The sequence below is a fragment of the Hemibagrus wyckioides genome, linkage group LG02, assembly GCF_019097595.1.
Source record: "Hemibagrus wyckioides isolate EC202008001 linkage group LG02, SWU_Hwy_1.0, whole genome shotgun sequence".
NCBI classification, from domain to species: domain Eukaryota; kingdom Metazoa; phylum Chordata; class Actinopteri; order Siluriformes; family Bagridae; genus Hemibagrus; species Hemibagrus wyckioides.
In genome coordinates this window covers 13,065,582-13,137,670 of record NC_080711.1, presented here as the reverse complement: position 1 = coordinate 13,137,670, position 72,089 = coordinate 13,065,582, and the positions used below count along the sequence as shown (strand labels likewise).

Genomic DNA, 72,089 nt, shown 5'->3' with positions numbered 1-72,089 from the left:
TGTGTTAAATGTAAATGTGAAATTGTAAATTCCAAAGAATATTTAGAATAGAATTCCAAAAAAAAAAAAAATCCAATTTAAATCTGTTTTTAAAAATAACTCTGTGTGTGTGTTTTCAAGCAGTTCGGTTAGATAAACTCAATGCGATGCAGATTTTATCATTGTTTTTGTTTGTTTTGTTTAAAAACCCGTGCATAAACAGCCACACTTAAAATAGCCCCATTTTGTCTCCACTGGATTAATGACTGAAAGTGAATTGGATCCAAGGCAATTGCAAATCGGACTCGGATAAGAAAACAATTTACTTCTCAGTAGATAACAAAATATAGGAGTGAAAATGACTGTCACCCTTGAAAGCTTCACTGTTGTAAACTTGTAAATTTGTTCTTCAGAGTTTTTCAGATCTAATGACTAGAAATTTCACCAAGTTTATACTGTGGAATCAGATTTGGGGAAAAGAAAAGGAACTGTCTACTTTAGTAAGTATGAAATGTACTTGATTTAGAATGAATGTACAATACTTAAGAATAAATATTAACAGATTTTCATTGCTTATTCACATTATTCACCCTCAAGCTGAAATAAAGTCAAGCTGTATGAATAGATACAAGGTTTATAAGAATAACCTTTCTTAAAACTTTATTTATGTAAAATAGAACAAACTATAACCACATCACCCTAACTTCCACTGAATCAGTTGAGGGTTTATTTTGGTTTCTTTGATTCAGAAATAGAAATTTTAGGTCCCATATTTTACTGATTTTACTGTAAAACTTATTTTAGTGTCATTTCACAGCAAGTGCAAACTTCTAACTAGTTGTAAATCTGTGGTCAGTGATATGGAAATTGGACTGTAATCCAACTTGTGATGTTATTGATCAACTAAAGAAAGCTTTTGCTTTGGAAAAACGAGTATGAAAAGTATATGAATAATATATGACCTCTTCTCTCTCTCTCTCTCTCTCTCTCTCTCTCTCGCTCTCTCTTTCACTCACACACCACTAGGCATCACATGTAATGCAAGCATGTTACCTCCATTAATAAATTATTTATAAATGCTGGAGCACGAACACCGCAGGATTTAGCCCAAATTAGTATGAATATGTGCATCTGTTCAAGTCCTCTGCTTGGTATTTTTCTTGCTTGGTCTTGGTCTTTCCAAGAACAGTTTTGCTCATCAAATGCCCATTCCTCTGCTGTATATATACAAATATACAGGGCAAACTCACAGCAGATGGGCTCACCACAACGCTACCCAATGCTAATCCAATAAACACATCTTTGTTTAGAGTGGTGTCACTCCTTTTTTCCCCTTATCAACTGACATTATTATTCCCTGAAGCACTCCACGTTCAAAAACAAGCTGGACAAGCATGATCTTCAGCATTAATGGTGGGACAAATTCAGCATGGAATATAATACACTTGTGTTTATGTATCTATTGGATGTCAGAACTATTCGATTCAATTCAATGTAGTTTATTTGTATAGGGCTTTTAACAATGGATATTGTCTCAAAGCAGATTTACAGAGGTATACAGAGAGGAAAAATTAGTTTAAAGTTACTATTTTATCCCTAATAAGCAAGTCTGAGGTGATGATGGCAAGGAAAAACTTCCTGAGATGATATGAGGAAGAAACCTTGTGAGGAACCAGGCTCAGAAGGGAACTCATCCTCATTTGGGTGACACTGGACAGTACATAATGTAACTGTAAATAATGTCCTTTCTGCAACAGCAAGCAAGAGCTGTTAAGGAACTAGTAGGTCAGTGTAGTTTCTGAGTTCATTATTGACTTGCACTTATTGCACTAATTCCTTACTCAAACCCTGAACTATAGCTTGCTGAACCACAAATGGTCTGATCTCATTCGCAAATAGGGCCGGTGTGGGTTCATCCTATTACCTATTAACATTTTAAGATTCTATAAGAACTTCAAGAACCTCGTGATTTAGTTTACCCCATGTGTTAACTAATATGTTAACTAATAAACATGTACTAACACTGTTCACACATGAAAATTACGAAAAGACTCATACAAGGCAATGTCCCTGTCACACTGCAAAATGCTCTTCTTTTATTCATTCATCTTCAGCAACTGCTTTTTCCAGGTCTTGTTAAGTTTCAGTAACGCTAGGCAGGAGTTGGAAAAACACAGACATTCACACCTTGAGGCAATTTACATTAGGCAATCCAGGTCCTGGCATGTTTTCGAGAGGTGTAAGAAAATGGAGAACCTTTTTATTAGGTTAGCATGGTGTATGCTTGTTTTAAATGCTGTTGTCATTGGCTGTATAAACCTGTGACAAATATCTAATAAAATAAAGTTTAGTGCGCTAGTAATAGTTTATGGAAGCAGATTTTTCTAACATTTCATTATTAAAACTTGTATAATTTTGTATAAACAGAGCCTGAATGTCTTTCACTTTATAACAACCAGATATCAAACAGTGACTTAACATTTGTCTTAAATCCGGCATGATAGAATATGTGTGCATATTTTTATACATAAACATTTCACTTGGTTCTGTGCTGCGAGCTGTAGAATATACACAGGATTTCACAGGACACCACGAACACTTTAGTACTTTAAAAATAAAGCAAAAGGAATTTTTTTCACCTAGACACTGTGCATGTGACAGGGGAAAGAGATCTGTTGTGTGTCTACTGTACTACATCAGACAAGCAAGTATAATGAGCAACCTTACAAAGCACCCTTGACTTTTACTTCCTATAAAAACAGAGGTCACCAGGGAAATGTGTGCTCCCTGACGTCTCCGTAAACTGCTGGGACTATTTATTTGCGATCGTGTTAATGCTTTATTTATTCTGGGGTTTATCTTGTGCAATAACAAACCTAGAAAGAAACACAGACTTAAGCAAGCTTAAGCAACATGTCACTGAAGAGGAGACGATATAAACTCGGTTCCTTTGATGGAGGATTTCGAGGAGCCATCAGTCACAATCTGACCGAAGTTTCGTGTGTGTATTTGTACAAATGCCTGTTACAAATGCTTTATTTATTTTTTAGGGATCCTTTATACAGAGCTGACAACCGTTTTGAAAGTTCAAACGTTGAAATGAGGTAATGGACACAAGTTGGGATGTGTCCGCAATTTAGGAAAAAAAAACCCCTTTGTCCTGAGATTTCTGAGATTTCTAGTAGGATATCGACAGAACAGTTCATATTCTTATGAGACCACACATGCTGGATGGAGTTGGCTGTTTGCTCGATGGATTAATTTTGTTTACTTCTCCTTGGGAGCAAGTTTGACATAATAGTACACACACACAGACATACACACACACAAATTTGGAATTGGTTGTTTTTCATTTCATTTTCATTAGTTTTTAACAACCAGTAATAATAAATATGTTTGTTTTCTGTAGCTGCATCAATGGATTTGGGTTTTATTTTTGTCTATTGCTAACAAGCAGTTTAATTTACTCATTCATTCATTCATTCAATTTCAATTTATTTTCATAGCACTTTTAACAATGGACAATGTTTCAAAGCTGCTTTGCAAAAGAATATATACATTCATTCATGTACCTACTATCAGTTTGAACAACAACTCTCTTTCTGCAGTAAGCTGTAAATAATGTATGCTTCTTATTGCTTGGATTGGATCAGCAGTGTCTAACACCAGGAAGTGGCCAGGAGTGGTCAGATGCACCAAGGACCAGTTTCAATGCTCTGGTCTAGAACAGGGTAGAGGAAAAGTAATTTAAGGATGCACCTCTTTGGACAAGGTGGGAGAACAGGCTAATTGATAAGCCGAATAGTTGCTCTGGCTTTATGGAGAATACAAACAAAACTGCTTATTTTCCAGATTAGATTGATTTATGATATCCTGCCTAGTCCCTGTAACCTCCAACCATGGTTCAACACTGAGGAGACAACACATCCTTGTGAGACTGTGCCATCTCAGGGGAGATACAGGTGGTGACACAGCCAAGTCCAGCTGTAGCTGGCATCTGGAAGTGTTGGAGATTAGTAGACAGGAGGAGAACAGATGGGCTTTGCCAGCATCTCTAAACTGTGTTCGTCAGGGAAGATGAAGAGCTGAAGGAATCCAACCAAGAGATCCAAGATCTACTTGGAACAAATTATTTTGAACACCATATTGTAATTAAGTAAGAATTGCGTCTCTTTCAGATGACAATTGCATTTGTCTCTTGCTCTAAGCAGTTGTGTTAATGAAGTTTGAGAAACTATGTCAAGTACCTATGCCAGAGCAAATGATGTACAATTGTAGAAATTATTTATAAGTATTGCATTTCAGGCTGATTTCAGGCTAGATAAGTTTGTTAAATGTGTTGTTTCCTGTTGTACAGCGTTGTGTGGGTTAGGGCATTTTAGCAAAATTTTCTTTTCCTGCTGTAACTCAGAGAAGCCAGTTCCTAAATTATCATCTCTTATCAACTGAAGAGCACTTCTCCACATCTGAATATCAGAAGATCCAGATTTGGGTTGTTTAGTCTTAAACTCGGGTGTAAGATAAAAAAATGAGAACAAAGCCAAGAAAGACAAACAAATTACACAACAGCTTAATCACAAATGGGATACATAGGCAGTATACCAGAAAGATAAATCATAAGACATTCTTAAAGAAAATGTCTTTTAACTTTAACAGTTTCTCGTGACACGTTCAATCTATCTTGCCAAAAAGAAATACAGTGAGTCATAAATTTCGCAGTGCAGTACCCTGTAAATTTTGTAGAGGAAAATCACAAAATGAAGAACACATTGTACTGTCTTTTATCTTCAAATCTGGTCATCTATGACTGAAAATGACGTGGCAGGAAAAGAAAAGTGTACGATTTTTTATATAATGAATGTAACCTGCACTTCGTTACATGGGCAGAAGTGTTAATGTACTGCTTATTTCATGTGTTTGTACAATTGTATTAACAATCATTCTTTCATTAATGTTCTGAATAAATCACCTGCAAGTGCTGGACCTGACTGTATAGACTGACTCATGTTTTATGGTAGATCAGATAAGAAAATGGCTGTGGTTTCTCAGAAACTCCTCCCTTAAAGTGTCTTCCACTTTATGGAAATTACAATACTGCCTTGTGAACTTCTTCAAATAAATTTGCTCTCTTGTCATTTATAGCTTTGCTCTGAAATGTCTGATATGCCCTTCTGGAGCACTTTCTCTTTTTAGCATTTCAGGAACTGAAGTTTTGTTTTGTTAACTGAGAGTTTTAATAGTTTTTTATTAAAAACTGATTATCTGATTATTAAGATAGAAGTTAATAGGATTTGTGTGAACTACGTCGAAAGCAAAGTTATTAAGGGTTTATGAAGAATTGGGTTGATGAGTTTCATTTCCTGTAGAAACATTAATATGCAAAATACAAATTTTATTATTCCACATGACCTTTAAACACTTTGAAGATGTTTCAACTAAATACAAATATTCGGTCAATTACGAATCAATACAGAGATGCAACATTGTGTGTGTGTGTGTGTGTATGTGTGTGTGTTCTTTATTTTTTCATATACTTTAATAAATGACAATAACATAAATAACTGATTTTCATGATATTTTCTTGATGGTAGTCTCAGTCCCTGACTTAGAGAACTAGCATGAGGATGTGTTTTGATAGAGACTAAAAAAACTATTCTAAAATGCTGTAAGTGTTAAATCACAAGTCAGAATTATATCATTTTTGACCTTGGTGAAGTAGAAAGTGTTCTTTGCTAGCAACAATCTAGCCAGCTAACTGTAATGAGCGATGCTTATTGTCCTCCTAAGGCAAATACTTATATATTTATGTAGTTTTAGTCTGATGCTGTGTGCAGCCAGGTTGACGTCACTCGAAAAATGGGGAAGGAGCTGATTATTGAGAAGTCTATCTCAGATTTTTTTAAGCTGAAAAAGTGTTTTCTTGGGAATTTCTTAGGAGTTGTGACCTCATGTTATAGTCTGCTAAATGCTGTAAATGTAATAAGTAATTTTAGACTTGACTGTACAGTAAGAGTGCAGTAATCCATGCAAATAATATGATTTGAAATCAATTAAATTGAGGTTTATTCATTCCTTCATCATCTATACCCGCTTTATTCCTAATTAGAGTCTCGGGGATCTGCTGGAGCCTATCCCAGCACACATTGGGCGAAAGGCAGGGGTACACCCTGGACAGGTCATCAGTCCATCACAGCAAATTGAGGTTTAGTTAGTCTTAATTAGCCTTCTTAAATTTACACACACGCAGGAGCAGGGGTAGGAAATGAGTGCCTTTCTGAAATGACATAATTTTAAGGAATACCAAATTTCTAGTGTAAACTGCTGATATTAATTAAGATAAATTAGTCATACATAGATTAATGATTTTTTTTTTGTCTGTTTGCTATTTTGCTAATTTCTCTTCTACATTTATTCATGAAAAAGTTCAATGCAATGTTCAAAAGATCCACATGTATTTCTGCTTGCACCTTAACAAGCCATGCTCAGATAGTGGACACTGTGGACAAAGTGAAAATATGCTGGATGTCCATTTGTATTTTCACTGACTCATGCTATTGTATTCCAGGCCCCGGTTTGTAGAATGTGAATTTCAGCAAGTATATTTCTTGACAAATCTTTTATCTGCAGCTGATCTGGTTTCCATGAAATGCATGCCAATTTCTCTTCTACATATAATCATGAAAAAGTTCAATGTTTGAGATTTTCCTATTGAAATGAAGGATAATTTGAAGACGTTTGGACGGTGTATCTAAAAGGTTGTTAATTAAAAAGCTATTAAAAAGGTAGGCCTTGTGCAACAAAATGTTTTGTGTTATTAAGCAAAGTGAATTCACTGCAAGCGGTAGTTACAGTACGCAAAAATTTGATGAAAACATTACCTTAAGATACCTTAAGAATGGTGATGACCAAGTTAAGCTATTTGTGTAATTATATCCATACACACACACACACACACTTACGCTTAAAACCACATAGGGGAAATTAAGCATCAACATTTCTCCTACTGGCATGTTTCTGAGAGGCAGAAGGAAATTGGAGGAAAAAGCATTACATTTTTTATTGCTTCTATTTCAGATAGTGATTGCTTTGTAGATTTAAAGGGTTAAACAGAAAAACACACATTTTTATGACCCTTATACACCACTGAGTTGTTTTCAGGGGAAACATTAATTAAAGATTTTGTATTTATCATGACAAATTATGGTTACATTTAGATTTCTTTCAGGGATAGACCTCCCAGGTTTCTGACCAGGCTGATGTATGAAAGTAGATCTGGGTCAAACCAAAAAAATGAGTCATTGTTGCTCTGGCTTGGATGGAAAGTTTTTCTAGGTAACTGCCAAGACAGCTCACAGACATCCATAAGCACAGAGCATTTTTCTGGTCTTTATGTTGATTCTCAGCTCTGAAAGAAGATCACATTGTACATAAACATGTGGATTGTGGGAAGTTTATTTCTTCTCATATTTATTTGAAAAGAAGCTTTAGATAAGATGGATGGAGTTCACACCACTCGTGTGTCTTTTGATGATGTCTAGAACTCTATATCACTTTCTCTGTTTCTTTTCACTTTCCACACTTTCCCGAAAAGCATTCCTCAGCTTATTCTTCCATTTAAAAACCGAACCTACTCTGCAGCTGCTGTGGATAGAAATGTTTGCTTATAGCACTCATCTTGTCATATATAAGATCCACATGTATTTCTGCTCGCACCTTAACAAGCCATGTTCAGATAGCAACCACACTGTGGACAAAGTAAAAATATGCTGGATGTCCATTGTATTTTCACTGACTCATGCCCCTGTTACACCAGGCCACTGGTTTTAAAAGTTAACCTGTAGACAGTGACGTATATTTCTTGACAAATCTTTCATCTGCAGTTGATCTGGATTTCATCTCTTACTGTTCTCTTTCTGGTCTTTCTGATCTGATATGAGATCACACAGATTTTATTTCATAACGTCAATTCTTGCTAAGTGTCCAAAGGGGAAAAGAGTTTTCTTTCAACTGAAATCATTGATTACACAAGGCAATGCATTGGATAAATGTAATCAGATACGGTCTCCATCAGAAACAGGGTCGGAATAATACAAACAGAGAATTTCTAACTAACAAAAGAGTAAGACGTTTATTATGTCTATAAAACACCTCTCTCCAAAATGCTTTTCGGGTGTTTACTCTGAAAAACTGAAAAACATTCCTTTCATTTGGAGTAAGACATGTGTCCACCTCCAGATCCACAAATCTATAAATGACTCTACCTAAATCTGTAAGTCCTTTCTCTACTTTTGAGTAGTGCAATCATTGCAAATCAAGGGGTATCAATGAGCTTATCTACAAGAATAAAAGCAGTTAATCTTTGCATTAAGCATGTTTTGGTTGTTCTATAATGTTGAATTATGTCTCATATTCACTCAGACATTCCACCTGGTAGCTGTCATGTGATAGGGAAGAGATAGCAAGTGGGTGGGAAATGCCAAAGCCCAAAATAGGGAGAAAAAAGGGGTAAAGATTCAAAACAAAACAAAAGTATTTGCCAGGAAATGAAATGAGATAAAATTCATTTATATAAAAAGAAAAACATGTACACAGAGTTTTTAGATGTTGGAGATTCTGACTCGATTCTCATTTTGACCTGGCCCCAGATTAATAAGTGCTTGAAATGCTAATCAATTATAAGCAAGCCTATTTCCTGTCAGTTTCTTTGTCTACAATTGATCTGTTTTTTGTCTCTGACACTCTTGTTAAAAGTATGTGCTCGTGCCTGATACTGTGTCCGAAGGGAAAAAGCGTCTCTGACTTACTGGAATAATTGTTGAGAATGGAAAAAATGACACATCACAGCGCATTGCATGAACAAAATTAGCCTCTATTGTCGTACACGTCACCGTGTATATCTGCTTCATGATCTTAAACAAAGCATGAATGTTACAGTGAATATTAAAAATCTGCACACCCCGGTTTAACACTGCAGTTTTTAAAAAAAATAAAAAATAAAGCCAAGACAAATCCTGATAAATCTTTTAATGTGATATAACAACAATGGAAAAAAATTTAGGAAAAAAGAATAAAAACTGACCATATCTTAACTCTTTTAATAATGGTGCATATGACTGTGCTTATAATGAAGAAATGACATTCAAGCTCATGTACAAACATAATTAGCATACTGCTGTCATCAGTGAAGTTATGAAGCTGATAAATGAAGCTGATTCTGTAAAATTTCCATGACATCATCTTGGTTTGAACTGCTGAAGCCAAGGTCCACAAACTTATTAAAAAAAGCATGACCAGGAGAGGGGTACAAAATAATTTCAATACATTAGTGCAAGTCTTCATCAACAGATGGAGAAAATGGGGCAATAATTAAATAGGACATGCCTCTAAAACTGATTAAGGAACAAGAAAGAAACTTATCAAGGAGGTTGTCAAGGGCCAAGGGCCCTACTGCCAAATAAAAGGAGCTGGAGGTATATCTGGCACATATTTTCTTGTCTCTTGTATTCTTGACATGTCTGGAAACCTCAACTCTGTCACTCCGAACCATGTGACCAAATGTGACCAAAAGAGGTAGAAACTTTTGGGCATAAATCTAAATATTTCACTGCTGCCTTAAGAAGACAGCATATCACCCAAAGAACACCATACCCACAGTGAAGCATGGTGGTGGTACCTTCTATTATGCCAACCTCTTATGGCATAAGACCTTCCAGCATGATAATGACTCAAATCATGAAGTCAACAAAGGAATGGCTTCAGAAGAAGTGACTTAAAGAGGACTGGGCACTAGAGACCACCTCACAACTTGATAGAATTCAAGCATTTTTGCAAGAAAGAGTGGAAGAAAATTGCTAAATCAAAATGTAAAATCAAAAATACTGAGTGTTGTATTTATTACAAGCGTAACAAAATGTTAGTAAGGTGTGTGCACTCTTAGAAAACCAGGTTTTGTATTATATTTTTGCTTTTTCTGTTTGGTTTTCACTTGAATTTGATAGCTATATCAGATTAAAGGAACTTTAACTAAGGAACTGATGCACTATGTGCTGAAAATGTGAACAAATTATCTTTGGACATCCTCACCTATACTTTTGGGAAACAGTAAAAAAAAAAATAGCAATTATATTTATTAGCGAATTAAAATGGTTCTGTGATGTGAAATGTTACAGAAAGCTAATGGGCACAAAAATGGCAATAATACAAATTCATGAAATCTGACTTTTTGAGTGCTGAATGTTCTATTGTTTCTAATGGCTGTTTTCCTCTGAAGACATTTAAATGGTCTTTAGAACACGCACTTAGCCTTGCTTGATTGAATTATTGATTGTACAAAAGCTCTGGGACAAACAGGGCTCTGAGATGTGGTGTTGTGAAATCTAGTTCTGGTGAGAATTCTTTGTTTCCTCTTTTAACAGAAAGTGCAGAAGATGTTTGAATATACAGATTAATTACAGCCCTATTAGGCAGTACAGGAAGCATTTAATCTTGACCTGTAATGTATTACTCCCTTCCTTTTCTCTGTTTGTGTGCGTGTGTGTGTGTGTGTGTGTGTGTGAGAAAGAGAGAGAGAGAGAGAGAGAGAGAGATTTTAGCCAGTCACAGAGTCATTAGCACTGATATTAGCCAGCTGTGTGTGTGCGCACGTCTGGGCAGAAGAGGCCCATGAGGACATTGTGGGAGTTGAGAAGATGATTTTCCCCTGAGGATGAGGTGAGCACAGTTTGACCACAAAATAGTGTGTGACTAAAAACAGTGAGAACACACCATTTGCTATGTTTCTGTAAGAGGGGTTCGGTTCTCTTTTACAATCCATAGACCAAGTACAATATTCTTGATCTCGATCCAACATGCGTTCACACTTGCGAATTCATACCAGTTCACACACCTCAAGTTGTAAGAAAAGATTTTTTCCCCTTATGACTCATATGACATGGAACAAAATCCAACTGCATCACACTTTGTGTCTTCAAATTTCTACCGTTTTCTAAATAATTTAATTTCTTCTTGTGCTACTTCTTGATCATTTTGCATATGTAGTTTTCATTACAGATTTTCTTTTTGTATGAGCAAGTCTATAATATTTGGTTTATAAGATTGTTTCTCTTACAATCTTCATACTGGAGTGGACAGATGTAGGAGTCCAGAGTCAGGATTGATAAACCCAGATCTAAAATGTTATACCTATACAAGCTATCTAAGTTGTCAGTTGGTAATACTGCGTCTTTGTTTGCCTGGGACAACTTTAGGGGTTTGATAAAATAGAATCCTGTTTATTCTTTAAATATATCCTAAATATTAGTGCAGGCTGAACCTTTAAACTTTAAGTTACTTTAAACTTGTAAAGACAAGTTCAAACTGTATAACCTCCAAAACTCTGAATGCTGGTTTTCTCACAGTTTAGTTAGTCTTCTTATTGATTGATTCACATAAATACAATTGTTTGGATATTACAAAGGTGGACATTGTGGACAAATATGTATCTGGGTGTTCACATAGACAACAAGCTGGACTGGAACAAAAACACTGATGCACTGTATAAGAAAGGTCAGAGTCGCCTATACTTCCTCATGAGACTCAGGTCCTTTAATGTCTGGAGGACCACGCTGCAGATGTTCTACCACTCTGTGATAGGCAGCGTCATTTCCTATGCTGTAGTGTGCTGGGGTAGCAGGGTGAAGATGGCCAATGCCAACAGCATCAAGCTTATTAAGAAAGCAGCCTCTGTCATGGGAGTGGAGCTGGAGCCTCTGGTTGAGGTGTCTGAGAGGAGAATGCTGAAGAAACTTCTCGGTATCCTTGACAACACGTCACACCCCCAACATGCGACAATACACATAAAGCCGTAGACTGAGATCACCAAAGACAACCACAGAATGCGGAGGTAGGAGGTCTTTCCTACCAGTGGCCATCAAACTCTATAACTCCTCCCCTTTCAGTAGGGAGCAGAGCTGACACAGTCAACACTGACTATATCAAAATTCCACAATAACTACAGTGTATGTTTATATAATATCATGTGCAAAATCATACATGTGCAATATAACATCATGTGCAATATGTCATTAGTTCCCTAACACCCTTTTTGTACTTTGAATACTTTTGTATACATTTTGTATATATAGAATATTTCATTTCATTTATTTTTCACCTATTTTTACATCTCATTTATATTTTTGAATACTTTTTGTACTTCTGAATTTCATTTATTTTCATTTATATTACATTTACATTTATTTTTCTTGTTATCTGAAGCAGTCTCTGGCAAAAGAATTTCCTTCGGGCTTAATAAAATTTTATCTTATCTGTCTCATCTTATCTTAAAACAAGTATTTATGTCCACAGTGACTTTTATTGCACCTTTTTCTTTACAAATCACAGTCAAGAAACGTTGTAAAAGCAGTGTAAGCAATTGTGAATAAAGTAAGGAGCTCAAAAGCTGTGATCAGTCTCAAAGATAATGCTGTATGAATCAATGGGGGTCGTATTGCACTGATGTTCTTCACCACATTGATTGTTTGTCACAGCCAGGAAGAGACACGGCCTTTAAATAAAAGATGACCATCCATTTACATTTGCCTCAGTTGGCAATTAAGACATGATCTAAATGAGCATGGAAAGGAAGGGAAAGATGTGATGGCCACAAAAGAGAAAATTAGTGCTAGGGATTTCCCAGAAAATTAAGCAGGGCAGAGAGAGAGCTTACAATGTAAAGCTAGACTTAAAACATCATTGTAGGCACAGTGTAACCGGTGAAGTGTAGCACAGTGTAACAATTTCATGAAAATTCTACTTATAATTCTTTTGTAAACAAAGTTCTATGTAAAAGATAAAGATTTATTGTAATATTCAGCCTTAAATCAACCTAAAGAAAATACAAAAGAGAGAGAGAGAGAGAGAGAGAGAGGATCTGCAATGCCATGTTATCTCCTTTCATCTTCAGTTCTATAGATATATTTATTTATATAGCCATACTGTATAGTTATATAGTGAAGTAAATAAACCTACATGGTCCCATTTCTGCAATTTTGGAAGAATCTGTACCACTGACAGCCTGAAAACATTATTCAATCACTGTGATGATCATATATGACTATTGCCTTATAGCTGATTACAATTTTTACATGTTTGTGCCCAGATTTCACCATCTATTTTTAAAATCCTAAAATGTAGGACTCAATAGTAAATATGAGCAAACACTTTCTTTAGGGTATACTTCATGGAACATGATATATTGTCCTTATTCTATAAGCGAGTACACTCTGAAATGTCTTGTTTCTTGCTCGCTGATAGGCGTCTAACCCCAGATTAAAACCATTTTTCATCAAAAGAAAGTCAGATTTTCACCTCAGGAAGGGAGGAGGTGGCATCCTTTCCTGTTAAAGTGTCCTGAACCGTTTTCATTGTGTGGAGACAGAGAGAAAAGGAATATGGAGAAAAGGCTTGCTGTTAAACCGATAGTAATCCTTTTACTTTCAATTGCATTTATTAGAGATTATTTATTGAGATTATTTATAGATAATAGGACAAATGTATAATGTGATTGGTCACAAAGTGCAACCAATTTTGAGTTGAATAGGAAGCAACGTCTCATCACAGAAACTCTAAATTCTCTGTATACTAGTGAAATCTACAGGATTAAAATGCACCATTAGCATACGTAAATCTTATTCAGTGCGGTGTAACACAGATGTCCAGTGTGATGAGATACTTCCCAAAGGACACATACAGAGGAAATCGGCCCACATCTGTAAAAACATTGAACCTACAGCAGTCTGAGTCCGTGGTGAATAATTTAAAAATGCTTCTTTGTCTACAGTGCACAATAATGGCATTAATATCAGCAAAATGAAATTAGCAGATTTAAATTGTAATCTATAATAGATAAAATATCTGAAATGAAAATCTGAAAATCCTGCTCAACCGTTTTTTTTTTTTCATGTAAAAGGCATGTAGTAGGAAAATGAAACAGTAATCATAGAGTTTTATCATAAGTCATGTCCTACTTAAAGAATGTGTTTTTAATTAATTATTGTAGTTATGACTACAATTTCTCTGTCTGTGCAACTAACAGTCCATTTTTCTTGAGACCCCAAACTCATAGTTATTAAGTAGACCTGCAATTACTATTAATATTCATTAGCTAGTGAATGGACTTCTCACAGAATGACAAAGCTTTTTACAAGCTTTTTACATTTTTACATGAGACTGCATCTAGTAAATGCCAAATAACTTCCTTACAGCATAATAAATTAGTAGTTCTTAGTAGTTCATGGAAATTTTTAAAAAGTGATGTCATTAATGATGAACTCATTTGTTACTGTTCAGGTCCTGGATAGTTACCTATATGAGATGTTGGAGGCAACAGTACTGGTATAAGCAAATAAATTTGATGTGTCAGTCATACTGACCTGTGTGTGTTTCCATTACTGCCCTGATAGAAAAGAGCTGTGCTGTGAGAATAGGTCCTGAATGATGGAGGAGGAAAACAGTTCTACAGATAGATAAGAAAAACTATGCATTTTCCTATGTTTGATGATTTTCTTGTATGTGGCTTGCCAGACATCAACTATAAATCTTGTATGACATGGATTACATGTATGGTTTTATAAACATTTTTATATTGAAGGTGCAAGTAAATGCATGAAAATGGCTATAAAAATAAAAGCATATCTCCTTTCTTGACTGAATCACCCCAAGGAGCATCTGTGAAAGTGACAATAATAGCCAAATAAAAGCACATATTTAGAAAGTAATGCCTTCTGCTTATGTTCCACTCCAGTGAATTGCGATCTTGGCACAGACACACACACACAGAGCGTACCGCATCTGTCCACCAGACACTGCTCACATGTGGTATTAGGAGCTCAGTGTGGTTGCGGTCTAACAAGACAAGAAGACTCTGTATTTCAGTATGCCTTTGTATTTCTTTCTTTCATCTTCTTGCAGAATTATGATGGCTGTCTGGTTTGAAGTCCAGGTCTCAGAAAGGTGGAGGAGATGACATCACAAGAGTCCTGTTCTGCGATGTACATGTCCTGTCCATGCTGTCCTGAGATGAAGTAGTGTGCTATCTGAAGTCTATTCCTGCCTCCTGCATGATGTGGCCTCTGGATCCACTGTGACCCTGACTAGGATTAAACAGTTAATTAAGTTTAAAAAATAAAATGAATGATTAAAGTCAACAGAATATTATAGGGTAGAAGAAGAAGAAGAAGAAGAAGCCTTTAACACTTATGAATTACAATACAGACGAATTCTTATCTCTGCTTATCTTCCCTTTTAGGAAACTAGGGTCAGCCATGATACAGCACCCCTGGAGCAGAGAGGGTTAAGGGCCCTTGTTCAAGGGTTCAACAATAACAGATTATGGCAGTTCCAGGGCTTGAACCCTTGACCTTCTGATCAGTGACCCAGACCCCTAACTAATAAGCTACCTGCATTCGTATGGTGCTAGAGCATAGGTCTTGTCAATCTTGTCCTTAAAGGGTTGGTGTGGCCCAACCAAGCAGGAGTCACATCTGTTTCCACTTGTTTAATCAGATCATCTCGGACATCTCAACCATCAACAGTCCCTTCTGTTGGGCTGGAATGATGAAAGCCTGAAGCCACACCCACCCTGTGAAGATAAGACTGAGAAAGATAAAAGATCCTTGCTCTAGAGCCTCGCTAAAGACATTCATTCTTCCGTTATCATTTAGTGGCATCCAAGCAGTAGGAGATTTTACATAATCTAACATGGTCTTAACAAGTTCTAACATGGTCTTGTCTCAACAGTGACCACAGCAGCATCGTATTCACAGATTATGTTTGACTGCAATCTCAACTGTAGCATATGATTAGTGTTGAGTGTTCATGCATTCTCCTGAAACTTTCTGAGGGTGCCAGTTCAATAGTTAACACAAATATTTGAACATCCAGTTCAACCAGTGATCATAATAATCAAATTTGGAGAAGGCTTTAAAAACAGAGAGGGAAAGAAGAAAAAGAGTGGAAAATAGACCCACAAATTCACAAGCAGGACGTCAATAAATAGAGAGACATACAGTCCTCTTGGGACCTGAATAACCAAGGAAGCTAAAAAACAGTGAAGCTGAGAAGCATGCTGTCTCCCTGTCATATTTGTTTAGATATTGGCAAATCTCCTCTAAACAGAGGTGGTTTTTGTGAGGGGGAAAAGCTTAACATATTCCTTGTTGTGTTTTTCTCCAAACAAACTGTGGCATTTTGAGAAGAAGTCAGAACCTCAGCATGTGGCCAACATAAACATTTCCCAAATAAGCCAGACTCGAAAAAACACGAGAGGATACATACAATGAACTCTGGAGTGTGTGTGTGGGTGACAGAGAGAGAGAGAGAGAGAGAGAGAGACTTAGGGAAGAAGGTCAGGAAGGAATCAGAGGACCTCTTTTGTTTTTTTTGAGCACATGCTGACTTACTGTCTGTACAGAAACCTGTCCTGACTTTCTGCAGGACTGACCCTGACCATGCTTCCATTAGGCAGTTAATTCCTAGAATTATTGACATTGTACATGAGCAAAAATATTCTATATAAAAAATACTGTGCAATTAGTGAAAGTTTTCTTGAATTGTGCATTTTTTCTGCGAATGTAAGGATTATTTCCAAAGATTTTCACAATTTATTCTCGGTAAAACCTTCACCTGCAATTTCTAAAAAGATTAGAGACACTTATAGAGGGCTCTTGGACCATCCAGCATGCAGAACATTTCAAGCCCCTTTTTATTAGAGTATCCGCTTCTCTCCAGACCACGGGCTTTTAGTCGGATTCACTAGGTTTGTGTCCTGACACCATCTTTGTATTGATTTGGCCGTTAACTCTCTCACCGTTTTGAGCTTAAATAATCCTGGTTCTTAGCAAAAACTGCAAAACAGCACCACAATATTAATGATAACACTACTTTATCAATATTTTACCTATATCTTTCTCTAAATATTAGAATTTCTTCTTTTATGTGGTCCATTTTTTTTTTTCACAAAACATGCTGATTCTGTGCATGGGTTAATGTTACAGAGCTTTTGAACATTTTGAACACAAAGAATATTTAAATAGTGCAGTGCTGTGTAAATATTTGTTCATAAGGTTGTTCGTCTGCAGTGCTGCCAGCCAACACAATATTCAGCAGAAAGCACACATTGAAAGAAACGTTTAGCCACAAAGACTAACAGTGCTCTCAAAGACTTAAAAAGAAGTCCAAAAAGACTGGGATTTGGCTCTAGCCAAAATATGAGCAGATAAAAAATATTCAGTTTGCTGGGGTTTGGCAAAACCTCTGTTTAATTTAACCCAGAGTTTACACTAATGAAGAAAGCACAGGGGCAGATGTATATGACACAAACATCCTAATTTTTTAAAATCATAAGATCATAAAATCATCACTCCGTATTGTTCAGATTCTGTATTTATATAATGGAAAGATCAGTTTTGCGTTATTTGTGCACTGATATCATTTCACTGATTCACAGTTGACTGAAGAACAATCACCACCACCCCCCACCCACCCACCCACCCACACACACACACACACACACACACATACACAAAAAAAACCTCCTCCGTTACATGTTGTTGGAAAAATCCCTCAGCGCATTGAACTTTATAGTGAGATGGAAAGGGGAAACCTGCTGGAACAAGAGCTGGTCACAGTCTTCTCATCAACACTCAGTCTTTACTGCCCAGCTGTGTGAAGGGAATGGCAGCATGTGTGGAATTTTCTGGATAATAGAGTCTGCTCTCTGATGGGAAACATAAAATGATTTCCTTCAAGCCAATTAACTAAACGCATTTGTTTAGTACTTGCACCATATGTAGAAAACCAAAGACGTAAAAATGAAATTCTGCTGGAAAAGAGATGACAACCGGTACAAGCATTCATAAGCCTGGGATTTATTATGATTGTGGACATGGAAAAATATGCATATACTATATAGAACTGTATAGAATATTTAATCCTGATAGAATAAGAATATTTAAGATGATAGTTAACAGAATCAGAATTTGACTTCTGTGTCTATTGGTGCATTTCTTCAGGTCTAATCAAAAATGTTCTTTGTGAAGGTCTAAAAACAATCATCATCATCATGAAGGACTGAGTGTCCTTGCATATGTCTGACACATGAAGTTGTTGATCCTCCGAAGTTATTTATGCAAAATGCTTAAAGGTATTTAAAATAGTAAAGAATGCTTATGTTTATGTAACATTTTAAAGATAAAAAATCCACATTTAGACAAACCTGATGTCAGGAACTTCTGGGACAATTCCCTGCCTGACCACCAGAGGGGGGCAGGTGTTTTGGTTATTAGGTGTTTTCATGTCATGTGTGTTTGGGATTTCTCACCTGTATTGTGTCACGCCCTCCATATTGTTCTGTTTCCTGTCTTGTCACCTGCTTCCCATTTGTCCTAATGTTCTGCCTTATATATACCTGCCCTTTTGTACCCTTTTGCACCACCTCTGGTGGTGTTTCCCAGACAGTGTGACACCTAAAAATCAATCACCATTTAAGAATCATTTTTCAATGCTTGAGCTCTCACCACAATCATAAGCAAGATTAGAGAATGATAAATTAATTGTGGTGGGTGGTCGAAAAAGAAAAGATAAATGGGTGGTCTTTAGAATTTGGGTCACAACTGAATTGATTCAGATCATCTACAGATATCTCAGATTTGTTGCCTTTTCAATAATTTTGGACAGTCTAAACCCCTTGTGTTTAATATTATTGATTTCTGATTAGAGTTTTTCCATGACAACTGCAAAAAGTTCATTCTCCTACTTTGTTTGAACTGATCTCGTGCCATATTTTGCATTCTGTCATGTCCTATGACCTGATATACACACTAGTGTAGAGATTCTACTTCACTGTTCACGGTGGGGCCGTCAACTTGTCAGAGCTATGGGGAAAAAAATAAAGCAGACTGTAAGGAAAGTAGGCTGCATTTCAGACTAAATGAAACAGATTCTAATGCAAAGACTGGTCTATGAGGGTTTTTTGTTGTTTGGTTTGATAACACTTGGATATCACTTCCAAGGAAATCCACATTTCCCCAGCTAGTTCTGTTGTCTTATCAAGCTAAATGAAAAAGTTCTTTAAAAACAAAGCTAAATACAATATCTTGCACTGTGGCATAGTAGTGACCAGAGCTGCAGGTTACAAACAACTATCCAATCCTATATGATTATTATAGTCAGATTAGATGCATGGCAGCTGAGGCTGATCCAGATTTGACTTCAGACACTACTGGAGGCAAAACATCCAAAACACTGGTGTAGACAACAGGAGATATATATAAGGAGCTATAAGGAGCTTCTGTGAATCACACTGTCATTAACTGGGGCATTCCTGAATATCATTATTTTGCACATTTATTGCACTAATTTATTCACTTTCCTTGTTAACTATGTAGCCAATGAAACTGTGAATTTTCAGCTTGTGTGTAGCTGTTAATTAAAGTTTTGTTGATGTGTTGCTTGAAATAATGACTGCAACCCCTAATTCCAAGTAAAACCCCTTTAAGAAATTGAGAACAGTGAAAGAACTCTTGGAAATCATTTTGTTGCTCTGGCCCTGAATTTTTAAATTGCAAACAGAGTTAAAAAGAGCAAAACACTGTCTTTGTTCTTAGCACCTGGGCAGCAACAAGCCCCACCTTGTAATACTATAAATTAGGTTTTCTGAGCAAGCAAAATTTGTCACAAACTGTTTGGTCAGGAGGAAACTACAAACAGTTTCGGTCTGCTGTGAGGATAAACACGTGGCCTGCGTGCTGAGGCATGTGCTGTGTGCTGGAACATGGGAAAGGATCAGGATAGAATACAGAGGAATGAGAAGAGGAGTTTACAGGAACTTTGAGGAAGAAGTGTCCAAATTTAGTAACAATAAGCTGCAGTGCTGGAAATAGCAGTGGATAAAAAGCACAGTACAGCCTGCTTCACAGCATGTTTCATTTACGTCAAGGTGGATGTTCAGCAGGATGTGCTACCATTTGGGAAAAGAATGAAAGGCTTACTCTCTCTAAAATGATTTGATGATGTGGATATTGTAATCGGGTTAGGTTTCGAAGGAAGTCATGGGAATTTTCCGAAATTCAGACATTTATTGGGGATGTAATGGCCATTAATTAGTGTTTGTACACAATACTGGAACCTTACTTGCAGAAAAAGGTTGTAGTCAGTAATTGCTGCATTTTTTAAGCCAGCTTTACTAGCATACTGTATTATTGAGTCTACAGTTTTATCTGAGAACCTAAAGAGCAACTGAGGAAACATTTGAATAAGATTTTATCTAAAGTATGTTTGAAGTTCATGTCTAAAAAAGGATCCGAGCAACAGAAAGATGCATGGCATAGATTTGATTTGAACATAAGGGGGGTTGAGGCATGAATGGGTATGCTTTCTGATATATTTAAAAAATAAAAAAATAGTTTAAAATTTAGCTTACAAAATTTTTTATAATGATAGTCATGGCTAAATTGCAATAAATTACCAAGCTAGCTAAAATATGCAGTATGTGGAGTGTCGTTGGCTCGATTACACTATATTATTCTACCTCCTTCTGAGTACTCTATTTTTACTGTCCCTCTCTGACCAGCAATGCAAAAATAATGCTTCTCTTTATCTCTCAGTCAAATGGTAGTAATCATGCTATTTCAGGGCAATAGTTGGGCAATTTAATCTGACTTTAAAATGAAAAAACTTCAGAGCACCAACACTGGTCAATAAAAATTATTATTTCTACATATGTTTCAGTTGATCACTGTATACATATTACTGGGCTGTAACTTTGAGTTCTGATGCTACAAGAACCTTCTACTTTCTCATTTCTCACAGTACTCTGTAAAACCTTAAACTCAAATATTTAATGCTTAGTGTGAGTCTCTCAAATTTACCAGACCTTCATTCCATTCCCTGTAGGAGCTGACCCAAACTGACTCCAGGAAACTAAACTAAAATGAAAGTGACACGTACTCATAACCTGACACCGTACATACAGGAAGATACTTGGCCTCACCATTTTCTGGCATTTTAATACTCAGTTTTTTACAGTTCACATCTGTTCCACTTTCTGCATCGTGTCAACTGCAGAGCTGTCATAGCTACTGAATGTTTTGATTCCTGCACACATAAAGCCCTGCATGTTCTCCTGCAGTGATTCTTACAGTTACTATATGAATTAAGCAACATTTATCAAGAAATAAATTGTTGATAAATTTGAAAATGCAAATGCATTAAATGAATTAATAGTAACACTGATTGAGATATTTTAAAAGAGCTGAATGAGATCATGAGTGTGTGTGTGTGTGTGTGTGTGCCCTGTGATGGGTTGGCACTCCGTCCAGGGTGTATCCTGCCTTGATGCCCGATGACTCCTGAGATAGGCACAGGCTCCCCGTGATGCGAGTATAGATCGGATAAGCAGTACAGACAATGAATGAGATCATTTTCCTCAGTTTATAACACGTCTTTTGAAAACTGGAGCTCAGTCAGGAAATTAAGGTTAACTAAGCACTGAGGTTCACTGATTAAACAATATTGACTCAAAATTCCAGTGTCTAGTGCAGTGTTTATTCCAAAACTTTGCATAATATTTATACCAGTTGATAAAATACCATGAAAAATTCCTCTTTTCTTCATTATTCCTGATCTATAATACACAGGCGATGGAAAGTAACCACTGACATGGATTCTCTTTGGCACGGGAATTACAATACCCATCAGCCACTCCAAAACACATAACAGCACAAGTCACACAGTCCTCCTGAGAAGTTTGCATTTATGAGTGAGAAGTCGGAATTACGATGTCAGGTGCATTCAAGTGACTTTAGTCAGAGCAAAATTGAGGTATATTTCCTTTTTAATTAACTAAACAATTACAGCCAGCCAGCTAACATTATATTTCCTTATATATTGTTGATATTTGAGGTGGCGTTCACTTGAGCATCGCTCATTTGGTTAGTTAATAGAATTGTACAGAACAGACTCGGATTAGTTGTAGCATCAGTATAAAAAAAAACTGTTAAGTACTTAGTCAAGAATTTTTTTACTATTACTTGAGTTGTATATATTAACAACAATATTTACAATTTAAGTGAATTATTAATACAGTAGCAGTTAGTCAAATCATTGAGTTTTGCATCACTAATGATATGCTAACTAACCTTGTAATTGAACTCACTCCAGAGAGTTTTTGCACCAAAATTAGAATTTCCTGGTCAAATATGTTCAGAGTATTTTCAATAACAATAACCATAAGCACATTTTAACTTGGACTGTTTCAGAAGACACACAATCCCTCTAATCTTGTTGACGAGTTTGGAAAATAACTCAGACACTGAGCACAGGTCTGGAATTCTTCTGTGGTAAGTCAGCACTTCAGAAATGCTCTGACAATCCACTCACACGAGTGAAATTCTCATATCTCTTCTCGCTGACATACTTCAGCGGATGAATGAGCATAAATTATCAGCACACTATTAAACATTATAGTTAGGAACCGGTATGTTCCAGCTGCTTTGACTAATTCAAACCATGACTAATGCTTTGAAATGATCGAAATAATAGTCTGTTCAAGCATACTGTATTCCAGTTATATTATATGTATTCCAGTTATCACTGACGTTTCCAAATATTCAAGCCAATACCTTTTTGAACAAATATTCTACTGTTCTTGTGGAGAAATGAAAGCGTGCACATCAACCAGACAACTGCACAGCAGTAAAGTTGGAAACGAAGTTAAAAACAGTTACTGTAAGAATGATAAATTTTAGTATCAACACCAATGGCCTCAGATTTGGCATGCTAGGTTAGTGACTTTGCTGGAAAACCAGCACCATGACTTCTGTTTATTGAATGTTTTCTTGTCGTAAAAATGGTTGTGTAACACAGTTGTAGTTTGTCAAGAAGGAGTAGACTGTGCATCCACATACACATAAGGAAGTAAAAAGAGAAAAAGCAAAACAACAAATCATGACGTTTAGGGCTGAGTTCCAGATCACTTATTCTGTCCAGCATGTAAACACAGTGATAACTAGAGGCACAGTTGGTGTGTGAAGCCTCAAGTTATTTTTTTTTATAGCTAACAGATTTCTGGCAGTTGGTTCTGGGTGGGGAGTTTGGAGGGGTTATGATACCATATTCATATTTATTTGCATTTTATTCATAATAAGAAACAGTTAGAAATATAGTTAATCATGTAATCTGTTTTATTTTAGAAAAGAGGCTCTGTAAACAAATGTTTAAAAATGCTATAGACAGCAAAATGTAAAAAATTGTATAAATCCAGAAAATTGAGAAATAAAACTATAAGGCAAGAGAAAGCTTTAGTTACGTAATAAAGGTCTCTGGGTGTTTGCGATTGCGGGAAATAGCTAATATTAGATCATGTAAAAGTTTACAATAGTACTGATTTACTAAAAGAGAATAACTGTTGGAGATTATTCATGCTCTCCTGCAGTGTAAAAGCACAAAACTTTATTCTAATAGAGTTCTTTAGCAAATATTTACAAGCAAGTATAAATGTTTTATAAAAGCAGAGCTGTAATAGAGGCAAAACTAACCTGAGCTTTCGACATACTGGCTTTTCTAAATTCACATTAGCCTACGGGGACAGGCAATAATCAGTTTAATTTGCCCAGTCAGCTAAAATGGGCAGCTGAAATATGCATCTAAATCAACTTTATTGCTCACACACCATTCAAATATTTTAGACAATAAAATAAAATGTTAATAAAAGGTTTGCTAAAGATAAGAAGTTTGCTAAAAGAGAATATAGGATTTTAAGTGTTGTAGTTGATGCTGTAGTTGATATACTTGTCCAAATCACAGTTTTCTGCATGGTCATAATAAAGGACGTGGTAAAACTACATTCACTGGCCACTTTATTAGAAACATTCTCTGCAATTTATACTGATTTATCTACAATATCTCTACTCACCACTTTATTAGAATTGCTCATGCACTTCAGCTGCAAATCAGCCACATGTGTACATTTATATGCAGCTATATGTCTGCAGCACAATGCATACAATTATGCAGATACAGGTTCAGCATTTCAGTTAATATTCACATCTAATGTCTATGTGATCTCACTGTCTTTGCCCCAGGCACAGTTGTTGGTTTGAGTATTTCATGAACTGCTGATATCCTGTGATTCTAAAGCACAAAGTTGGACAGTTGAAGAGTAGAGAAGCATTGCCTGAGCTTTTGCCAATCCTCAGCTGTCTAGTTTTGTTATGTCTGGGCTCAATGCAGCATCAGGTTCCTGCTCTTGGCTGACAGAAGTTAAATCTGCTGTGGTTTTCTGATGTTGTTGTCTATCCACCTCGAGGACTGACCTGGTGTGGGTTCTGAGATGCTTTTCTGATCCCCATGGTTATAAAGAATGGTTATTCTAGTTACCAAAGCATACCATAACTGTCAGCTTGAATCAGTCTGGACATTGTCCTCTCTTGTTAACAAGGTGTTTCTCCTGCAGAATTGCTGCTTACTTGGTGTTTTGGGGTTGTTTTTGGACCATACAGTGTAAACTCTAGAGACTGTTGAGTATGAAAATCCCAGGAGATCAGCAGCTTTTGAAATACTCAAACCAGCCTATCCGACACCAACAACCATACCAGTGTCAAATTCACTGAGATCACATTTTCTCATTGTAATCTTTGATGAGAATGTTAATGGAAACTCTTGATATGTATCTGTATGCAGCCACATCATTGTCTGATTGGATAATTGCATGAGTGAGCAGGTGTTCCTAATAAAGTGTAAATATTGCAGATAAACACAGTATGTGTCAGCAAAAAGACCTCGGTTTGACCTTGAGCGCATACTTCGACTCTCTTACAAAATACTGTGTAAAAATAATCTTGTCAGCTATCAGAGCAAAGCAAAAGCTCTACTTTAATGGTAAAAAATGTGATGAGGAGAGAATGTTATGTTTGATGCCTGCAGTCCATCTGTATGTTCAATTTGTGCTCAATCATACATGCAGGCTGCTGTTCATAATTGAGTGGAACTGAAGTGCATTATAAGGTCATGGAAAGTTTCTTCACCACTGTTGAGGTAGTGGTTGGATTCATTTAAATGCATGAGGTGACATGATGAATATTTAGGATGCGGATGCATGTTCAGTGACCCAAATCTGGATGAGATAGTAGGGGGTTAGAAACATGTTTAGAATAAAACATATGACAGTTGGCTGCCTGATAGACTGTGGATTTCAGTGTATGTGCATTGAATTATGATTAAAGTAGTTCCCACTTTGTTAAGTAAAGAATAAAGGTGTGCTGATGAGAACGCTGTCAATAATGGAGAGCTGTGATGCAGCCTGATGTGAAGTGGAAATGATTATTATCTAATAACATGTCCCATGCAATTAAAGTTTCTTATTTATTAAAGAACTTAGATATATTCTAATGCAGTTACAGTTACACTTAATATTGCAGAACATTAGTGGAACAAGTTAGTTTACTTATAACACCTTTAAAAAGTTGTTTCATCACCAGTCTCTCAAGCAGCTTGATATGAAAACAAAACTGCAAAGCACAAAACTCTCTGTAAGTCCTGATAGAAGGATCAAGTGAAATTTGGTTTGGTTTATTTATGTTTGCTGTGTTTCTAAACAGTACACTTGACCGGAGACTTGATCTAGCGGAAACCTCTTCTCTTTAGACTCTGACCAGTGCTGACCTGCTTTCTGATTATTTGATGCTAAATGTTGTTATATTCTCATTTTGTCATGGCCAGATGTTTTGCCAGCCAGCAAGGAATAATTCCCACTAGAAATGCTGCAGTGTCTAAATATGAATGACATCTAATGTATACCATTTGTACCACAGTTACAGGCCTGTATGGGGTTTTTTTTAAATGAGTAGGACAAATATATTTACTGAAGGTGTGTTATCAAAATGGAAGGAAATTAAACTGAAATAAACTTAGATGCGAAGCTAAGCATGTGTGTAAAAAAAAAATCTGGATTTATTAGCACGTTCTTTTCATATTTCCTGAAATCCTGACATATTTTTTTTATTTAACAGCATTGACCCTACTACATGAAATATAATGTTTGGTTATCGTGTTGCATTAAGTGTTTGAACAGTGCATATCTTGGACGGACCACAGCTGGATTTAAGATCATCGTTTTGCTTCCAAAGAGAACGAGGGAAGACACATGAGGCATGACATCACATAAGAAAAAGGTTAAAGCTGAGCATCTGAGTAAACAGTCAGTATGGCAGAGTGTCGAAGAAAACAAACAGATGATGAGGAAAGATAAACAATTCCAGACAGACACTGGCATAAACAATTACACACATGCACACAGAGGTTCTCCTACGCATTAGAAACTGTTCCTGCTTCATTTGAACATTCCTGTTTTGTATGTTGTGTTTATTCTATACAACCATTTTTCTTGGTGTATGAAGTTGTATGAAGTTGTATGAAGTTGTTATCACAGAACCTCATGAGTTCACCTCTCATCACTGTGACTTTAAACAGATACAACCCCACACAACTGCCTAATAAGGAGCAACCGTAATAATGAAAAAAGTCTTCCAACACCTTTTCGCCAAATGGCCTGGAACATCTGTTCTCCTTGTGTAATTGTATGAGATCATCTACAAAACCATAAGCCAAGTCTTCCAGCTATAGGAGGGACAAATTAAAACAATATTTTCGAACTCCAACAAAATAAGGTGTCTCAGATTACATGTTCATGAATAATGTCTCTGTGAAATTGGTAAATTAATGACTCACCTGAGCAAACGTGAAACACAAAACACTCACCACTGAAATTATCTTCTACTTACACCAATATGTAGCTTCTCAACTTTCTGGAACATTCTAGAGCTACTTGGCCATGGTGTGTTTAGCTCAGCTGGAACAAAGGAAGGCATTACTGTCAATTATCAAACCAGACTATTGATCGCCTACAGTATATTGATTAGATAAAAGGAATTTCAATTTAAGGTCCAAGTCTAATGCAGCTTTTTCTAAAATAAGGACATTTGAATTATTCATGAGATACATTTTTTATTTGCCAGAAAATTCATAATAAGGTTACCTGAGAACTTTACATACATCAAGTCATTATTATTCCCGAAATAACCCCCAGTTCAATACAGGCATTGTGCAAGATTTGGTAGTAACACATTCAAAAGAAAAACTTTTATCAAAACTCCTGTGCTTTATGTTAATCTACTCATCACTCATCTTACGCATCAACCACATTTAAGGAATTTCCTATCACATGTATGATATCTCTATTAACATTACTAGTTCATTTCCAAGGTTTGCACATGGCACACGTGGCGTTAATAACCTCATAAACCAACACACTTTAACTGAACAGGTTGTTATGATAAGCTGGAATACATCAAGACCTTAGTCAGAATGCAATGAACCATGAGTAATTTCTTGTAAACGTGTAACTTTGTAATTGTGCTGAGACATGTTCAAATCATTTGCCATAAAAAAAATTCTGTTTTACAGTTTGCTTTAGAATTTTTTTAGAAATTTTTTTTATTCGTCTGTAGAAAATTCCCTCCTGCCGTCTGGAAAGAGGTACCAAAGCATTGAGGACCTCACAACCAGTTTCTTCTCTCAAGCCATCAGGCTCCTCAACATCCAGGACTGAACTGTACCAAACTCTCTCTCTCTCTCTCTCTCACACACACACACACACACACTCACCTGTGTGAACAGACTCACAAATATAATGTTCACTACTTATATGCACTACTTCAACCGCCGTTAAATGTTTCAACCGCTGCTATCATGCTTATTTCTTACTTGCACTACTTCCACCGCTGCTACTGCATTTTTGCACAACCCACATTGTCATGCTGCTCTATATATGTTACAATCATATATGTTACTGTTATATATTATATATGTTCTTCTTCGGCACTATGTGTCCTGTCTTGTGTTGTTTTTTTGTACTTCCTATTTTTGCACTGTCTTGTCTTTGCACTGTTTGTACCTGTTGCACTTTACATAGCTAGGACAAACTCCTGTCCTGTCCTCTGTGTTATTGTCTGTTGTAATTACATGTTGTATGTTTATGTAGCACCAGGGTCCTGGAGAAACGTTGTTTCATTTCACTACAGTATGTACTGCATCAGCTATATGTGGTTGAAATGACAATAAAAGCTTCTTGACTTAATGACTTGGTTTATTATTAATGATTATCAGAACAAACTCAAACTATCATAGCATTAATAATTCCCCACAAAATATAAAATACGCTCAGTAGCCTTTATTAAATCTCAAAAAGACGTAGGTTGTTCTTTTATGGGTTTTTTGTTTTGTTTTGTTTTGTGTTTTTAGATAAACACTTTGTTATACTCTGTTACACATTAGACAGCTGGTCTCATGTTGATTTAAGAAACAAAGATTATTTACAAAATTTATGAAAATGTCCTTTTATAGTAAAGAGTCTGTGTTTTACACCAGTATAAATATTCTGAAAGCCCATTAAAGTAACAAAAGATCTGGCATCAAATTAACTAGAAATACCAGAAACCTAAATGATAACATTGAACCCAAACATATGCTGAGAGCGAGAGAGAGAGAGAGAGAGAGAGAGAGAGAATAGCTTGTTATTCATTACTTTCCCCTGCTGATCTAATACTGTTTCTCCTATAAATGACTGCTATACTTCTAGGCCACTTATAAAATTCATAATATAAAATTAATTAATCTGTAATATATTTCAGTGCTCTTGTCAGTGTGGAATTCCATATGCATCATATAATTATTAATGCTGGGAAATATGTACACTCCTTCTGGGAGTCGGTGTGTCCAAACCTGCTGGGGTTACTGGTAGCTGTATTTTGTAACACATTCTATTCCAAGTCTCACACGAGCCATTAGAGAAACAGCTGACAGACACATTTCAGTTGTCTGTCTGGGTAAAAATAAGAGGGAATGTTTTTCTCATTTGTTCAGAGCATTTTTGAATTGCGATGAACACTCTTAATCTACCGTAGTAGGTTTGGAAAAAAGATTAAAAATCAGGTATGCGATATTATGAGATTTTATATTTCTCTGGAAAGAAAGAGAAAGGATTTGTAAAACGAAATGCTTATTACCTGCTTGCTTACTGCACCCAGTGATTCTGAACATGATAAAATAATAAATGAATGAAGGAATGAAGGAAGGAAGGAAGGAATAGTTATGGCATGTAGGTTGGTGTTAACTCTGTAACTGGTTACTTTTTTTATCAATTGATTTTATAATAGAAGGCAAATGAAGAGAACTAATTAGCGAACCAACTTCCAAATGCCTAAATCCAAAGCATTATATGTAATGACACCTATGCCAGAATGCTTTTCCTGGACTTTAGTTCAGCGTTTAACACTGTCATCCCTTCCAAGTTAGTCACCAAACTTGACCTGGGCATCAACGCATCACTATGCAACTGGCTCCTGGACGTTTTGACCAACAGGCCCAAACATGTTTGGATAGATCACCAATGCTCTTCCACCCTCATCCTTGGCACCGGAGTACCACAAGGCTGTGTCCTGAGTCCCTTCCTCTACTCTCTCTTCACCCATGACTGCAAGCCTATACATAGTTCCAACACAATTATCAAGTTTGCAGATGACACCACGGTGATTGGACTCATCAAAGACAACGATGACTCAGCTTATAGAGAGGAGGTGGACCGTCTAGCTGAGTGGTGCGCTGGCCACAACCTGCTGCTCAACACTGCGAAGACCAAGGAGCTCATAGTGGACTTCAGGAAGGAGAAAGGTGACATTCATCTCAATGGAGAGGTGGTGGACCGTGTCACTAGCTTCAAATTCCTGGGTATCCACATCTCCGAGGATCTCTCCTGGACTACCAACAGCTCCAGTCTGGTCAAGAAGGCTCACCAGCGCCTCTTCTTCCTGAGGGCTCTGAGGAAGAACCATCTCTCTTCAGACATCCTGGTGAACTTCTACCGTTGCACCATCGAGAGCATCCTGACCAGCTGTTTCACTGTCTGGTATGGGAACTGCACTGTGTCAGCCCGGAAAGCGCTGCAGAGGGTGGTGAAAACTGCCCAACGCATCGTAGGAGTTCCACTTCCTAAGAACGAGGACATTTACAGGAAGCGCTGTCTCACCAGAGCACGCAAAATCATAAAGGACTTTTATCACCCTGCCAATAGACTCTTTGCCCTCCTGCCTTCTGGGAGGCGCTACAGGAGCCTGCGGACCAAGACTAGCAGGTTTAGGAACAGCTTTTTCCCCACAGCTGTTTCTTTGCTGAACTCTGCCTCCACCGATCACACACACATTGACTGAGTACATTATTATCAGTGTACATAACCTTTTTCTATATATAACCCTTTCTGTGTACAGTTTACATGTACAAATTATTTATCATAGTATACAATATCTTCCTCATTGCACACATCTAAATCATTGCACTTAACTCCTCTGTATACTGTATGCTGTTTACATATTTAATTATTATCATGGTATACAGTACCTTCTTTATTGCACCACTACAATCATTTGCTCATTTGCACTCACTGCATTTACTCATTGCATTTACCTCCCACTGTATACTGTTTATATACTGTTATATATGCAAATTATTTATATATTTTTGTATATTGTTTATATATGCAAATTATTTATTGTTATATACTTATTATATATGCTAATTATTTGCACTGCGAAATGCACTTCTGGTTAGATGCTAACTGTATTTCGTTGCCTTGTACCCACATGTGCAGTGACAATAAAGTTGAACCTAATCTAATCTAATCTAATCTAATCTAATCTAATCTAATCTAATCTAATCTAATCTAATCTAATCTAATCTAATCTAATCTCTAAATTCATTTACATTTTATAAAGAAGCGATTCTCAATTCTGTCTCTTTAATCCTATGAGTCTCTGACTAATCTCAGGTAAATAACAAGGCCCTTGTGCTCCAATATAACTCACTTAACCGGCTGAAGTAATCTGTCTAATTGCTCTTTTTCCACTAGCTGTCACAATACTGCAAATTGAAAATCAACAAAATCAACAAGCCAGGTTACCGGTATTGACTTTTCATCTTACATTGTGCCTCTGAAAGGGAAACGCATGTTTGTTTTTCTATAGTTGAGCTTCTGAGCAATGCCTCTTCAGAGAGCCATTATTACACACAGCTTCCTGTTTCTAAATAGTGGCACAAAAAGTGCACGCTGACTTGAGCAATCGTTCTGCTAATGTAGTAATACCTCAGTTGTGTAAAAGTCAAAGTAGTGATGAATACAATTACTCATGATTACTTGAGTTATTACTTTTTCAAATGACTTTTTACATTCCTGCAATCCGAAAACTGAACTGAAAATGTTGCGTATCTGAGTGGCGTATCCACAGTGTACAGTTTACACAATATAAAATGAAGGTTGATATAGCTAACTAGCTAACAGTCAAATGCTGTTGTGGGTTTCAGTCATGTGTCCTTTATATGCCCTTTACATTGTCCTGAGTGTTATAGGTGAAAGGCTATAGCAGTATTAAGATAAGACTGTGGAGTGATATATTTTAGGTTATACAATACAGAGCTTGCAATACGGAGCTTCCATGAGCTTTAGAAGATCGATCAGGATCAACACCATTAAGGTCTGGCATGAAACCGTACACAATAAACAAGCTAAAGAGAAAAGAGTGCACTCTGTGACTGAGTTTCTGTTTTTTTTCTTTATCAGTGATTCAATGGCACCCTCATCTGGTGTATGCTTATGGCTACAATGTGAATAGGATTATAGTGTGAATTTATGTGGATAGGTTCATTTTACTTTTATAGCCCTGTTGTTTCTGTATCTCTGTCTTTGTTAAGCGCCAGGTTCATGGAGGAACGTTGTTTCATTTCATTATATACTGCATCGGCTATATATGTCTGAATTGACAATAAAAGCCTCGTGATTTGACTCTCTCGTGGCATGATAAGAAGTTGAGCATATCCTGTCAAAACCAGCTCAACAAAAGCTAAATGTGGATTCAGAAGTATCTAAATGTAGCAATGTACTATATTAGTATATTATAAAATTGTGTTATCATTCTATATAATATAAAGTCAAATGTCAAAAGTACCCTGAGCATTTTATTATTATTCATTTTAGCATTTAAAGCCTGTGTATATCAAAAAAACGTTGGTTCTCCCAGCATCTAAAGAGTGTATGTTTGTTCATTTCAGAAGCAAAAAATAATGTGACTCTACTACTGTGTGTTTCAGATCACATTTAATGATTTGTTGATTCACATGAATCGTTCTAATGCTTGTGCACAGTATGATTCTTCCATGGCAGCTTAGCATTCTCACCTTTCTCACGTTTACACTAATCTCTCTCTCTCTCTCTCTCTCTCTCTCACACACACACACACACACACACCTCTCTTGTAACCAGTCCAAACTAGCTGAGGAAAGTCTTACAGGGGATAACTGCTTGGCACTTTCCAACAGCAGTTCATCTCAAGGTCTGCATTACAAGTTCCCATCAAGACAAGTCCTATGACGTAAGGAGAGTTTCATGATCGAAGCATTGAACATTAAAAATCCATTCATATCCAATTAAAATCATGAGCACCAATAATAAAAAATAACACTTGTTCTATTTCACTTATCTTGGACTGCAAGTACAGAAAGACAAATGGCAATAAAAAACACAGAATTATTGTTGAAATAAACTCATGATAAATTGATCAAGATCATAATTCATGATTGATACTAGTTGTAATATATATATAGTTATATACTCCACAGGAATGCTGCAAGTCTAACAGTCACAGAAATGCGATGAGTAGTGAACCATACCGCCATAGTTTGTGTCATGTGACCATACTGTTATTGCTTCACTGTGTAGAAATGGATTACCATCTAAAGTCATGTGAAGCTACATAGTTGTGTCAGTCCTTAACAGAAGCATGACGTATCCGAGTAGTCCCTTCTTTGATCGTGCAATAACCATAAATGTCCAGAGATTAAGATCCAGCATACCAAAGATTTGTGGGGTTTCTCAGATGTAGTTTATCTCGGTTGTAAAATACAATCCGAAGAAGGACAACTTAAGAGTTTCTCAGTCACCGCTGTCCACAGTTTCCTCCAGTCGAGAGGACAAAATCTGTTCTCTCCATTCAGTCAGGAACTTTCGCATGACGGCTGTAGTCTAGGATACTGTCCTATGTCACACTGATTCTTTGGCACATTCTGCCATAGACTGATGGACGCAGTGCAGTGAAGTTCTTGGCAGGGACACAAATGTGCTATAGAAAACGATTTTTAAAACTAGATTTACGGCTATATGGCAAAGACATACGCATGACCTTTTTTAAGTCCATGCACGTACACCCACACAATTACATACACTTCCCTATCCAGCCTTGAGTAAAAGTGCTCATTGCTCATATGCCAAACATTCAAATTCTTGTCATCTATCCAAAACAGGGCACATTCAAAAGTGCAATATATTAGCACAGGGATTTGGGCTGTAAGCAAAGCAGGCAACAAATACATTAATTAACCCAAGTTCAGGCCAACTTTCCATTCTGTGAATCCAGGGCAGTTTCCTTAAAAAAACAAAACAAAGGGGGGGCAACAGATTAAAGAGTGGGTGCAGTAAGCTAATGTGCAAATAGCAAACTAGGCTTCACTTTACATTTAAGCACACTGACATTTTCTAACCATTAAGCTTTGCTTGTGCAGGTACCTTGCCAACTTTCTGCAGTACCAACAGTAATGTTCCGGCCTTTAGGAACCCAGCCAACAAATAGTAGTCAGAACATTTAAAAAGACATGGTATGATACTAATTAGCATTTTTTTTCTAATCACGGTTACTTTAAACACAAATGAATGTACAGTATTTATTAGCTTAATTAAACCTTTATGAACAAAAAGAGAAAAAAAAGTTCCTTTTTTTGTCGTGCTAAAAACATGAAAAATGTAACAAGAAAAAAAAAAGAGAAAACAGTCATATTTAGTGTGGAAACTAGCAGAATTGACCTACATTAGGTCTCATTCCAAATGAGATCATGTAAGGTGCATTGTAAAATAATTTGAGTAAGGGCATGTCAGCACAAACAGCTCATATTTCATTATGGCACAACTGTGTTAGGTGTCTGACTTGACAAGCTTATTTTGAGAGGGTTAAAGGCTTAGTGTGTAAGTGCTTTGGAAAATAAAGGCATTAAAAGAAAGTGCTACAATAATTTTGGATGGACACAAAAAATTGGTTTATACTTTTGTGCCTCTCGTTAGCAACTACTAGGTAGTCATCCAGTACAAATAAAAACATGTTCTATACACTAAGCTAAAAGAAGGATGCAGTCAGCAAGTTAGTTACACTACATATTCAGATACGTTCAGAAGCACCACTGACCTGGTAATATGTCATTACACACACAAATAGCATCTAAAGTGTATGAATTTGAACATCTTTTGTTGGCCAGCAAAAGCCCAAACAGTCCGATCTCAATCTCAACTCTCCTTATGTTGTCAACTGGGTTAAAATGAACAGGTAGTAAGCAATGCTCTTCCGAAACCCTTGGGGGTTTTTTTTAATAACAAAAGGAAGTACAAAGAGAATGAAGAAAAATGAAAAGAAATGCATAAGACAAAAGCATTATGTGGCAGGAGTATCAACTTCCTGCTCAGCCTTGGTTGGAATTCGAGGGCTGGTCAGTGTGAGAGCTGTCAAGGTCGGGGTTGAAGTGGGTTGTGGAGTAGAGACTGGTTTGCATGGTGTAGATACAGATGTAGAGTTAAGACTCGTGGCTGAGCTGGGAGTTGGAGCTGTAGTAGCTGTAGTAGTGATAGACGTGGAGGTAGTAGCTGAGGCTTGCCTTTCAGGAACAGCCATGTCAGATTTGGCTGGAGTGTTAATTGCGTTGGGAGCTGGCTTGTTGTAGTCTAGTTTCAAAATGTGCTGCTGCAGGTGCCTGATCCAGTCCTCCTGCACTGACAGGGGCCCGTGAAACTCCACATCACAAAACCTGCGAGAGGGATGAAACTTTGCTTAATCATGATCATGGTTATCTGGGCAAGTAAGGATCGGAAATTTTCAAACAAAATATCACAAACGTTCCCTATGAAAGAAGGAAACACACTTTTTCCTTATAGAGTGCCACAAGGTGGCTTATAAGTATCAGTACCATACTTGTATCAGTTATCCACCTAGGACTATGCTTATTATACACATAAAAATGCTAACATCCAATACCACTGTACAGTATGTGACCTTAGCCTCGTGTACGGCACCACACTAACGAACAAAGGTCATTATGACATAATGACAAATTACAGCAGCTTGATCAAATTTCTTCACAGACAAGCTCAAATCAGTGAAAATAACAGAGCTTGTTGTTCTTGATGATCAGCTACTATCCTGGCTATTAAACATACTTTACTTACAGCTGTACAGAAGTACATTTCTAAAGTGAAACATCCTACTCTATTGCCTTCCCTTATCAGATCAAGGTAATTAATGAAGAGTTAATGCACATTTAAAATTAACTTTGTAAGAGCAAAACAAGTAGTGTCTACTGTACACTGCGGTCTGAGACTATTTCAGCATTAAACAGACAACACGCACTGATGAAATATCGCATGTAATTTAAAAAATAATAGGAGTAATAAATGGATTTATTATAGAGACAAAGAAGCAGAGCAATTCTAAATATTTATGTGCCTCTAATACCCTTAAAAATACTGTATAAAAAAAAGAAAGAAAGAAAGAAAGAAAGGAAGGAAGGAAGCATTTAAAAAGATATATATTTCAGCCATCTAACCTTGTTTTTGCCTTGACCCTGTTTGGATCAGTTCCAAAATCTAATCAGTTCATCTGCTGGTTAAAATAATAATTCCATATAAATCCTACATTCAACCCCTTGTTCTTGAGATTCTGTACTAAAGAGAATCTTGAATGGACAGACATACACATGGACAAACCAAAAGCATAATGCCTTCACCACCTAGTGGCAGAAACCTAAAATCATTGCAGGTACAACTCACCGGCACTTTAGGGAGTAGATTTTACCCACAAGTTTGACCAGAGGGGTGGAAGGGGGCTTTGGCACGAGGGCAGGAACAGTACTAGAGCGAGGTGGTTTGGGAGGACAGCTTTCTCTCTCCCCTCCATCAGCATGTGATGGATGTTTCAGGGGCCGTCGCTCAATTCCTAATTTAAAAAAAAGGATGAGGAATATGTACAAAGGCCCAATAGCATATTTCCTGTGTGGCCATGTAAATTAGAATAACTCAAATCTGTTGCAAAACCTGGCAAATCTATGAGTTTATACACTCATCTATAGCCCCACTCATTCATACAGTTATTTGACATCATGTGGCAGCAGTTCAGTGCAGAAAATCATGCAGATACAGGTCAAGAGCTTCCATTAATGTTCACAACAAACATCAGAAAGGGGAAAAAATGTTCAATGAGTTCCACCATGCTATTGTTTGAGATGGGCTGCTATTCAGAGTATTTGAGAAAGTGCTACTCTCCTGGGGCTTTCATGCACAGCAGTCTCAAGAGTTTACAGAATGGTGCAAAATAAAATCAAAAAGTATCCAGTCAGCAGTAGTCCTGCAATAGTTCACCTTTTTAATAAGAGAGGAATGTCTTTCCTAGTTCGAGCTGACAGAAAGGCTATGGTGACTCATATAACCACGCTTTGCAAACAAGGTGATCAGTAAAAGCATTTTAGAGAACATAAAATGCTCAATGTTGAGGTAATTACGCTACAACAGCAAAAGACCTGTTCCACTCATGTCAGCCACGAAGAGGAAGCTGAGATTACAGTGGGGACAGTATTACCCAAACTGGACAGCTGAATATTGTAAGACAAGAGGATTTTTTCCCCCAAATGTGGTTATTTGAGGTACTTGAGACTAAACACTTCCTCTCTCATTAACAAAGGATTTCTACCCACAAACCTACTGCTCACTGGATGATTTTTTTTTGAGTTCACACCATTCTGTGTAAAATCTAGAAACTGCTGGATTCAATAGCAGATTCTAAAATATTCAAACAGGCCAGTACAGCAACCATTACTATAGTCAAAGTCACTGAAATCACGTTTCCCTGTTAGACGGAAACTCTTGGCTTGTATCTGCATGATTTTATGCATTATGCTGATGCCACCTGATTGGATGATTAATTAATTGCATGAATGATCAGAGGTACCGGTGGCTACGGAGGTACAAGACTGGGGTTTGGAAGTTGATTAATATTTCATCTACAACGTCGAACAAATTCTGCCATAATGAAAAACAGCAATGCCTCCATTTACAATTCTCACATTCACCCTCAATCCGTTCTGGTGGTGCATGTGTTAAGGACACAGTGATGAAATGGCTTTGGACTGCAGTTGCTACGAACATTTCTGCACTCAAGTCTCCATCATTGAACAGTTGATAACTTTAATAAATACACTTCAAGCTGAAACTCTAATGAATTTGGACATAACTCTGATGTTCCTATTCATAATTTTCTCAGAAGCTCATATGTATATATATATATACACTATATTGCCAAAAGTATTCGCTCACCCATCCAAATAAACAGAATCAGGTGTTCCAATCACTTCCATGGCCACAGGTGTATAAAATCAAGCACCTAGGCATGCAGACTGTTTTTACAAACATTTGTGAAAGAATGGGTCGCTCTCAGGAGCTCAGTGAATTCCAGCGTGGAACTGTGATAGGATGCCACCTGTGCAACAAATCCAGTCGTGAAATTTCCTCGCTCCTAAATATTCCACAGTCAACTGTCAGCTGTATTATAAGAACGTGGAAGTGTTTGGGAACGACAGCAACTCAGCCACGAAGTGGTAGGCCACGTAAACTGATGGAGCGGGGTCAGCGGATGCTGAGGCGCATAGTGTCGCCAAGTTTCTGCAGAATCAATCGCTACAGACCTCCAAACTTCATGTGACCTTCAGATTAGCTCAAGAACAGTGCGCAGAGAGCTTCATGGAATGGGTTTCCATGGCCGAGCAGCTGCATCCAAGCCATACATCACCAAGTGCAATGCAAAGCGTCGGATGCAGTGGTGTAAAGCACGCCGCCACTGGACTCTAGAGCAGTGAAGACGCGTTCTCTGGAGTGACGAATCGCGCTTCTCCATCTGGCAGTCTGATGGACGAGTCTGGGTTTGGCGGTTGCCAGGAGAACGGTACTTGTCTGACTGCATTGTGCCAAGTGTAAAGTTTGGTGGAGGGGGGATTATGGTGTGGGGTTGTTTTTCAGGAGCTGGGCTTGGCCCCTTAGTTCCAGTGAAAGGAACTCTGAATGCTTCAGCATACCAAGACATTTTGGACAATTCCATGCTCCCAACTTTGTGGGAACAGTTTGGAGCTGGCCCCTTCCTCTTCCAACATGACTGTGCACCAGTGACCAAAGCAAGGTCCATAAAGACATGGATGACAGAGTCTGGTGTGGAGGAACTTGACTGGCCTGCACAGAGTCCTGACCTCAACCCGATAGAACACCTTTGGGATGAATTTGAGCGGAGCCTGAGAGCCAGGCCTTCTCGTCCAACATCAGTGTGTGACCTCACAAATGCGCTTCTGGAAGAATGGTCAAAAATTCCCATAAACACACTCCTAAACCTTGTGGACAGCCTTCCCAGAAGAGTTGAAGCTGTTATAGCTGCAAAGGGTGGACCGACGTCATATTGAACCCTATGGATTAGGAATGGGATGTCACTTAAGTTCATATGCGAGTCAAGGCAGGTGAGCGAATACTTTTGGCAATATAGTGTATATATATATATATATGTCCTGGATGCACTTTATGACTATTTAGCACACAGTTATGAAAGGGAAATGATTCATAATCACACTACTGGATGACCTCTAGATAAGAATGGGTTCCATTTAGAGTCTGGTTCCTCTCAATGTTTCTTCCTCAATCACCTGTGCGCAATACATCTATTTCTGTTAATCTCCTTTGTGACATTGTCTATCGTCAAAAGTGCTGTACAGTACAAATAAAATTGTATTGAATTGAAATAGGATTAATTTTGCGGCAGTGAAGTGCAATGCCAAAAACCGTCATTGCTGTTCCTTTTTCCAAAATGGCAGAAAACAATAAAAATGAATTGTCAAATGCAATTTGCTTGGTCAGTGAACATCATAGAGCATCTGTAAGAATATTTCTCTGAGGCGTTCTTACCTCTTGTCACGCGGACATTAAGTTCACTCCGAGCCACTTGCGCATGTGGAACTGCACTGCTAGAGTGATGACCCCTATCCTGGGTACTCATGCCATGGTGAAAAGAGGTGCCATTTCCATTTTTTACCTCTACTGCCCGTGATAATGAACTCCACGAGCTGTTCATGATCTGCCGTTCAACAGTCCTTCCCTGGGACAGTGTTAGAGATGCCCACTGGGTGGCTGACTGCTTCTGAGATACAATGGAGATGGAGTTTGAATCAGATAATGATGAGAAAGATGAACTATTCTTCTGCAAGACAGCTATAGCAGAGCAAGTAAAATAATGGAAGGCTATGGCAAATTCCACACTGCAGACTTATTTGATATATGAATTGGCCTCTATGATGCTGTATCGAGTCAGCTGAAAGATTTTAAATTTATGTAAATCATGCAGCATGCTCCAGTACATTTCACTAATCCACTTAATCATAATGTTCACAGAACCCTGACAAGATTAACAGAGAATTTGTTTACAATTCTTGTTACTGAACAAAGAAACAAGGTTACAGTACATGAGATTACTGCTATTACATTTATCAATGCTATTTTTGTTCATGCAACATAGCAGAAGCATTTATACCTTCTTTTGGACAACGTGCCCGTCTGATAGGTAGCTACGGTGCAGCTCAGCCACTGTTTGTGGCCTGCTGCGCATCCAGGCACTCAGTGTTTCAATCGGTGAACCGTTCACTGACCACTCAGTCACGCCAAACTGTCGTAAATGAGCCCGAGCATGGCTGGCTAAAGCCTTCCGGTTCTCAAAGCAAAAGCCGCACAACTCACAGCTGGCGTCTAAGGAAGGTCAGAGAAAATCATAAACCATTCTTTCCATGCAAAACAATCCTTAATCAAATATTAAAATTCTGTGGAAATTTCATTTGAAAAAACTACTGGGGAACCTGGTGATAAAAATACATTCTTACCCATGCGGCCTACCCCATACTTGTCTGTCGACATTTTTCCTTTAAAAGAGAAATCCTGTGGTGCAGATGAGAAGTTTTTTGACTGAGCTGGAGGAGACCTTTGTGTAAGGTGTCTTTCGGTTCCCAGCAACCTCTTCCCACTGGGCTTCATACCAAGAAACTTCCCTGCTGGAACGGTAGTTGACAGCCCTGTGGACCCAAATGGAGGCTTATGGAGGCGTGAGCTGGAGTGGAGAATATTAATGGGTGCCTTAGGGGAGACTCGCGATGACTGATACCCGTGACTGTCCCAGGGTGAAGTGCTTTCCTGCTCTGGTTCCTCTTTTACACCTAGCACAACAGATGCTGGTGTGGTGCCCTGATTCCTCATAATCTCCCACAGCGTGTCGATGGGTGAGCCATTGACAGACCACTCAGTGATGCCCATGTGGCGTAAGTGTGAGCGGGCATGGCTGGAGAGGCCTTTGCGGTTCTCAAAAAACTCACCACAGTACTCGCAACGGATATCACGGGATGGTTCTCTCTCTTGAGTCATTACTGAAAAAGAGCAGAGTGAAGTGAAGGAGATTAAAGACTTTGTGTTTAAGACAATAATAAATCAGAAACGCAATATGTTTGAAATAGAAATCAGAAGCCAGCAGCACTTTCTAATTACGGATTCTATTATTCAGATGGAAAATGCATCAAAAATGTATTACTTACACAGGTTGATGGGATGTGCATTATCTGAACTCATCCAGCTTGGATGCATTGACTCAGAACTATAACCTTCACGTCCTCCTCCAATCACAGTAACTTCCACTTGCTCAGGTTCTGGTTTGGGCTTAACCATTAGCACTGTTGGGGAGGTGCTGGTGACAGGTGCTGATACTGCCATCTTTGCAGGCTGGTGCTGACTGAAAGAGAAAGACTGACGGCCATGGGCACCTCCGTGTGAGGAAGAATACTGGTGTAAGGTCCGAGGGGGTCCTGGGCTTGGAGAGGATGGGGATGATTTCAAGGGTTTCAGAGGCATGACACATGGCAAGCCTCTGCGAGTTATGAGGTCTCGTAGTGTGTCGATGGGCGAGCCATTCACCGACCACTCAGTGATGCCTAGCTGACGCAAGTGGGAACGGGCATGGCTGGAAAGGCCTTTGCGGTTCTCAAAAAGTTCACCACAAAATTCACAACACACATCTTTCATTGGCTCAGCTGCAAATTACAAGGGGACAAAAAGAAGTTGACATTTAATATACACAAAGTCAGGTTGTCTCTATTAACTTAAATTAACATTAACAAAGCTATTTATAGGACACTTTACATAGTCTGTTATAAAGTTCCCAAGTTCCAGTCCCAAAATACTGTCAATTCCACTTATTTACTCTGTGTTCTAATCTCATTCAATTTCACAAACAAATTCAAGGAGACACTTTATCTCAAGCTGAAAACCATCTCAGTACTTTTAACTTTTCAAAACTCGTACTTTATTCTCAAACATATTTTATTTCCAATAAAGAAAGAATAATATAATGTATCCAATCACCTAGAGGAATGGACATCAGCTCCCTGCCACTCATACGGAAGACCTGCTGTGAATGTTTCAGCTTCTTGGTGGGTGGGCTGAGCAAGGTGTGGGTGGAGGAAGAAGAAGATGAGGAGGTAGCTTTGGAACCAACACCACTTTTTAATGATGTGTTCTTTAATAGGACAGAGTTGGAGAGGAAGGGCCTCTTGGAAGCAGAGTTAGGTGTGGACGTGGAGGGTGAGGGGGGAGCAACATTATGTCCATGGACTCTCAGGTCCTCTGGGCTGTCAGAGCGGAACGAGGTAGCTCTGCGCTTGAAGTCATCAGTGAGGATGAGTGTGTTGAGCAGGTCGATGGGGGACCCCTTGGACTCGGAGTATTCCACCCCAAAGTGACGCAGGTGGGCTCGGGCATGACTCGAGAGGCCTTTGCGTGTTTCAAACCAGGCACCGCATAACTTGCATATGATGTCTGTATTTGAATCCATATCCATTGCTATGAGCAGAGGGAAAGAAAGTGGCGGGGAAAAGTAGACAAAGAAAGTCAAGAGAAACGTAGAAAATCAATAGATGCTATTAGAGACGTATAGGTAAAGGTATATACAGCATTAATCTCTATATGGATAACATGTAAACTAAATCTGTATTCAGACCATGAGCTAATAAAATCTTGTGCATTTGGGCGATTACCAAGTACTTTGAAAGCTTTCTTTGGCTTTCCCAAAACTTAAACCAAATCAGATGTTAAAAAAGTAAAAAATCAGCAAAGTTTACTTTGAATTACTCTGTTATGTTGCTCAAATTTCCACTGCTATATTCAAAATGACAACCCTATCAAAAATATCAGAGAACTGCCTTTTCTGACATGCAACACAACAACCAGCTGAATTTTAATCCGTTCAGAAGAGAAATATATTTTTCATCTGCTCTTTTTCATCCACTGCTTTCTTTACTAGCTAATTTTTATAAGCCAATATCTAAATATTGACTAGTTATATATCCACAGTGGTGTAAAGTACTGACAGTGAACTGAATCAAAAATGAAACATTAATGCATTCGTACTGAGATTGAGGGGAGCCTCTGTTTCTTGTGATGCCCAGAGTGGTCGAGATGGGGCAGTGGACAAGGCTGAATTGTGAGCCCTTGATATAGTCCTGTGCTCATGGGAGCGCAGTGGGGAAGACACAGGCAGCAATGAGGAGATTGGGGCCTTCCTCAGCACTGGGGATGGAGAAGCAGACAGAGAATGACAGGGGGATGGAGACCTCCCAAATGGAGAGGATGGCTGCAAGCCAGATGGTGAGGGGCTACTTGGGGAAGGGGGAGATTTCGCTACATTATGCTGAAGTGAGAGGGGCTTAATGTCTTCTTGTTCATCTTCAAACTCTGCACTCCCACTGGGGCTTGGCACAGGAACGCAGAAAGCATGATGGTCAGTGGTTTTGGGTGATGGTGTTGATGAGTGGGATGGGGGTGAAGCGGATAAGTGGGAGTCAGAGGCCCGCTCCTTGGTTATCCGGTAGAGGAGATCTATAGGTGCACCACTGCTTTCAGACACGCCCACACCTAGCTGGCGCAGATGAGAGCGAGCATGGCTAGATAGACCTCGCCGTGTCTCAAACAAGGCACAGCAGACCTCACACTTCAACAAACCGGAGCCTGGAGAAAATGCGGACAGTAATACTTACAATTATTACAGTTAAATAAATGAGTAATTATTTATTACATTTAACATGTCCAATTGTTTAAGCAGTATAAGTTAAGGAGATACCTTTTTTTTATATTTCAAGTCATAACTATTAATAACTCTTAATAAAAACACATCACACTGAAGAACTTAAGTTAATTACACCTTTTGTCTCTGCCTCTTCTGCAGCAGCTGAGATGTTTGAACCTGGGCTGGAGTTAAAATCATCCTGCATTTGCAGTTTTTCATCTTCCTCCCTCTTGTTCCCACCTACAAATAAAAGACAGTACATTAGCCTACTTTTACTACACTAAGTACAAATGCTGAGACTAAAATACTCAAGTCAATTACAGTGGGTAAAATAAGTATTGGACACATCAGGTTTGTCCAAATATTGTGCAGCAAACTTTAAACACGCTTCGACAAGCTTTTTCCGCAGCAATGGAGTCTTGCGTGGTGAGCATACGTACAGGCCATGGCAGTTGAGTACATTACTTATTGTTTTCTTTGAAACCATTGTACCTGCTAATTCCAGGTGTTTCTGAAGCTCTCCACAAGTGGTTCTTGGCTCTTGGAAAACTCTTCTGATAATTCTTTTCGCTCTTCTGTCAGAAATCTTGCGAGGAGCACCTGATCGTGGCCGGTTTATGGTGCAATGATGTTCTTTCCACTTCCGGATTATGGCACCAATAGTGCTCACTGGAACATTCAGAAGTTTTGAAATCCTTCTGTAACCAATGCTATCAGTATGTTTTGCAACAATAAGGTTGCGAAGGTCTTGAGAGAGCTCTTTGCTTTTACCCATCATGAGATGTTTCTTGTGTGAGACCTTGGGAATGAGACGCCGTTTTATAGGCCATCAGTTGGGACTGAACCAGTCAATAATCATTTGCATTAATTGATTTTAATAAGTGGCAGGATTGCTTTCTAATTACTGTTTGATTTTAGCTGGTGTCATGGCTTTTCGTGCCTTTTGCACCTCCCTTTCTTCATGTGTTCAATACTTTGTCCCTGTGTCATTTTACATTATTACACATAACTTAATTTATGGACATCTATGGTTTGATTTCTTTTCATGTCAGTAGCACCTTTAGAAATATAATTACTGAGAAAAATGGTGACATGTTCAATAGTTTTTCTACCAGCTGTAACCTTAATAAACTCTTACATTATCACATTATTCATCCTAAACAATATTACGCTACCATACAACCACTACTACCATTATTTCATAATCACACTGAAAGCAATGTGTTTGAATGTAACTTCTGAGAGTTTACAGAATTAATTGTGGAACTCTCCTGAACTATTTGTATGAATAGAAATGATCCATGTAGATTCCATAAAATTCGAAAATTCTGATTCACTGATATTCTATTAGTAACTGAATAATTAATTATTAAGTATTAATAACAAACAGGAACAAAAGGGCCCAACAGTGGCTCTGCAGGTCCTGGGATTTAAACCCACAATCTCTGAATAGTTTATTATGTGTTAAGATGCACGAGCAAACTGCCCCCACACTAATTGAGAAGGATGGTGAAGAAGGACAGTGTGTTGTTTTGGCTTACACACTTACACACTACTTCCATGACAACAAGCTGTTTAGAAGGTTTGCACTAAAGAAGCCCTTCCTGGGAGCATCCCACACAATGCAGCATTCAACAAGTGACCCCATTTTTAACATAATGACCCCAAACACAGCTCCAGATCAACACAAAAATCCTGGCTGAAGAAAATGGCTGTTTTCTGATGGCCTTTTCAGTCTCCGGATTTGAAACCCTGTGGTCTGAATTGAAGAGCGATGTCCACATGCACAAATCTAGAAATATAACGGAGTCTAACAAGTTCTGTGTGGGGGAGTGGATCAGGGTCCAGTTATACTTGCCTCCAACCTTGTGAGACATTACAGGAAGCAGCTCATTACTGCTATTCTATAGATGGCAGGGGTAAACGAAATATTAATCTCTAATTCACCATAACCCTAGGTTAATTCTTTCTTTCATCTTATATAACCACTTTATTCTGGTCATGAGGCAGACAAACACCCTGGATGGTGCTGCAGGACACATTCACACACTCATTCACACCTAATGGTAATTTAGTGTAATCAGTCCACCTACTGTGGCAGGTGGGAGGAAATTGGAGAACCCCAAGAAAACCCATCTGGTGACGGGGGGAAATCCTGTGAAACTCCATACAGAGAGCAGCCTGAGCTCAAGACCCTCGGGCTGTAAGGCAGCAACGCTACCAGCTGCAACAACAGGCTATCCTTGTGTCTAGTATTAAAGACTGAAATGGTCCCAAGTAAGTTTAAAATGATTGTGGTCTGGCTGTGCTCTTAGTGATGCCAGACACCAATGAGCTGTCTCGTATGATTACATATTTTTAATGGCTCTAAAATCAAGGATATCCATTATAATACCCTGTAAGTGTATAAACACAGCAAGGAGAACTATAGCCAGTCAAATTTTCCACTACTTTTGGTGTGTCCATGTAAAGCACGGCCATTTGAGCAAAAGCAGAGAGTACGATTAAACACCAGACATCAATTATATGAACTGAGCCTTATTATAGAGAAAGAACATGAAACCCAGTGCCAAATAAAACCCGAGTGACATATTATCAATTGTTTTAAGACTAAGATCTTAGTTCTGACAAAATACAGAACCGCATGTGGTTTCACTATGTATAAAGATCCAGTCCACTCACCATCCGCTTCACCTTCATTCTGGCTCTCTCTCCAAGACTGACTTGGAGATGCAGGTATTTGCAGCACTGGTTCTGAAGTTCCACCTTCTCCATCATCTACTAACATGGACTCCTCTTCTTCTTTACATGGTTTCTTGTCTTGTGTCTCAGGGTTAAAAGTAGAGGTAATGGATAAAGCGAGGTCGGGCCGCTTAGAGAAGAGCTCGCGGAGGACGTTAATGGGCGAAGCAGTGACCTCCCAGTTGGTGATGCCAAAGTCTCGTAGGTGTGCACGAGCATGACTGGAAAGACCGGCCCTGGTGTCAAAGCCAGCGCTGCAGAACTCACAGCGCATCACACTGAAGGTCGCTGGGTCAAAGTTAGCAACTGGTCATGGGGTATCCAGAAGAACAAGGCCAGAAACAGAAGGATAGAGAAGCAAAAACTAAAACCAAACCCCAAAAGACAAAACAACAACAAAATCCAAAGCCCCTCAAAATACACGGTGTGTGAAGATTATCTTTGCAACTCTGATACTCGAAAAATGAATTACATACACCAACAAAACAGTTTTGGCAAAAACATCCAGATGATAATCCAACTGCTGCCATGTACCATGTAATATAATCCACATCAATGCATACAACAGCAGCTGTGATTCTTATCAGATCATCACTGTCGGTCACTCATGTGTTGCACACACAATCTTTGACAAATCCCCTAAAAAGAAACTGCAGACTGTGAGGTCAGTCAATCCCAGTATTTCTACACTTCCTGGTTGTCTTCTTAAGATAATTTTCAGACACCATGTACATAAGGGCAGATGATTAAAAAAATATACTTCATCATTATGATATTTTGTGGATCAATACTTTGAGAGTGAGAGTTTTTGGCAGTAAATAATACAAAGACTCCCAGGGTGTCATGAGGTATATAATAGTAATAAAAACTGATATTAGTAAATGTGGTTTACCTTACCTTTTTTCTTCTTTTTTTGGTAGGAGAACTTCTTCTCAATGGCATTAACCTCTTCTGGGGATATGAAGTGTCTAACCTTGTAACTGACCCCAACTCTGTTCAGGTGACCCCGAATATGATTGGCCAGTCCAATTCCATTATCAAAACAGTCTTGGCAGTAGGGACATTTCTTTTCTACAGTCTTCAACAACATGCTCTCTTCGTCTTCCTCATCTTCCTCTTCAGTTAAGACATCAAGAAGATGGTTGACAACATCGTCATTCTCTTCTCTGTCACTGCTGTTATCGTTCGGATCATCACTCCCATCATCGTCTTCTTCTTCATGGTCATCAACATCTTCATGATCATCATCATCATCATCGATGTTTTCATCAATCACACCATTATCATTGTTATCATTATTATGACTCTCTTTTTCATCAGTGGTGTTTTTGCTACATTCATTCTTTTCACTGTCAGGTGGAATCTCTTCATTCGTCTCTTCTTTGGAGTCCTCTGGGACATTTGGTGGAGGAGATACGTTGTGGTCTAAATCAGGAGCCAATGTTTCCACACCTGCAACAGGGAAGTGGTCAGTGCATAATGTAATAAGGTATAATCAGTTTATATGCCTTTCAGGTAGCAAAAGGACCTACAAATTTTCATTTCCAGTGGGTACAATAAGTATTGAACACTTCACCAATTTGTCTCAGTAAATATATTTCTAAAGGTGCTGTTGATTTGATATTTTCACCAGATGTTTGTAACAACCCATGCAATCAAAACATGCAAAGAAATCAAACCATAGATGTCCATAAATGAAGTATTTCCCAGTATATCCTAAGCTTGTCCAAATGTTGTGCAGCAAACACGCTTCAACAAGCTTTTTCTTCAGCAATGGAGTCTTGCATGGCGAATGTACATACAGGCTAACTGCATTATTTATTGTTTTCGTTGAAACCATTGTACCTGCTAATTCCAGGGGTTTCTGAAGCTCTCCACAAGTGGTTCTTGGCTCTTGGAAAACTCTTCTGATAATTCTTTTCGCTCTTCTATCAGAAATCTTGCGAGGAGCACCTGATCGTGGCCGGTTTATGGTGCAATGATGTTCTTTCCACTTCCGGATTATGGCACCAATAGTGCTCACTGGAACATTCAGAAGTTTTGAAATCCTTCTGTAACCAATGCCATCAGTATGTTTTGCAACAATAAGGTTGCGAAGGTCTAGAGAGAGCTCTTTGCTTTTACCCATCATGAGTTTCTTGTGTGAGACCTTGGTATTGAGACGCCTTTTTATAGGCCATCAGTTGGGGCGGAACAAACTGATATTAATTTGCACTGACAAGGGGCAGGATTGCTTTCTAATTACTTATTGATTTCGGCTGGGGTCTTGGCTTGGCTTTCCATGTTCTTCATGTGTTCAATACTTTTTTCCCTGTGTCATTTCACATTATTACACATAACTTAATTTATAGGCATCTATAGATTGATTTACCCAGCATCTGATGAAAATTTCATGTCAATAGCACCTCCAAAAAGATTTTACCTGCTGTATATAATATTTTGAGTTTTACTACTTTATTATTTTTAAATAAATTCATTTTATCTAAATGTTTATTTTTCCAAACACATTTGTTAAATTTGTGCATTTCATTTTTATTTTATTTTTTATTCTACTAGCTTCAAAGGTTTTCACACCATTACAACTAAAAGTTTATACACCGAATCTCTTCTTTAAAGTCTAACAAAATGGGAAACATTTCTTTCTTCCACTTTGGCTCTAACAAGTTTTGAAGAAACGTGGACTAACTATGAAACTCAGCCCAGTCCTTCAGACAAAACATCCATGCAGAGTTCCTTTATATTGCTACGATTGTCCACATGGACGTCAATCTTCTATTTGAAACGTTTATCAAATTACAAATCTTCAGTCTCCAGCACCAACCATAAAAATATGGAAAACAATAAAAATGTTTATAACCTCCATATTTCACAGTGGACATCAAGTGTCTTTACTTCTGTGCAGTCCTCTTTTGTCACCTGTCAAGCTGTAGTTCTTATGAAGTTAATAAGCAGTTTTGACTGATGATTTTTCTGAGAAACAGTTTGTTGTTCTGAAAGTGATATTAAACAGTTGAACTGAAACCTGACACACAAACGAATGAACAATTAAAACTCTGCAATTCTGAAACTGCGATTTCTGGGCTATTTTCCCCTTCTTTCACATCCTCTTTATTGTGTGTGCCCACACAATGTGTTTATTGCCCCAACTCCTGGCAAATTTCCAACTGCTTTAAAATATTTTGCCTTGGCCCTTTATTATTAGTTTTTTTTTTTTTACTACATATCTATTTTCATATCCATTTCATATCCATATTTCACTATTATATATATCCATATATCCATTTTTTTAAAGCAGTTCTAATACATTTTTGTTGTTAGAACAAAGATTAATATTTGTCCCTGTTACTTGAGGGGCAATTTAGAATTATTATGAGTAATGTTTAGTTTCTACAATCATTTTGCTAATTCCGGAGGCCACTGCTTAGTCTTTCCCAGGCTTTATATGTTTTTCTAGAACTCACAAGCACTATGTGCCCAGGATTGTTATATTTTTATTGGAATGAAAAAAATGAAATTGGACAAAACAGAAGGTTGCAATAAAAACAACAACACTGATATTATCTTTTAAAACGCTTCAGATTATGTTTAAGCATAATTAAGCAAACCTTCATACAGCAATTTATCCACATACAGAAATAATGACAAATAGTATTTGCCATTAGCATTAAACTATTCATTACATTTTAGGCCTGTATATGAGGGTGAATTAGAGACCAGAGCTGAGGGCATTTTTGTGGACAAGGCACAGCTTGTGTCTAAGCTGAGCCTATTGTTTTTCAGCCAAAGCTATCCTCTCTTTTGCCCCTCAAAATTGAGCACAGAAACTATGCTGCAGCTGCAACACCAAGCCAGATGCTTCCCAAGAGTCTGCAGCAGAAGCAAAGACCAGGTCTCTGCAGGAGACCAAGATTTAGGTACCATGCATTGTAATAAAAATGTTCTCTTCGATTTTTATGACTTCTGAATTACTCAGTAGAACAGAGCGGCTTTCAGATTTGCAATCATTAAAAAAAATAAACATTGTAGAGAAATATCTGTATGTTGGTAGAAAAAGCAACACTAGGCAATACAGCAGATCCTTAATTTCAATATCACAGCATCTGGGACCTTGTAGAGATAGAATTATGGTAGACAGCCAAAATTTCCAAGATGGCTGGAAAAGGCTGCCAGCTAATTTCCTTAAAGAATTGCACAACATGCAGCTTTAAACACAAAAGGATATCACTCTAAATGTAAATCTGATTTGTTTTTCCCAGTGTTTTCTTTTGTAATATAATGCTTACCAAGCACAATAGCACAAAACAAATAATACCTATACATATGATGAAATAAAACTCCTGTCATTGTTATACTCTTGTCTTGTCTTACCTGTTTTGTTAGCCAGCGTTAGATCCCCCTCTGGATCTGGAAGTACAGATGCTTTTTCGCTCAGCTCTGTGGTCTCCTCAGTGTTTTGCATATTGAGGTTTGTATCACTAGTAGCAGTAGACTGGGGCTCCAGTCTTCTACTTGCTCGCCTTCGTCCTATTACACGCCTCCCAACTCGTTTTGAGCGTCGATTTCCTGTGCTCTTGAATACAACATCCTTTTGCTGTGTTTCAGCCTTGGTGTTTGTAAGGAAAGGTTCAGGACATTGGAGCTTTGAGACGTTCTCTTCTCCAAGCCCAACCTCAGCAGACCCAGACTCCTCCCGTAGGCTTGGATTTGCGAGGGGAGCAGCTTCAGTCTGAGCACTTTCTAATTCTGGCTTGTCTGTGGGTTCTGCTGGGTCTGCAGATACTGTGTGATTCTGTCTAGGTCCTGGAAAGAGATCAGTCTTACTCTCACTCTGTGTGTCACAGTCTTTTGCCTGCAAACGGTCAACTTCAGGCTTACTTCCCCCCATTTGCACAGAAGCTCTGGTGGGGTATCTATCACTAACCACTGTGGTCGATGTGGCATTACCAGAATACCGTGCCCAGCCTTTTCGGCAGGATTTTTGCTGGAAGCGTGGTGAGACACGGGGCCCACTAGCCCTGGCTCGAGTATGTGTCTTGGCGTGATCTGCAAGCTCTTGAGGCACATCAGAGCTATAGTTGCACTTGAGACAAACAAACTGACCAGAAATGGCCAAGGACTCTTTAGAGTCTGTCTTTCTGGAATTTCTGCGACTTGCTCTCTTCCCTCCCTCCTTCAGCTTTCCCATCTCCTCCAAGATCTTGTGGCGTGACTCCTGATGGTGTCTATGATGGTCCAACAGCACCAGCCTATCAGAGAAATTCTGTCCACATTCCATACACTCAAAGCCACTCTTCTTGGCTCGCCTTCTTCGTGAATTATCTTCTCCAAGCTGTCCCTTTCTCCCAATATCGTGGCCGTGTTCTCGCATGTGTTCCCTCAGATGCGCTGCTTTTTTAAAGTATATGCTACATTCGACACAAGTGAAAATCTCCTGGCTAAGTTCTTCTTTGACCTCTTGTGCCTGTTTCTTGCCTTGAACCTTCTCTTCCTCTTCTTCCTTAAACTCAAACACTCCTTGCTTATCATTCACATATTTATCACACTCCTTTGCCCTTGAGGGGTTTACTCTGGTCTTCCTGCCTGTACCTGGTGTGCACTGCCAGGGATTTAGTCCAGAAAAAGGTCTCAGTAAGGCTCTCTTCTTTCTCCTACGCTGGATAAAGGTGCAGTGTGCCCAGGGACCTGGTGGTGGACTTTCTGGATCTGAATCCCCCGGGAAGGTATATACATCTCGTTCGGGAACCCCCTTTATTTCCTTAATCTTCTGATCAAACTCTTTCTCCTCCTCTTCCTCTTTTTGGTACGCCTCTTTTGGTTTTGCGTCTGAGAAAAGCGGCCCAACTTGATCAGATACGCATCCAGCTTTATCGTTTTCTACTGCAAATAAATAAATGGGAAGACTACATAATTCAGTACCACATTGGAATGATATTCTTTTTGATATTTATATTTCTCTCTGCAAAATAATGCATTTTCACAAACCACATTGTTGAGTGCTGGACTGTACCATCCCTGGATCTCTGCATGCATCTCTGTCTTGACCTTGAGCATCCAAAGAACTAGACAAGTTTTTGTCTAACACTATTTTCTTGGGTTTTTCAGGTGTTCGGTAAACTCCACAGTCAAGTCTGCACGCAGTGGCATTGAAAAGGGCAAACCAGGATAAACTCAGGCTATATGTCCACCATGCATAACTATCAGAATACCTCTCCAACTTCTATTCATCAAACCAAATATCTTACTCACTTGTCCTGCTCCTGTTCACAGGTAGGACTTCCTGGGCTGTGAGCAGCAAGGCCATGAGGATTAGAAAAGTGCTGTAGTTCCTCTTCTAACATAGAACACACACAACAACACAAAAAAAGACTTAACGTTGAAAGATTATAAAAAAAAATATATACACACCGTTCTCCAGATTTCTTGGCACCCATACACTGAAATTTCCATTAAAAAAAAATAAGAAACTGTTCATCTTTGTTCTAACAAAAAATATATATTATACTGTTTTATACAGTATTTTAGATAATAGCATACTTTTTTAGAATAGCATTTTCTCTCACAAAATAAATGTGGCAAAATTATTATAACCTATAAGAAATATATTTACCTAAACGCACACCATCTGCTATTCTTAAAAAAGTTAAGTGAATATTTTACATTTAATTAATCTACATATATACAGTGGGTAAAATACGTATTAAACGCTTCACCATTTTCCCCAGTAAATATATTTCTCAAGGTGCTATTGACATAAAATTGTCAACAAATGTTGATAGCTAACCATTTAATCCACACATACAAAGAAATCAAACCATAGATGTCCATAAATTAAGTTATGTGTAATAATGTGAAATGACACAGGGAAAAAGTATTGAACACATGAAGAAAGGGAGGTGCAAAAATGCATGGAAAGCCAAGACCCCATCTGAAATCAGTCAGTAATTAGACAGCAATCCTGCACCTTGTCAGTGCACATTAATATCAGCTGCTTCAGTCCTACGTGATGGCCTATAAAACGGCGTCTCATTACCAAGGTCTCACACGAGAAACAACTCATGATGGGTAAAAGCAAAGAGCTCTCTCTAGACCTTCACAACCTTATTGTTGCAAAACATACTGATAGCATTGGTTACAGAAGGATTTCAAAACTTCTGAATGTTCCAGTGAGCACTATTGGGCCATAATCCGGAAGTGGAAAGAACATCATTGCACCATAAACCGGCCACGACCAGGTGCTCCTTACAAGATTTCTGACAGAAGAGTGAAAAGAATTATCAGAAGAGTTTTCCAAGAGCCAAGAACCACTTGTGGAGAGCTTCAGAAACACCTGGAATTAGCAGGTACAATGGTTTCAACGAAAACAATAAATAATGCACCATGAGCTCTTTGCTTTTACCCATCATGAGATGTTTCTTGTGTGACACCGTGGTAATGAGACACCTTTTTATAGGCCATCGATTGGGACTGAAGCAGCTGATAATAATTTGCACTGACAAGGGGAAGGATTGCTAATTATTGCTAATTGTCTTTTCAAATGATTACACATAACTTAATTTATGAACATCTATGGTTTGATTTCTTTGCATGTGATTGCATGGGTTGTTACCAACATCTGGTGAAAATTTCATGTCAATAGCACCTTCAGAAATATAAAAAAATGGAGTAAAAATGAGAAAAATGGGTGACGTGTTTAATACTTATTTTTCCCATTGTACATCCTGTTTACCTGGGGTATAAAAATGAGGTAGCACATATGCAAAATCCCTGGATATGGAAGTCCAAGATCTCTCTATACATTTCTCCAACCTTGTTAGACATAGGCAGGTGTCTCAAAATATCAGTGTCATGGCAATTTTGTAGACAAAAAGTTTGGGAATAAAACATAAATCATAAATAATGTCCCTATTGAGGTGCAAATATCTATTGTTGCTTGTGTTAATCTTTTTAGGGGTCCAAGCACTAAAGACAATGGAGCCCTATTGTTTATGCTTGCCTTTTTCATATTTTTGTCTCCTAGGGTGCAGGAATCGAGGCAGACCAAAGGGAGGCAGCCAAGCGAGATGAACAGAGCTGTATGTTGTAGCACATATCTTAGGAACTCTTCAGCCTGGAGACACAATTCCAATTCTTTCATCTAATTTCATGGCAAATTGCACACCAATTTGGACCATTAATCTCTGTCCACTTAGATTTTGAGCTAATGTGCAAAATATGGAAAAACTGCTTTTGCAAACTAGTCCAAGAGTTCTTGACATATCTGTCAACTACCCAGCAGATTGTGATGATAAAAAAAAAATAACTGATGACGATACAGATATTTGTAACCACCACATGCCAATCAATTCTACCAGTTCAAATATTCATCACTGGTTGCAAAATTTGGGGTGTGACCATACATGAGGGAGCTTTTTAGATAAGAGTTTCTCAGGAGGTCTGATCACACTGCAGTTTGGTATACTGCACATCTTTGTGATTTTCTGATGGCTTATGAGAATGACCTACTTACTTAAACAGTATGGCTTCCATTAGCAAATCATATTTCACCAGGCATTTGACAGAGTTCACACTGACTTATCCTCACAGAAGCTGAATTGTACGTCTCTCTATGGATGCTAGAGAAACTGACCCAAACTCACTCAAAGGACACTATTCATGTCTTTGCTCACAAAAAACAACATCAACAGTAACACCAATATAATATCTCTTGTAAAATAAAACATAGTGGAAAAAAATCATTTAAATTGGCCTTTTAAACAAAATTTGGCCCCACCCGATCCAAATTATCCTCATTTGCATATTATGCAAAACCAATTCTTGCAATCTAGTCGGAGGATTTTTGTCCCCTTAACTTTACATATCATCATAACATCAGTTTGAAGGTTAATAACGATCAGAAACAGCTTGAAATTTGTCAACAATATGGCAACCACATGGCAAGCAATCATAGAGGGGGCAGTGCTTGGTTTATTCAGACAGCTGCAACTCAGGACTGGTTGCAGTGATTCACATGCAACTTGAAAGGCATGTTTTGTACAAGGCTCTGGGAAAGGGACATGGTCATCAATACAGATATTCACCCATATAGCTAATAACAGCTAATTTCCAATGACAATAGCAAATATTTCTAGCTTCATTCATAGCTTATGTAGATTGACAAAATATAAATGCAAAATATACCGTCAAATGTTTCTTTCTCAGAGTCTGAGTCCCATGTCAGAGATGAGGAGAAGGCTGAGGATCTGTGTTTTCTCTCACTGTTCCCAAAAAATGCACTTTTGTGGAGGAGGTTTACATCTTCATCATCTCTCTCCAGGTCACCACCTTGGGACAAGTCAGCCTGTATGTATGTGGGTTAATAAGACTTAATAAGAGTTGCTTATGCTATGGAACATAACTGTAATATCAAAATTAGTGATAAGTCAATTAACAGATCAAATATCAAAGCGAAAAAACTAGAACATAGCTTCTCAACCTTTATGTAGCAACCCCACACCTGAGACACGTCTTTATAATGTAGTTATATGTATATTTATAATGTAGTTATATGCATATAATGGAATAAGGGATATGCCAGATTCAGTGCCATCGCGTGCATAAGTCAAGTAGGTTTGGATGTTGTAGCTGAGACGAGGCGTGCATTTCCGCCTACATCTCCCGACTTGCAGTGTGACACACGAGCCCGGTCCTCTAGACATGATAAGTGCAGAGTGGCTGCAGCTGTAGGCTCTTAGACACAATGTTTCTTTCATACACCATGTCTAAATATAATAAACCAACATGCCATCTTTCTCTCTTTGATGTAGTAGGTAGTTGCGCTTTGGTCTATAACTACTACTAATTCCCACAACAAAAAGTGCTCAGGGTGAGATAAGAAGGTTGAGACTAGTGTGTGTTTTAACCTCTCACCATCAAGCTGTTGCTGAGTAGAGAGGGGGATTCCGAGAGCTCCCGGATGGATGATGGATCATGGGGGTCCATATTGGGAAGAGGACCTGGGTTAGGTTCCATGATCCGGTGGTGCACCGTGTAATCTGCTGAACTCACCTACATGGTGTCCTCTTCTGGTCACACAGATGGACAAAGACATGCACAGACTTAGATGCAAGTACATGCACATGCTTTAATGTCATCAACATTTGCACAAGAGAACTGATCAAAGGAAACTGATCGGACTGCAGGACCTGCACGACAGGGAACAACAGAAGAGCACTTTACAGCACGGCTAAAGCAACTTAATGGAAGTGGAACCCTCTTCATTTACTAACGAGTGCCTTAGTCACATCTAAGAAGTTGTTAAAAACCCCAAAGTGGTGAATTCCTTTGCTCAATTGCCCCACCTGCTCGCTGCAATCCTGTACCGTCTGACCTATTTCAACATGTCTGGTTTGGGTAAATTTAGCCCCGTCCTTGTCATGACGAACATCGAGAAGAAATCGCTTTTTTTCTTTCCTCGCTAACATTGGTGATGAAGAGCTACTGACCACTGACGCCCAGCCACAGCAGGATTAGCCTATAGTGCTTACTTGTGGCAGGGTCACTGTGGCAGCGCAGGAAAAACGAGAGAACATCCTGGGAATGTTAAATACCGCTTTGGGGAAGCAGAAAAAATCGTGTCCCGCTCACCGTAACGGCCTGCCCGCCCCGCCGCTCTACGGAATGCTGCACGCCGAGCTCTCCATGTCGTGTCGGGGCAGAAGTGTGTGTACACGCGGCCGCTTTACTGCAGGAATACACCGCGTTCGTTTCTGCGAGATCAAGTGAAAGCTCTCAGGCGCTCAGCTTCAGCGGTGCAGTCGAGCCGACTCCATGTTGTTGGCTCCAGAGGGACGCCACGGCTGCGCGGGTGACGTTAGCGGGGAGGAGAAGAGTATCTGCTGTTAAAGCTGCTCTAAGCGATTTACAAAAAAAAAAAAAAAAGAAAGAAAAAAATAAGAAAAAAATGTTCGGCTAAATATTATGATGACTATCACTGAAATAGATGCACGGATTGGGGGGAAATAAAGTCTTTGTAACAGTTTGGTATCTATGATCATAAACAAAATGTTTAACTTGCTCTGGCTCCAGTGTATTAAAGGCTACACTCCTGGTCCAAATAATTCAACAACACTGTAATGTTAATAATACTGCAACTGCATTTATTATTACTTTTTAATTATTAAGTATTATTATTATTATTTATTTATTTATTTATTATTGTTGTTGCTGTTGTTTTGATGTTGTTATTGTTGTTGTTGTTGTTATTTGTCCTGTCTAGAACATTAAATGCCTGATAAAATAGTCCCTCGGCAATGCCAAACTTTTTATTTCCTGCAGCTGTCTATTTATATTAGCAAGATTGGCTCTGATCTATAAAGTGACCAGAATTACATTACATTTTTTTTTGTAAATTTCCCATTGGGATGAATAAATCTATCTATCTATCTATCTATCTATCTATCTATCTATCTATCTATCTATCTATCTATCTATCTATCTATCTATCTATCTATATGCCTGTCTGTCTATCTATCTATCTATCTATCTATCTATCTATCTATCTATCTATCTATCTATCTGTCTGTCTGTCTGTCTGTCTATCTATCTATCTATCTATCTATCTATCTATCTATCTATCTATCTATCTAAACAGGGAAACAACTTATTTTGTAAGTTTAGTAAGTTAACTAGTATAATTTTTTCTTATTTCCAGCATGCGATTGCTTACAGTAAAAGATGAAATTGATTTTATGTGTGAATTCTATTCAAGCATCTGTATATAATATAATAATAATACTAAAATATAATACTGATATAAAAGCAAAAAAAAGGGACAACACTATTATGTAATTGTGTATTTAATGTTGGCGTTCCACAGGTATTTGGGGTATATTTACAGTGCTAAGGGCATGGATGTCACTGGGAGATTCCCTAGTTTGAAAACCAGGTAACAGGCTTTATTTTTATTTTTTTTTATTTTAATAGAAATTTATGTTGTGTGCTTGTATATTCCTAATGTGACAAATTCCGTTGTTAGGGTTAAATTGTATTTAAGAGGCAAGGTGCACCACATGATACCCTCTCTTTAGTACCCTCTAGTGGGAAAGTGTAAACATTTTTTTTCCCAATCATGTTATCACAGATGAAAGTTTGGTCTGTTTTGAGAATCTGGGTCACAAGTGATTGTTTAGTCAGCCTGATCAGAGACCATCATGGTCACTCAAGGTGCAGTATGCTGAGCAGGGGCACATATACTTTATTGCCAAAAGTTTTGGGACACCCCTCCAAATCATTGACTTCAGGTGTTGTTTTTTCAGGGGTTGGGCTTGTCCCCTTAGTTCCAGTGAAAGGAACTCTTAATGCTTCAGCATACCAAGACATTTTTGGACAATTTCATGCTCCCAACTTTGTGGGAACAGTTTGGGGATGACTCCTTCCTGTTCCAACATGACTGCACACCAGTGCACAAAGCAAGGTCCATAAAGACATGGATGAGCGAGTTTGGTGTGGAGGAACTTGACTGGCCTGCACAGAGTCCTGACCTCACCTTTGGGATAAATTTTTGGGTGTCCAAAAACTTTCTGCAATATAGTGTATATATTTTGAGTTTCAAAATGGAGCAGGGTGATGGGACAAAAGAGCATAAATGATGCTATGAAGTCCTTTATGTCTTTTAGGATTCTTTTTTTATTATTATTTTTCCTAAAATATTTCATGACCACTGGTCTAGAATCCCATTGACAATAGAATGCCCATAACTTTTATTTGTTAATGGAGGAAGTGTAGCAATGGGGTGATGTTGGAGAACTCGAGTGGGGTTCTGCAACTGATATAGATTTAACTTTAAACTCTTTACCAGGCAGCTCAAACACATGTTACAATCATATCACATCATCTAGCTGTTCCATTTAACTCAAGAGATAACAAATGATTGTTCGGAACATTTTAATTTATCCACAAGGGGGCGCATTCAGCTCTTATTATAACAACTTAGAAAACCAGGAGGAAAACTGGACTGATACCATCAGTGCTACTCCTCATTTTTTTGGCTTACTGAGGCAAATTTAAGTAAATAGAAAGATACCTTTATGAGGGTATAATATTAGAGTCATGCCCGTTATATAAATGTGCTGTTTGTGTGATTTGTGTTAAAAAGTTACCATGCTGTTAATTAGTCGCTGAACTGGAGTGACTTAGCAGGAGTTCACTGCCAGCTCTCAGTCAGCTGTCAGCTAGATTTATCAGCAATTTGCAACAAACATAAAGCTTTATCAAGAATATATCTATTAAATAAAACGATACACTGATGAACAGTTTATTTCCAATATTTAGCAAAAAAAGAAAGTCTGACAAACTAGGCAAGCTCACAAAAGAAGCAGGTATAGCTTAAACTTTTTAGTGAAATATGTAGAAGGACGTTTCCAAGTATGTTTGCAGGATATGTAGTATATTTTGTAGTATTTGCTTTTTATTTGTTTATAATAAAGCTGAGAGTGTGTGCGAGGCAAAAATATTCGGCTGTAATTTATTATACCCAAGCACTTGAAAATGTTTGCGGTTAAAATCCATAAATATGTAGCTGCAAAAGTAACATTTCTAAAGGGTGAAATTATGGGGACAAAGAAATGCTATCCAGTTTCATCCAGAATTAACATTTTAAGTTTTGCATTGTATGTCTGTTAGCTTTTAAGTTTTCCAGACCTATGCCAGAACCCTGTACATGTTGAAATATTTTAGGAAAGGTGTATCCTGAAATACTGGAAGGCTTTACTAGCTTTATTTTTACAGTCAAAATTCGGATTTGAACTAGAGCTGAGAATAAAGTTTGATACAAAATATTCAGAATATGTGTATTCTGAGTGCCTTGCTTGAAAGAGCTGGCAACTTAAGCTATAAAACTATTTGGTGAGAAGCCTTCTGAGCTCTGTTTTATTTTACCCCATGACTAAACAGGTTCCCAGCCAATGCCCAAACCCCAGCCACTGGATGCAGTGCCGGTCCCAAGCCCGGATAGAAATGGGAGGGTTGTGTAAGGAAGGGCATCCGACGTAAAACCTGTGCCAATTTGTTGTGTGGACCAGTTGGTCCGCTGTGGCGACCCCTCACACGCAGGGAGCAGCCGAAAGATCAACAACAACTAAACATGTTCTTCACCTCATATTTCACCTTCACTTTGAGGTGTGTCATTTTTTTCTTGCCGAATCCTTGTTCAGTAGTGGATTTACAGCTTGCATACACATGTATGTATTCTTGTTATAGTACATTACACATTCAGAAATCCTTAATAACAACGTAACAAAGCTGTAGTAGTAGCAACTACAGCATACAGGAAACTACATGTAAAATCTTATGAGTTACTTTTTTAACTACCATGAAATTCTGGACTGGTTGAGTAAGATAACAAGCAAAAAGACAATGAGGTTTAATTAATAAATGACAATGTAAGCAAAATAAAATTCACCCTGCAAAATTTTGAGATCTCCCTAGATTTAAAACATATAGATTCTCAGAAATAGTGATGACGCATCGAGCCAGGGTGGTGCATATGAGATATATTTATTCTGCAGATTATTTCTGTTCATTCTGCAAAATACCTTGGTCTTAAGAGTCTTCATGTTTTAACCTCCTGCAATCAAAAAAACACACAAAACTCTTACACTCACAGATCATGCCAGAGAATATACAAGTAAATATAGATACAATTTATAACTTGAGTTTTAGTAAAGTCAGCTCTTACCCCAAAGTGCTCCCACCCCTGGATCTCACTGTAAAAGGCATCTCCAGGACAGGAGGTGTTCACCACCTGTCTGTGCCCATGTATGATGAAGTTTGAGACCAGCTTCCCTCCCTCTGTGGCACACTTAGCCAGCTGGTTCCTCACTAGGTCCATGGTGCGATTAGAAGGGATGCTGGACATGTAGTCTCCTATGAAGGAGACGCCGTAGCCTATAGAGTTGTGGCCTTTGGTGTGAGCACCTTGCCAGAGCCAGCCACGGCCTTCATACAAGTAGCCATCAGAACCAGCCACGAAGCTGCAGAGTAGATAGAAACTGAAGCATGAGAATATGTGACTGCTGAGATTAAAATAAACCATCAGTTTGAAAGAACCTTTGGGACCTGAGTGTGTTTTTATGGTAAGTATTAACTGGTGTTCAGTGTCAACTACAAAATATTATACAATTTCAGAAAAAAATGTATAAATTGTTTACTAATATTTGATTTTAGACACATATTATCCTGACATTGCTATTACTGTCCTCTTACCAATCTGAGAAAATGAAAAAGAAGATCATTTAATGTCTACTTTTAATTAGAATAAAGAATTTTTAAGAGAGTAAATATTTTCTGAACAATACAATGACATTCTACACGATTATGTGCCTCCATCTCTGTGGCAAAAGATTGGGGAAGAACTGCATTTTGGGTGTGATGGTCAGGTGTCCACAAACTTTTGGTCATATAGTGTGTATACAGTAGATAAAATTTAAGGATGTACAGAGAATAATGTCATGTCTGCATTACATCTTTTATAGTGTACTAAACATGTGGTCATATGCCAAATATTCTGAATATCATTGTTTTCTGCTCACACCTGTATCCAATGTCATCCCAGCCACGGTCATCCTGATGGAAGCGCTGCATAGACCTCATGTCTCGAGAACACTGCTGGAAGGTCAGACATGGCTGGGATGGCTCATACGTGTGATGGATATATAGGAAGGATAAAGGCGGCGACAGCAGAATGGGAGTGCCACGGTAAGGCTGAGCTTCCCACATGCAACGTGGAATGATGGCTGGACAGTCTGAGGATGAGGCACAGATGTAACGGGTAATCTTACTGTAGCTTAGTCAAAGTGACATCATGAGACAAGAAAGAGAACATCTACGACAACATGTAAAACCACAGTAGAGTTAAAAAGCTAATGCCTACTACTAGTCCATGTTTCAACATGCTAGCTTGTGCCTAAGCCTCTCTTCAGTCAATAATCTCACTTGGATTTCTATCTTCTAAGAATTACTGCTGTAACAATAAAGAATGAGACTTTTCTGACTACACAAAAAGAATTCAATTGAAAAGTAACATACCCATGTAACTGTGAACAAATTCCTTCAACCCTTTATCCATATCCACCTTTTGTTTATTCCGATATCCATCCAGCCTTCGATATATACTCAGAGACCTAGCTAGCTGCTTTTTCAGAGAAACAAGGCTGATCATCTTCCTGAAATTGCTTCTGCGAAGCTGGCTGATCAGAGCAGGTGCAGCATCGAGCCCTGCACTGGTCAGCTGATAGTTGTAGTACTGTCTCAGAAGGCTACTTAAAGTTAGCATGCGTTTGTTAGGTTTAGCAACATGCTTTCCTAAAATCATTCCATCCATGCCTCCGTTTATTTGAGCATCTGTAGCCAAGGAGGCCACACCAGAGAGACTGAAGACCCGAGGAGCTCTCACATTGTCCCAACATCCGCCAGGTCCCAGACGTGATGAGGTGGAGGGATCAGCCTGGGAATGCTGAAGGAATGAGAGAGCTAGGTTCTTGGTGAGGGAAAGAGGGTAGAGACCAGGCACATTTGGCCAGGAAGTGGACTTCAGACCAGCCTCGAGGCCCAGCAGAAGAGGAGTCAGAGCCACAGTGGTTCCATCTGCTGTGAGAACTACACCTTCTTCCAAATCCTGCACCACCCAGTGTTTAAGAACGCTGGAGATGTAATCAGTGAGTGTTGCCTTCAGTACAAGACTCTGTGTGTCACTGAGGGGACCAAGATAATGCTGGATAAATGGTGTGTCAATGCCAGCAGCTTTACGCAAACCCCTCAGCACAGCTAGAGGCTCGAGCTCAGGGTTCTCCGACTCAATAATCTCCACCACTTTAATGAAGTTATCCATGTGCTTTGTGTAGCTGTCTAACCAGGAAGAAGAGCAGGGAATAAATCAGTATTAGCATTTAAAGCAGGCATAATAAAGCTTACAAGATTATTTATTAGCTATTATATAACTATTATATATATACTGATCATACAGTTTATTGCCAATGATTCTAATAAGTAGGAACCCTGAATGACCTTGCCTTGCTTTCGGACTACGCCTTGTTTTTTTAAACATTTGCTCTTTGTGTTCATGGATTTTCTTATCTACTTCTAACTAAGGCCAAGGCAAATAATATGATTATTGGACGCAAGATTGAAGAAAGGGCATCACATTAGTATTAATTCTGCACAAAGGGGAAAAAGCTCTGTTTACCTCCTCAGCAGATTATTCTCATTCTACTGTTAAATTCTCAAACCTGTGTGATCAAGTGTTAATACTAGTGCTGACCGCAAGACAAATCACAGATGGATATTAATGTATTCATTCTAATACCTCACTTTTGGTGTAATAACTCCAGATAATTAGCTTATTACACCAGATAACTCATTCATATTAATAGCTCACTTATGGTGTAAAAATACAGTGGCTGCACCGCATTCTATCATTCTATCAAGTGGATTAAACAATGGTATTTAGCGTAGAAAAACATAACGATTTACATTCTGATGATTTCTTCATGTGTAGAAAATTTTTATAGAAGGAGGCTTGGTGGTATGTTGGTATGTTTTCAGCAATAGGGAGAATTTACACTTTCCTGTTTTTTTCTTGGTAAATTAACAAGCTGCACTTCAAGAACAAGAAGGCAAAAAAAATTGAGCTATAATAGTGCAAATGGTAGTATTGTCATTGTAAATGGCTGTAGTATAAGAGAAATAAAACACTTTGGGATGTGGCGCTATTGGAAAATAATCGGTCTCGGGGTGGTAATGGCGTCCCATGACTTTATCGTGGATTATTTCCCTATAACAAGTCTTTCCTTTACACTAAATCAGTTAATATCTCAAAGGGAATAAAAAAATTTTATTATTATATCGCACCAGTAAAAGCTAAACCAGAGAGGCGGTTCATATCATAATAGAGGAACATGATATTTCTCCACAGAACAAACAAAAAACAATACACAACTCATAACCTGACTGACCTCTGGGGAAAAAAAAGTGTATTTTTTATATTGCTGAATCTGTATATGTATGTCATTTAGATTAAGTACATTTCTCATATAGCTAAAATGTTGCTAGAACAGGTAAGAAAATCTTATAGAAAATAATATTTAAAGATCCTCCTCCCAAAGAATACGGACGTATCTTCATCTTGATTTGATCTTGTTCGGTAGACTGTCTAAGCGATTCTCTTTATGTAAAAGAATGGCTTGTTTTGCTTACTGGCCCTACACTGTGCACGAGATTAGAGACTAAAGTGGATCTTAAGCCTAGTTCCTTCATTCTAGCATTAAAAGCAAACTGTGAAAAAAAAAAATGAATTCAGAAATGTTATATATCTAAACTTTACCTAAAAACCAATGTTAAGGAAAAAAAATTAAAAGCAATTACGGACAAATTTCTCAATCATATTCAAACCACCCAAAAAAAATATTACTTACCATCTGTGAAACACTGGACTACCAGCACACCCAAGAAAACCATCCATCTGTATTGTAAATCCATGAGTACGAATCTCTCAGAATACAATCCGTGTTGAAAATAAGGAACAAGACACTGCCTGCGCTAAATATGCCACCTTTTATATCCACATCCTCTTGATATCCTGTTACATAAGAGAATATACTGATAAAGTCCCTGTGAAACCCATTCCTGTCAATTGAATCATGGGAAAACGGCATGTGCAATATGGGCCCTTCCAGTTTAAACATTCAAGGCCCTACATATCAATTTTCCACAGGCTTGCAAACAGTCTTCAGCTTCAAGTCGAGAACAGTAACGTGTATTTCTAATACATACCCTGCAGTAGGTAATCATTAAGCCGTCTGTCAGGATATAATTCTATAGTTATATTTCATTGTGTAGCCATTCTCATGCCATGGCACTGCACCACGATTGAGAAAAAAAAAAAAGAGGCTTGTACACACGTACATACAGGAAACCATACCGGTTCAGTAAAACAAGGACATGAAGTACACAAGTTCTGATTGCGTCAATTACTTGAGTGAACAATGTGCACTGTAATATAGGCAAGGAGTGTTCAAAAGAGTCTGCAAAGAAGCTTTGTGGTTAGAGATATTTTCCAGCAAGCAGGAGCCAAGCCCAAACCCGACTGCTTAAGCAAGTGGAATCATGCAGCATTCATGGCTGAGAAGTTTTCAACTATTGAACAGGAGGAAAAATCATTTAAAATGCCTACTCTCTCACACACATCACTTTTTTTGAGATATTGTGATGTTTTGGTCCAGAGATCTTTTTAAAATGGTTATCACCCCCATCATTTTTATTCCGATGTGCAATTTCAAGAACTACAATGATCGATTTACCGTGAAACTGTGGTGCAAAAATACAGAATAAACAATGACTACACACACACTCCACTTTTCTGTGTTTTTCAAGATTTTGTATGCAAAAGATATCCATATTCACAAAGCGGAATTGCAAGCACTGATGTTTTCTACACATCCACTTCCCCACCACCACAACCTCAAACTGGTGAAGCCATGTGAACTGCCTGAGGAGGGAAGTAGGAAGTTCCAAGATGGATTGTACAGAGGCCATAAATACATTGGTTGCAGTTTTTCTAGCCGGTTAAAATTCAGATCGGACATTCCAGTCACATGAGGAGGATAGAATAAATATAAATAAATCTATATTTCTGATAACATGCTTGACCAGTAACTTGTGCAAAAAAAAAAAAAAAAAAAAAAAAAAGAATGAATACCAGTTGGTTTCCATTTATTTATAACTCCCATTTGGCAACATGCACCAAGAAGGTCAATTAATTGAAAAACGATTTAATGATGCCTTCAGTTTTTCTATAAAATCTAAAAGACTTATTTCATATTTTATTTCATTTATTTGATTTCATATTACAGTTTATTTAGTCCAAACCTCACCTGCTATGATACAGGATTTGTTTTCAGAGAAGAAAAGAACACAACAATGTGGATTTTTTGCCGTTTTATTTAAGGGCCGTGTAACGGCCCAGAATAATCTGAAAATTTACAGGTGTAAATTTTAAGAATGGATGAAACTAGTACAAAAAGTATGAGTAATGGAATATACATATATAAAATAAAAAAACAAAAAACAAAAACAAAAAAAAGTGCACCATCACTGCTGCTGCACTGCAGACTTTAGGACAAAGATGGAATAGAAGTCATTTTAAATTCTGTTCGATGGAGAACATTTAACAGTCATGAAATATAGGTTACGCAATAAAGGCAATAAATTATACTGTGCGTATGCAGGTGTGCGCAAGTTTATCTAGGGAAAGTTAGGTGGGGGCATGGAAAAGGGCATCATGGGCTGCATTGGCAGCTGCTGCTGGGAGTTGAAGGGAAACTGGGCATTGTGGTTTGCACCATTCAGAGCAGCTCCCTGGTTGGCCTCAAACTGCTTATTCTGGAAAGCCTGGTTTCCAAAGCCACCAGACTGATTGCCATTAAAGTTGGACTGTCCATTGTAAGCACCACTGAAGCCATTATTGCTGTTTCCATTGTAATTACTGGTCCCGTTACTGTACGCTACCCCGTTCTGTGTCTTGTTACTGAAGGCTTTCTTTGGTCCGTTGTCGTAACTGCGATCGCTGCCGCGACTGTCTTGGCTGTAGTTAAAGTCCCGTCTGCCTCCAGAGTAACGATCCCGGCGATCATCTCTATACCCGCCACCTCGACCGCCCCTTGAACGACCTAAAGCGCCACGAAACAGAAAAGTTCAGTTAAGGAAAGAAACTGACACTTGATAAATGTAATGGTCTGTACAAAACACTAGAGCCCTGGGAAAGTCGTCTTAAACCTCTACATGGAAAACTGTGGAAAAAGGGGAGGAAAAGTGGCTGTAGATGAGCCATAGTTCTTGTATCTCACCAATTAGATTTACCTCCTCTGTCTTCTGCCATCTGGATGAGTTTGGGATTGATGGCTTGGTTGGCTTCACGGAGGACAGAGACGAGGTCTTGCGCTTGTTTAAAGTTGTTGGGCGTGAAGAAGGTGTAGGCTGTTCCAGTTTTCTGGCTGCGTGCCGTTCGGCCGATGCGGTGGATGTAGTCCTCGGAGTTGTTGGGATAATCGAAATTAATCACAAACTTGACGTCCTCGACATCTGTGAGAATGATTGTGATGCAGCGTGGTGGAAAGGGAGTATGCACAGTACGTGCACCACCACAGCAGCAAAGAGACATTAATACACAATTATTTACAGGAAGGCATGTACTTCCCAGATTGGAACATCAAAATATCAAGCAAGTTTATGTCCCATAAATCTCTCCAGTCTTGAAGAAACTACACTGAGCTCCTCACAGGATTAACGGACAAATCAGGTGCTTTCCATCGCTAGGCCTTAAAGCACATTTTGCTTCACCACACAGATGCAAAGACTACCTACAGACTTTGGGACACTGAAGTCCAAATGTTGCATCTTGCTTGAAATGAAATCGTTAAAGGTTGGCTCGGATTTTACAAGATTAGTCAAGAAATAGTCTTTCCAAATCAACCAGTGGTCACTTGACAGGGTCTCTCTTTGGCAGGACTCGACATGATCGAAGCCAGAACAGGAGGGAAAACTCAGCTAGCCTGGGTATCGCATTCAGTACAGAGGCGTGCATATAACCACCAGCTGCTCGCATTTCAAAGGCCAAATTGTGTGGAAGCGGCCCCATCGAGTGAGACCTCAACAACTTTCCACAATTGCAGCTGAAGCTATGCAAAAGCAGGAGCCACCGCAGCTATCCCACAATGCCGCGCTCCTCAGTGGCTGGCCAGCGCACCAGGGGCACGAGAACTCCCGACACCTCTGTACACAATTTGATTGGCTGGCAGAATAGGTAGAACTCCAGCAAAGGAGCTCCAGACCCTCCGGAGACTCTGGACAAGTCATGCCAAGGTCCTGCCTCCAAGACTGCACCTTCAGGTGAGGAATAACTCAGAGAGAGGGACAGCAGTTTAAAAATCTACATGAAAACTACTGAAATTGAATACAGAACTCATGAGTCAGAAGCACAAAAACTTACGTACCTAGACCTCTCGATGCCACGTCAGTAGCAATGAGAATGGGCGCTTTACCAAACTTGAATTCTGTGGAGTGGAAAAACAAAACAAGTGAACAAATAGCCTCAGTGAAACACCACATACTTAAAAAACCAATGGTTATGAAAGCGTACCATTGAGCACCCAGTCTCTCTCCTGCTGGCTTTTGTCTCCGTGTATACCCATTGCAGGCCACCTGCAACACAAGATTTACAGATGTTGAGGGTTCAGTATCCACACACACAGAAAGCGCTACTCGAGAGACACTTACCCATCCCTGCGCATCCTCCTAGTGAGGTCATCACACCTCCTCTTAGTTTCCACAAAGATGATGGTCTTGTTCTCCTTCTCGCTCATGATCTCCTCAAGCAGGCGAAGCAACCTGAAAGACAAAGAGCAGCTTATAAATCTCAATAGCAATCAATAACTGATGTCAAGCTACTGGTCCAAAATCACATTTAAACAGCGTAAAAGCTCAAGATTAACACAAGCGGACTATAAAGGGCCCTAATAGCTGTTTACTCCTTTAAGTGAAATACACCATAATACAGCATTCATGTTCTGTTTAAAGCCACACAACACCCTGCTACTTAAACCAAATAAAAAGACCACTCACTTGTCCTCTTTCTCTCCATCATTGCATACATCAACTATCTGCAGGATGTTGTGGTTGGCACTGAGCTGCAGAGCTCCCACATTGATCTGGACATAATCTTTCAAGAAGTCCTCAGCCAGCTGACGCACCTCTTTGGGCCAGGTAGCGCTCCACATCAGAGTCTGTCTGTCTGGCTGCAAGGTGAATGTGAGAAAATTACTCAGCATGATCAAATAAGCATTTATTTTAGCCAGATAATGTAAATAAAAACTATTTTACTTTTGTACCAAAGCTGGAGCATGCATACAAAGTGCATAGAATGTCCTTTAAACTACTCATTAACCAAAACCCCAACATCATCCGACTCAAGGTTTCATGATGCTCCCACCCAAAATCCTAGGATAAAGCTTAAACTATATTCATACCCTAATCTGGTCAACGATTTTACGGATTTGAGGTTCAAATCCCATATCCAGCATTCTGTCAGCTTCATCCAACACCAGATATGTGCACCTGCGCAGGTTAGTCTTTCCAGCTTCCAGGAAGTCAATAAGCCTCCCTGGAGTTGCAATGCAGATCTCAACTCCTACGAGAAAGCATTACAGGAAGTGAGCAAAGGAAATGGGTGCAACAAATTTACAGACATGAAAAGAAGCAGCAAACATACCTCTCTCTAGGTCACGAATCTGTGGTCCTTTAGGAGCGCCTCCATAGATGCAAGTGGACTTCAGACGAGAAGCTTTGCCATAGTCTACTGCAACCTGCTGGACTTGTTGGGCTAACTCACGCGTGGGCGCCAACACCAGGCACTGAGGAACAGACTACAATTTAGCAAAGCCAGAACTGCATAGGAGAATGTTTTTTTTAAAGAATGATCAAACCAGCACTTACAATAGGTCCATCTCCACGCTCCAGGAACGGTTGGTGGTTTATGTGCACAATAGCAGGAAGCAAATACTAAAAAAAGAAAGAATATTTTTATTCATGCACAATATAGCCAGTACAAACATCATACACAAGATCAGGTTTAGAAGGGTCTTACCGAAAGAGTTTTCCCAGATCCGGTCTGGGCGATGCCAACCATATCTTTGCCACTTAGAGCCAGTGGCCACCCCTGAGCTTGGATTGGAGTGGGATCAGTCCAGTTCTGTTTATTGATCACATCCATAACATAGGCTGCAGAGATAAAAAATAAAACCAGATTAGCCACCAAGAGACCTGAGCTTTAAAATAAAAGCCTTTTAAAATGGTATTGGGTTTAACTTACAGGGAAAATTGGCCTCATGAAACCCTATTGTAGGTTTGGGGCAGTCTCTCCCTTTGACTGTGATCTCTTTGCTTCTTCTGTACTGCTCCACTTCTTGCTACAATAAAAAACCAAAAAGCACATTGAGTTCTGAAAGTCCAAGTATAACAAAGTTAAAATTGGTCACAATTTTAGTTTAGAAACTGGACACAAATCTACAAGGGTCAGATTGCCCAAAATCCCAAGTAGCCACAAGGTAATGTAAAATATGGAGCACAAGTTAAGTACATTAATACAGACATTCTGCATTCAGCAAAAAGTAATTTTCTGTCTGATGCATAAAAATGCATTTCATTTTCTCTGAATGCTTCTTATATAGTCATCGAGCACTCGAAGAAAAAGGCTGGGAAGAAAGCTGCACAGATTGCTGCTTCGTTACTAGTAACAATTAGCTTTCTTTCCTAAAGACTAAAGCTAGTACAAAACCAAGGACATAACATGTGCATGCATATGTGTATCGGCTCTAAACAAGCTGTTGGGAATACACGTTTGGTTTCAACATAAATGGATGCAACCTGCTAGGACGTGATTGACCGCAGTGTCCGATTTCCTTATCTGGTGCATCATCTTTACTTGTGCTCTTGGCACTTGTGAACAAACACTAAAGGACTAAACATGTATAAACATGTAATAAACATCTAAACATCTATTCTGCAGCACCTGAGATGTGATTGTCCATTCCTGAGCTTTAAAAGAAAACAAAATCATGTGGAAGTGATATAACATGCATGTGTAGTACATAGATAAAACATTTGTCATGCTTTAAATGAACATGAATGAAGAACAGATAGGGTTCCTGTACCGATGATCTGTGCGCTACATCCGGGTGCTCTTGGTAAAAGTTCTTCTCGAACTTGGGCAGCTCGTCCAGGTTCCAGTGTTTCTTGCGCAGTCTGTCTCCTGGACTGCCAAACTTCTTCCCGGACGGAGGTCCACCTCGACTCCCACCAAACCGCGGAGGCCCGCTGCTGTAACTGTTGCCATAACTGCTGACACACACACACACGTTTATTTCCTCCTTGTTATATCGCGTGCAGTTCATAAACACGACGCGCACGCGCATTACATAAAAGACGCAACCTTCATCAGGCTTTATCATAATAAATCACCAATGATCTGTCGTGAAAATAACTCGAGGAAAATGATTACTAAAGGGAAGAAAAATCGTGCTGAAGTTTGACGAAGGGCTCGGGGACTGAGTCATGTTTTAAGCCGCTGCCATTTTAATTCTTCCCGGCAGGGAAACAAAGAAAAAGCCGGCCGGCATTTTGTACCGCTAGCAGTTTCAGCCACATGGTGAGGCCTAGAGAACATCTGGCTTTAGGAAGGATACATGAAATATACATTCCACTCAAAAAACACTTACACTAATATTAGATAATGAATCGCATTCCTATTCAGTCATCTCGACATTTTTTTATATATTAAAATAAATTCATCAAATGTAAATAAATGTGGAATTGTTATCTAGCTAGGCTATCGAGGAGGCTAACACGTTAGCTGATATGAAGCGGCCTTAAAACATCTCCTCATTCGATTTCGATGTGATGGCTTAAGGGCTAACTTATACAGTGATATAGATATAATTATAATAATAAAAATAAAATAAACGGATAGAAGTTAAATCAGAAGAGCGAGGATGAAAGTGAGAGAATTTTTACCTTCTGTCGCGGTTGCGGTCTCTGTCGGAATATCCGGGCATTTTTTTTGTAGTTAACGAAGACTAGAAAGTAATAGTCTAATAAATAAAAAAAATTAAAATACTATGATGAGATTAATTTCAGCCCCCACTCTGTTCCCTTTACCAGCAGTGATGGCGTCCTCAATGCCGGTAGTAACAGACACTCCTTGGGTTTATATACTAACAGGAAATGACATCTTGGAAAATACGTCACGGGCCTGCACGTGTTGCGGCCTACTTCCGTTTGCAGTAAACCCCACCCCGCATGTCATATAAATCGAGGTGATTAATAAATTTGTGTATGAAAGTCATTCATTCTGAAACATTAGTGACTCACGATGCCATTACAAAATATGAATCTACTTACAAATAATTTTTTAAGAAGAAAAATACAACCCTT

The 72,089-nt window shown here is 38.5% G+C and overlaps 3 protein-coding genes across 9 annotated transcripts; all 3 read right to left on the bottom strand.

Annotated features, from left to right (window-relative positions):
* Nucleotides 1-32,235: 32,235 nt before the first annotated feature.
* wizb (WIZ zinc finger b) lies at nt 32,236-56,957 on the bottom strand. Of its 4 annotated transcripts, none has more exons than XM_058412966.1 (17): nt 56,697-56,957; nt 55,980-56,134; nt 55,251-55,410; nt 52,320-52,404; nt 52,056-52,201; nt 50,442-51,950; nt 46,971-47,525; nt 46,014-46,379; nt 43,467-43,571; nt 42,677-43,273; nt 41,633-42,109; nt 40,810-41,301; nt 40,108-40,644; nt 39,765-39,976; nt 39,143-39,371; nt 35,978-36,143; nt 32,236-34,959 (listed from the first exon to the last, which is right to left on the bottom strand). In XM_058412966.1, exons 2-17 carry the CDS (start codon nt 56,079-56,081, stop codon nt 34,590-34,592), a joined length of 6,108 nt encoding a protein of 2,035 aa, XP_058268949.1. In that variant the 5' UTR covers nt 56,082-56,134; nt 56,697-56,957; the 3' UTR covers nt 32,236-34,589. The 4 variants fall into 4 exon arrangements, with proteins under 4 accessions (XP_058268949.1, XP_058268936.1, XP_058268940.1 ...); XM_058412953.1 differs by having other exon boundaries at nt 32,237-34,959; nt 39,143-39,374; nt 56,697-56,956; XM_058412957.1 differs by having other exon boundaries at nt 32,237-34,959; nt 39,143-39,374; nt 55,980-56,131; nt 56,697-56,956.
* Nucleotides 56,958-60,586: 3,629 nt separating this feature from the next.
* Nucleotides 60,587-65,028, bottom strand: pglyrp6 (peptidoglycan recognition protein 6). The gene is made up of 6 exons (XM_058376122.1): nt 64,878-65,028; nt 64,520-64,683; nt 62,136-62,954; nt 61,642-61,852; nt 60,787-61,081; nt 60,587-60,675 (listed from the first exon to the last, which is right to left on the bottom strand). The coding sequence occupies exons 2-6, from the start codon at nt 64,581-64,583 to the stop codon at nt 60,661-60,663; spliced, it is 1,404 nt and encodes a 467-aa protein (XP_058232105.1). The 5' UTR covers nt 64,584-64,683; nt 64,878-65,028; the 3' UTR covers nt 60,587-60,660.
* Nucleotides 65,029-66,026: 998 nt separating this feature from the next.
* ddx5 (DEAD (Asp-Glu-Ala-Asp) box helicase 5) lies at nt 66,027-71,848 on the bottom strand. Of its 4 annotated transcripts, none has more exons than XM_058414853.1 (13): nt 71,670-71,847; nt 70,811-70,997; nt 69,970-70,066; nt 69,745-69,878; nt 69,594-69,659; nt 69,370-69,511; nt 69,128-69,288; nt 68,724-68,896; nt 68,379-68,489; nt 68,242-68,303; nt 68,096-68,155; nt 66,963-67,184; nt 66,027-66,772 (listed from the first exon to the last, which is right to left on the bottom strand). In XM_058414853.1, the coding sequence occupies exons 1-13, from the start codon at nt 71,708-71,710 to the stop codon at nt 66,348-66,350; spliced, it is 1,881 nt and encodes a 626-aa protein (XP_058270836.1). In that variant the 5' UTR covers nt 71,711-71,847; the 3' UTR covers nt 66,027-66,347. The 4 variants fall into 4 exon arrangements, with proteins under 4 accessions (XP_058270836.1, XP_058270845.1, XP_058270856.1 ...); XM_058414862.1 differs by having other exon boundaries at nt 70,811-70,994; nt 71,670-71,846; XM_058414873.1 differs by having other exon boundaries at nt 66,607-66,772; nt 66,950-67,184; nt 71,670-71,848.
* Between the last annotated feature and the right edge of the window lie 241 nt (nt 71,849-72,089).

Coding starts and splice junctions, on each gene's coding strand:
- pglyrp6 (XM_058376122.1), bottom strand. CDS start 64,583: ATGGATTTACAATACAGATGGATGGTTTTCTTGGGTGTGCTGGTAGTC. Junction 61,853..62,135: donor ATTTGTTCACAGTTACATGG/GTATGTTACTTT, acceptor CCTCATCCTCAG/ACTGTCCAGCCATCATTCCA. Junction 61,082..61,641: donor TGGGATGACATTGGATACAG/GTGTGAGCAGAA, acceptor TCTACTCTGCAG/CTTCGTGGCTGGTTCTGATG.
- wizb (XM_058412953.1), bottom strand. CDS start 56,081: ATGGAACCTAACCCAGGTCCTCTTCCCAATATGGACCCCCATGATCCA. Junction 51,951..52,055: donor GTCCAGCACTCAACAATGTG/GTTTGTGAAAAT, acceptor ATTTATTTGCAG/TAGAAAACGATAAAGCTGGA. Junction 46,380..46,970: donor CCAAAAAAAGAAGAAAAAAG/GTAAGGTAAACC, acceptor CCCCATGACCAG/TTGCTAACTTTGACCCAGCG.
- ddx5 (XM_058414853.1), bottom strand. CDS start 71,710: ATGCCCGGATATTCCGACAGAGACCGCAACCGCGACAGAAG. Junction 68,490..68,723: donor GATGGAGAGAAAGAGGACAA/GTGAGTGGTCTT, acceptor TTTGTCTTTCAG/GTTGCTTCGCCTGCTTGAGG. Junction 68,304..68,378: donor AGGAGGATGCGCAGGGATGG/GTAAGTGTCTCT, acceptor CTTGTGTTGCAG/GTGGCCTGCAATGGGTATAC.